Source organism: Tamandua tetradactyla, chromosome Y (assembly GCF_023851605.1).
Source record: "Tamandua tetradactyla isolate mTamTet1 chromosome Y, mTamTet1.pri, whole genome shotgun sequence".
Lineage (NCBI taxonomy): Eukaryota > Metazoa > Chordata > Mammalia > Pilosa > Myrmecophagidae > Tamandua > Tamandua tetradactyla.
This window is the reverse complement of record NC_135354.1, coordinates 8,932,422-9,004,510: the sequence shown is the minus strand read 5'-3', so window position 1 is coordinate 9,004,510 and position 72,089 is coordinate 8,932,422. Positions and strand designations below refer to the sequence as shown.

At 39.7% G+C, this 72,089-nt stretch overlaps 4 pseudogenes; all 4 read left to right on the top strand.

Annotated features, from left to right (window-relative positions):
- The first annotated feature begins 20,503 nt into the window (after window positions 1–20,503).
- Window positions 20,504–23,074, top strand: LOC143672545 (active breakpoint cluster region-related protein pseudogene; annotated as a pseudogene).
- Window positions 23,075–26,695: 3,621 nt separating this feature from the next.
- Window positions 26,696–49,426, top strand: LOC143672499 (sorting nexin-13 pseudogene; annotated as a pseudogene).
- Window positions 48,260–48,411, top strand: LOC143672662 (U1 spliceosomal RNA; annotated as a pseudogene).
- A 19,449-nt stretch (window positions 49,427–68,875) lies between the features above and the next one.
- Window positions 68,876–69,867, top strand: LOC143672546 (uncharacterized; annotated as a pseudogene).
- The last annotated feature ends 2,222 nt before the right edge of the window (window positions 69,868–72,089 follow it).

Sequence of the window (72,089 nt, the reverse complement as noted above, 5' to 3'; positions counted from 1 at the left end):
ATGTCCCCCATTCTAGAAATTAATAGTTCCCTCCATACCCCCTTGCTTGACAGGCTGCGAGCCTTGGAAAAAGCCCAGTGCTTCCTGTGGTGGCAGCTCTCCACTTCCTTCCAGCCAGGAGATAACATAACTCTGTATCAATATCAGGTGGGAGACTTCATCTACGTCTGCCACCACCAGGTACAGACTCTTGAACCTCGCTGGAAAGGACCATATCAGGTACTCTTGACCACCCCCACCGCAGTCAAGATCAATGGCATCGCATCCTGGATCCATGCGTCTTATCTCAAACCTGCGCCTTCACCCTCTGAGTCCCAATGGAAACTGGAAAGGACTGACAATCCTCTCAAGCTGCGGGTTTGTAGGGTTACTACTCCTTCTCCTCCTTCCCCTAGGGGAACCCAATTCCAACTCGCATAAGCCTTGGAAATGGACAATAACCAGATGGGATGATGGGAAGACTATAAAAACTTGGGAGGGAGCAGGGGAGCCTTCTTTTCTAGTGACCCTTTGTAATCTTACCACTCTGGGGAATGAGCCCTGTGGCGACCTGACCCCCATCTACCTATGTCCCACATCCAATCAGGGAAAAAGTTACTGTAACAGCCCAGGACACTATTATTGTGCCTACTGGGGCTGTGAGACTTTAGTTTCAAAATGGACAACCTTAGGCGACCCCTTCCTCAAAATAGGGTACCAAAAAACCTGTTCTAAAAACCCAGGGCCTCATGTGAAGCCTACATCCCCAGGAAGGCCTAGCAATAGCTCCCTAATTCCCACTTCTTCCCCCCTTCTGACTCCCAATAGTACTTCTCCCTACAATCCAGAGACTCCTGGTGACTGATTATACAACCTAATTCTAGGAGTCTTTTCTGCTCTCAATCACTCCCGAGCTAATCTCAACCAGTCATGCTGGCTTTGCCTGTTGGCTTCGCCACCCTATTATGAAGGAATAGCTATAAATAAGTCATATACCATCCTCCCTAATGGCACGTCTTGCAACTGGGACAGCGACCATAAACTCACCCTGTCTGAGGTTATGGGACAAGGAACTTGTATAGGTAACCCTCCTCCCCATGTTAAAATCTTATGTGCCACCATTAATCAAACCCAAGATAATGATAAATTCCTTCAACCTCCCCCTGGTTTAAAGTGGGCATGTAACACTGGAATTACCCCTTGTGTATCTACAAATGTTTTTAACAACTCTGTCAACTATTGTGTGTTAGTTTCTATATACCCCTGAATTCTCTATCATCCAGGGACAGAATTAGAAACTATACTATTAAGCCAAACCAGATACAGAAGGGAACCAATCTCAATAACCCTGGCAGTTCTTATGGGGGTAACCACCACTGCCGGTATAGGCACAGGGACTGCTGCCATTGTACATAGCAATCAACAAACCAGTCAATCACAGGCTGCAATAGATCAAGATTTAAACGAAATAAAGAGATCTGTCTCAGCCCTTCAGAACTCTCTAACCTCTCTTTCAGAAATAGTTCTGCAAAATAGGCAAGGACTTGACTTACTTTTCCTTGAAGAGGAGGGACTATGTGCAGTTTTAAAGGAACAGTGCTGTTTCTATGCGGATCACTCTGATGTTGTTAAAGAGTCCATGACAAAACTCAGAGAGCACCTTTGTGAAAGACAAAAAGAATGAGAGGTGCAACAGGGGTGGTTTGAATCTTGGTTTACTAAGTCCCCCTGGTTGACAATGCTATTATCTGCTCTTGCTGGGCCTTTAATTGTGTTACTTTTAATAATAACTATAGGACCATATATTCTAAATAGAATTATACAGTTTTTACAAAGGCAGATTGAAAATGTCAAATTAATTCTCATCAGACAACAGTACTCAGTATTAAATAACCCAGAAAATCTCTAAGATTAGAGATATGTACAAAAAGGAGTGGGGAATGTAAAGAAGGATTTTATAAAACTTAACAGTAGCTAACTTTTCTTATGAAAAGAAGGATTTTATAAAACTTAACAGTAGCTAACTTTTCTTATGTAAAGAAGGATTGTAAAGAAAAGAGTTATGGGCCCCATCAGGCTAAGAAAAACAACCCGGGACTTCCCAGGGGCCGTTATCTGCTGCCTTTGTTATGCAAGGTTTTCTGCTGCCTTGGTTATGCAAGGTTATAACTGCCAGAGGAAGTTTATCTAAGAATGCAACTGAGAAGGTTGAGTAAGGGAGTTTTGCATGAGACAGCTGCTTCTTGCATGAAGCAGCTCCAATGACTCATGCGTGAAAACTGTTTGTTATCTGCTTCTTGCAAAATGTTTGTTATCTACTTCTTGAAAAATGTTCATTATCTACTTCCTGCATAAAGCAGAACCTGTAACTCATGTTCAACCCTCAAACCCCACCCCCTTATCCTGGCCCTCAATAAGCTTCCCAAAACCCAGGCTCAGGGCTCTCTGTTCCTGCATGTTCAGTGAGCCCCACGCATGTGTGGTAAATAAACCCCTTGCATGTTGCATGAGAGAACGTCCCTTGGAGTCTTCCTTTGCATGGCAAAACTCGAATTCTCGAATTCTTACAATGAGATAAGAATGTTTCACACAAAGAGCTTATGAATGTAGATAAAAATAGTCAAAAAATAATAAACCAATTCCTGACAACAGATTAAGAGAATAAGACTTTCACATCTATGGACAATTTATTTTGACAAGGCTACCACATAATTGGAAAACAATTGTCTCTTCACCAAATGATGTTGGAAGAAATGGATATCCATACACAAAAGAATGAAAGAGGAACACTATCTCAACTCATACACAAAAATGTATCAAAGATCTAAATATAAGACCTAGAATGATGAAATTCTTGGAGGAAAATGTAGGGATGCATCCTCAGGATCTCATATTATGCAATATTGTCTTAGACTTGGCATAGAGAGCACAAGCAACAAAAGAAAAAATATGGGTAATCAAAATGATAAATTTTTGCATCAGAAAACCTTGTCATGAAAATGAAAGGACAACCCTACACAGTGGGAAAAAATATTTGGGAACCACATATCTAATATCCGATAAGAATTTATTATCCAGAATATAAAAAGAAATCCTACAATTCAACAACAAAAGACAAATAACCCAATCAAAATGGGCAAAAAAAAATTTAATAACCATGCCTCCAGTGAAGAAATACAAATAGCAAGAAAAATACATGAAAAGATGTTCAACAACATTAGCTATTAGGGAAATGCAAGTCAAAAACACAGTGAAACACCATTTCACAATCACTAAAATTGCAGCTACTAAAAAAGAAAATTACTTGTATTGGGGAGAATGTTGAGAAATAGCAACACCCATTCATTGCTGGTGGGAATGTAAAATGTTTATGACTTCTGTGTAAGACAGTTTGACAGTTTGTTGTAGTTAGATTCAGTTGTCAACTTGGCCAGGTGAAGGCACCTAGTTCTGTTGCTGCAGACATGAGCCAATGGTATACGAACCTCATCTGTTGCTAATTACAACTGGTTGGTTAGGAGATGTGCCTGCTGCAATGAATGACATTTGACTTAGTTGGCTGGTACTTAAATGAGAGAGCTCAACATAGCACAGCCCAAGCAGCTCAGCATTCCTCATCTCAGCACTCACAGCTCAGCCCTGGCCTTTGGAGGTGCAGAAAGGAATCACCCCAGGGAAATTTGTTGCAACCCAGAGACCCAGAGTGAAGGCCAGCAGAGATCATCCTGTGCCTTGCCATGTAAGAAAGAACCTCAGTGGAAAATTAGCTGCCTTTCCTCTGAATAACTATCAAAATAAATCACCTTTTATTAAAAGCCAATCCATTTCTGGTGTTTTACATTCTGGCAGCTAGCAAACTAGAGCATAGTCCCTCAGAAAGAATTTTCACTTGACCAAGAACTCACCTTACTAGGTATATACCCTCAAAACTGAAAGCAGTGATGAGAACAGATATTTGAACACTGATGTTCCTGGCAGCATTATTCACAGTTACCAAAAATTGAAGCAATTCAAGTTTCCATCAACCAATGAATGCTTAAATAAAATATGGTATATACATGCAATGGAATATTATTCAGCAGTAAAAAGGACAGGAGTGCTAGTAAATAGAACAATAGGGAAGAACTGCAAAAACATTTTGTTGAGGAAATAAGTCAGATACATAAGGACAAATATTGTATAATCTCACTGGTATAAAATAATTAGCATTTTAAACTAATAGGGATAGAATCTAGAATATAAGTCCTGGGGGGCTGGATTGGGGTAGGGAATAGGGAGTTATTAACTAGTATGCAAGGGATTTTTGGGGGGATAGGTTGTGAAGTTTTGAAAACTGATGGTTACAATGGTAGCACAATATTTTGAGTACAATTAATAACACTGAATTATATATGTGAATGTGGTTAAAAGGGGAAATTTTAGGTCATACATATATTACTAGAATAAAAGTTAAAAGATAAAACAATGGACTAATCAATAGTGATTACTACATTAAACAATGAACTATAGCTAATAGGAAAATTTAAAAATATTTTTCATGAACTATAATAAATGCACCACACTAATTCAAGATGTTAATAATATGCTATTATATTGGCAGTAATAGAAACTAATGTAAATTATGGACTATATTTAATAATACATTACATTATTCCAACAATTGTAAAAAAGTGCAACTAATGCAAAGTGTAAATAAGATGGTGAGAAATGGGAACACTATTTTTTACGTAATTTTTCTGTAAATCTCTAATTTCTCTAATTACACAATATAGGTAAAAATGGACATGATAAAACTGCTACCACAGAAAGTTGTAGTGAAGTTTACCTGAAATAAAACTGCACAAAGGGGGTTGGTGGAAAAAGGCTTGAATTCATTCTTCTCCAAAAATATGCTGAATATCATTAGTCATTAGGGAAATGCAATCAAAACCACAGTGAGATACCATTTCTCACTCACTAGAATGGATATAGTTTACAAAGAAGAAAATAACAATTATTGGAAGCCTGTGGAGAAATTGGAACAAGAATATATTGTAGTGTAATGTACAGTACAGTGGCTATGGGCATCACTTTGAGACTTTCTCAAAAAATTAAGTATAGAATTACCATATGACCCCCAATCACACTTCTAGACACATATCCAAAAGAATTCAAAGCAGCTTCTGGAGAAGATGGGCTTAGTAAGACGCACGGGTCTTAGTTCCTCCCCCAGAAAAGCAACTAAAGAAACAGAAACAATACAAAACAGCTCCCGGAGTCACGACAGAGACCAAAAAGACAGCGTACCCCATTCTGGAATTGCTGAACGGGCAGGGAGAATCCGCTGCGGTGAGATACCCGAGGGGCACGCGTTTTCCCGGCTGGGGCAGCTGGCAACTGGGGTCCCCTCCATGCACGTGGCTCCCCGGTCTGACAGGGAACATTGGATAGCGGGGCACTCCCACCACGCTTGGCGTCTTGGGCCAGCTGGGCAATTTGGACCGGCACTCCCCAAAGCCTGGCTGCCAGCGACCCCCACCTCCACGCACGGTTTCCCAGGCGGACTGCCCTGCAGACAGATGAGGGCCAGGAGCCCCACCTACTGGGCAGGAAAAGAAAAACAGAGCCCAGAGATTTCACAGAAAAACCTTTCAACCAGCCAGGTCCCACACCCAGGGAAATCTGATCAAATGTCCAGACACCAGCAGAAAATAATGGATGATGCTCAGAAAATTGAAGATATGGCCCAGTCAAAGGAACAACCAATAGTTCAAATGAGATACAGGAGCTGAGACAACTAATGCTGAATATACGAACAGAAATGGAAAAACTCTTCAAAAACCAAATCAATAAATTGAGGGAGGACATGAAGAAGACATGGGCTGAACAAAAAGAAGAAATAGAGAATCTGAAAAAACAAATCACAGAACTTATGGGAGTGAAGGACAAAGAAGGAAAAATGGAAAAAACAACGGATACCTACAATGGTAGATCTAAAGAGACAGAAGCTACAGTTAGTGAACTGAAGGATGGAACATCTGAATTCCAAAAAGAAACAGAAACTATAGGGAAAAGAATGGAAAAACTTGAGCAGGGGATCAGGGAACTGAATGACAATATGAAGCGCACAAATATACGTGTTGTGGGTGTCCCAGAAGGAGAAGAGAAGGGAAAATGAGGAGAAAAACTAATGGAAGAAATTATCACTGAAAATTTCCCAACTCTTATGAAAGACCTAAATTTACAGATCCAAGAAGTGCAGTGCACCCCAAAGAGAATAGACCCAAATAGGCGTTCTCTGAGACATTTACTAGTTAGAATGTCAGAGGTCAAAGAGAAAGAGAGGATCTTGAAAGCAGCAAGAGAAAAACAATCTGTCACATACAAGGGAAACCCAATACGACTATGTGTAGATTTCTCAGCAGAAACCATGGAAGCTAGAAGACAGTGGGATGATATATTTAAGTTACTAAAAGAGAAAAACTGCCAACCAAGACTCCTATATCCAGCAAAATTGTCCTTCAAAAATGAAGGAGAAATTAAAACATTTATAGACAAAAAGTCACTGAGAGAATTTGTGACCAAGAGACCATCTCTGCAAGAAATACTAAAGGGAGCACTAGAGTCAGATACGAAAAGACAGAAGAGAGAGGTATGGAGTACAGTGTAGAAAGAAGGAAAATCAGATATGATATATATAACACAAAAGCCAAACTGTTAGAGGAAAATATTATCCAAACAGTAATAACACTAAAAGTTAATGGACTGAATTTCACAATCAAAAGACATAGAATGGCAAAATGGATTACGACCCAGCAATACCACTGCTGGGTATATACTCAAAGGACTTAAGGGCAAAGACATGCACGGACATTTGCACACCAGTGTTTATAGCAGCATTATCTACAATTGCAAAGAGATGGAAACAGCCAAAATGTCCATCGGCAGACGGGTGGCTAAACAAACTGTGGTGTATGCCTACGATGGAATATTATGCAGCTTTAAGACGGACTAAGCTTGTGAAGCATTTAATAACATGGATGGACCTAGAGAACAATATGCTGAGTGAGTCTAGCCCAAAACTAAAGGACAAATACTATATGGTCCCACTGATGTGAACCGACATTCGAGAATCAGCTTGGAATATATCATTGGTAACAGAGACCAGCAGGAGTTAGGAACGGGGTACGATAGTGGGTAATTGGAGCTGAAGGGATACAGACTGTGCAACAGGACTAGATACAAAAACTCAAGAATGGACAGCACAATAATACCTAAGTGTAATGTAACTAGGTTGGAACACTGAATGAAGCTGCACCTGAAATATGTTTTTTTTTGTTTGTTTGTTTGTGTGTTTGTATCTTTTGTTTTTGTTTTTTTTTCTTTTTCCTTTATATATATATATTTTTCTCATTAGTATTATTTTAATTCTCTTCTCTATATTAACATTCTATATCTTTTCCTGCTGTTTTGCTAGTTCTTTTCCTAAATCGATGCAAATATACTAAGAAATGATGATCATACTTCTATGTGATGATACTAAGAATTACTGAGTGCATGTGCAGAATGGAATGATTTCTAAATGTTGTGTTAATTTCTTTTCTTTTTTTTGATTAATAAAAAATTTTAAAAAAAGAATTCAAAGCAGTGATTCAAACAGGTATTTTCACACTGATATTCATAGCGGTATTACTTACAACTGCACAAAATGGTAACAACCCTGCTTTCCATAAAGAGATGAATGGATAAACAAAATATTGTATATACATAAAACAGAATCTTATTCAGCTATGAAAGAAGTGAATTTCTGATATATGAGATGGCATGGTTGGCCCATAAGGCATAAAACTGATTTAAATAAACCAGGAACAAAAGGACAAATATTGTATGATATCAGTGATTTGAAATAAGTGGTATAAGCAAATTCATAAAATCAGAAACTGGAATTCAGGGGCCATGGCAGGGGGGTAGAGAATCAGATATTAATTCTTATTTGGTTAAGGGTTTTGTTTTGCATGATGGAAAAGTTTTGGTGATGGGTGGGAGTGACACAGGAAAATCAGTCAATGTAATATGACTGTTTAATAGAGTTAAGTATAAAAAGCACACAATCATCTCAATTGATGCCAAAATGGCATTTAACAAAAACCAGTACCCATTCTTGATAAAATACTCAGAAAGTAAGGAAGTTCCTGAACACTCTAAAGGAAATATATGAAAACCTGCAGTTACCATACTAATTAATTGTGAAAGAATGAAACTTTTGACCCAAAATCAGTAATATATGAGCATACCTGCCTTAGTTGCTATTATTCTACACTGTAGTGGAAGTTTTAGACAGAGCAAATAGGCAAGAAGGAAGAAAATTCATAAAATCTTGTAGGGAAGAAATAACACTGTCTCTATTTACAAATGACATGATCCAATGTAGAGAAACATTTCAGAGAACGAAATCTACTAAAACTAGTGTACCAATTCAAAATGCTACATGGTAAAGGGTAAGCACACACACACATCTCTTTATTTCTATACAGTAGCAATGAACAATTCCTAGCCTATCTAATAAATGCTGTCATGCAATAAGATATGAAACCTGGGCCACGTTTCAGTTCATTCTGGATTTTCATCTCTCAATACCCAGACTTATGCCCTGTTTCATACTAAAAGACTGCAATTACACAGATCCAAATCACTTGTGGTTTTTTCTAACGACCACCATCTCCCAAGCAGGAAAAGCCTAAGGAAGACTAATAGCTTCCATTTTGACCAACTGCTATGGTGGGCGTTATATTTTAGTTTGGTTGTATGACTTTATGTGAGTACCTAAGCAAATCAAGCATTCTCCTGAGCTGTGGGGACCAAAAGTTTCTCATGAATTCATTCCTGTGCTTCTGCTGCTAAGATCCCAAGCCATTGACTTTGAGTTACCTATATAATCACGCATTTGGAATAGAACACTTTAGGACCCCTGTTGGGTCAGAGTGTGTGGTTTTCACCCTTCCCATTCTGGTATGCTTTATAACTATGTGTTGACTGTTAGGTTGGGGGAACAGGGAAGGACACTGAAACTGGAGCTGTGGAGGCTATATCACCCCTCCCAACCTGATTCTGGAACTGAACTCCTCCTTCTGGATGTCACCTGACCTCCATCCTTAAAATCTGCCTGCACCAAAGCCCGTGTGCAGACTCATCTTTCTCCATCTTTGGCTCGGTAAGCTCTACCCAGGATCGCAGAAATAAACTCACCCACTTTAGATTTCCTGGTCTATTTTCCTTCTTTCTCACCCTTTCAACTCCTAAATCTTTCATCTTGGTGTCAAAACCTGGGGGAGTAGCGTGGGTGCTGCCTGCCTGGCCAGGGGCACCCTGGCTTCCTCTCTCCTCATTCCTCCATATAGCCAGTGACAAGGGATCCTTCAGCCTGCTGCTGCATCCACCATGAACTGGATAAGTCCCTTCCCTACTAGCCCTTTTCTGGGTCTCATCTTTCCAAGAGAGCTTGTCCATAAATTACCCTCCAAAATTGTGAATTCATGTCAGGTTTTCTTCTGAGGTCTGAGGTGAACAGGGAAGCCTGCAAGCCTCACTCCTTTTCCTTGGACTCGAAAAGCTGTGAGGATGCCTCACTTCTTGTTTCTCTCCCAAATTCAGGTCCAGGACCTGAAAGAGCCTCAAACCAGGGTGAGACATCCCCTGGGGAGATGAGCCATCACTCATAAAAGCTCTGAGGACTCTCTCAGTGCATTGGGATGCCAAAATCCCCTAGGCCAGCCCTTTGTCCTTTGAGACCCATCAGCATGGGCAATAAGTCCTCAAAGACCAAGTCTTACACCCCTCTGGGTTGTCTTCTGATGAACCTATCCACACTGGATTTATTTCCAGACATCCGACCAAAACACCTCACTTAGTTTTGAAAAAAGTTTTGCACACAATATCAATTGGATAATGATTCTTATTGGCATGAGGATGGGACTTTTGATTTTAGTATACTTGTGAACCTCCACAACTTTTGCTAGAGGAACAACAAATGGGCCGAAATTCCTTATGTCCAGGCTCTTTTCCTTCTGCACTCCCACCCTTCCCTTTGTACCTCATGCGCTATGGCTCAGGTTGTCCTAGCTAAGAAAACTCTCAAATCCCCATTTTTCTCTGATGAAACTTTCTCTTTTTCTGACCCCCTCAATTCATCTTCCTTTAAAAGACCAGGGCCACCACCACATTTTGGGAAACTATCCTCCTTCCCCTTGCTCTACCCTTTCCTCCCTCCAGCAGCACTCCAGTAGCCATCCTGCCTTTGCCTCCCCCCTTCTGCTTTGGTGACATCTCAGTCACCATCTTCTCCTTCTCTTCCTCCTTCTGTTCTGGTGATGTTTCAGTTGCCATTTGCCCTCCTCTCTCCCCTTCTGTGCCAGCAGCACTCTCACTGCCATCTTGCCCTTCTGTTCCTCCTTCTCTGCCAGTGGTGCTCCAGCTGCCATCTTACCCCCCTCTTCCTCCCCCAACTCTGGTAGCAGTCCAGCCGCCATCTTATCCTTCCTTTCCTCCTTCTACTCCAAAGGTTCTCCCATTACTGGCATGCACCCCACCCCCCACTTCAGCTCTTCTGCCACTGGCTAGTTCCTTGCTACCCTCACCTGTAAGCTCCCATACTCACTCATAACATACTTTACTCTGTCCTGTATGGGAGGTTGCAGGACCTGAAGGGTTAATTTGGGCACACACTCCCATCTCTCTGACTGATCTTTCACACGTTGAAAAACGGTTGGGCTTCTTCTCCAGTGATCCAACTATCTATATTAAAGAATCCCCATATCTAGCTAATGCTTACAACCTCACCTTGAAGGACATTCATGTAATCTGCTCTTCTTCCCTAACTACAGATGAAATGGACCACATTTTCAATGCAGCCAGGGCTCATGCTAACCAGGTGCATATAACCAAACATACCATGTTGGTACGGGCAGAGGCACTGCCAGATCAAGAGCCAGGGTGGGAATATTAGGTTGATTCTCCAGCAGGAAGAAATTGGCGGACTAGATGGGACAAAATGCTTACATGTCTCATAGTAGGCATGCAGAAATCTTCACATAAAGTAGTAAACTTCCATAAAATAAGGGAAATTACCCAGGGTCCTGAATACCTGGCCACTTTTCTACACCAGCTCACATAAACCCTCTCCCAATATACCCACCTAGACCCCAACTGGGAGGCTGGTAAAACTGTTTTAACCACACACTTTATATCCTAATTGGCTCCAAATATAAGGTGCAAACTTAGAAAAATTGAGTATTGTCCTCAGGCCCATATTTGTGACCTGATAAACATGGCCTTTAAAATTTTTAATTCTCATGATGAACTAGAGAGGGCAGAAAAGGAATCTTGGGACTGCCAAAAGGCGAATTTATGAACCCAATCTCTGATTGCAACTCTGCAGCCCACTTCAACAGAGAAGAAGCTGGCTATAACTAATCCACCACCAGGAAAGTGCTTCAAATGTGGCCTCGATGGACACTGGTCCTGCCAGTACCCCAATCCTCAACTACCCAAGGGACCATGTCCTCTCTGTGATACAAAGGGGCATTGGAAAAATGAATGCCCCTTGGTGCCTGGCTGTGGAGAGGCCATCCTTCCAACCCCTAACCCACCACTAGCAGTCCTGGGAATGACCACCAATAAAAGACAATGCCCAGCCTCAGGGACTCCAATCACCCTCATTGAGCCCAGGGTAACAATCAAGGTAAAGGGAAACTCCACCTCCTTTTTAGTGGACACAGGGACTACCTTTTCTGTCCTCCCCTCTTACTCATGTCAACTCCTTCCTTCCAAGATCACGGTTATAGGCATAGACAGCTATCCTTCATGCCCCTTAACTACTGGACCACTTACATGCTTAATAGAAGGGCACCCCATTACACATTGTTTATCAGTAAAGCTTTCTTGCCCCAGCCCTCTAATGGGGCAAGATCTTCTTGCCAAATTAGGAACCTCACTACACTGGATTAAAAACTCTCAAATATATTTACTATTACCCTTATGTGTGGCCTCTACCTCCTCTCAGAGTTCCACCCTTCCCTCTCCTCCCCTACCACCTCATCTATTAAATCCATATTTCTGGTTTAATGGAACTCTTACCAAGTGCCTTCACTCCACTGCCCCCGAAATATGCTTCCTGGTACCTATGGTTCCTCAATTGACCCTCTATTGGGAGTCTGAACTAACTTGGCTACTGCCCTCTCCTCACTCAAAATGGGCTGCCTTTCTTCTTATCCTAGTAGGCATCAGCCTAACTGCTTTAGTTGCTGCCAAAGCCACAGCAGGAGGGGAGCTGGGACACAATATTTTACCCTCTCAAAACTTCAAAACTCAACTACAGGTAGCCCTAGACTCAACATCAGAAACCCTCTCCTCTCTACAATGCCAGCTCACCTCACTAGCCCAGGTAACTCTTCAAAATCAATGGGCCTTAGACCTGTAGACCTGTTGACAGCCAAAAAAGGAGGTATGTGTATATTCCTTCAAGAGGAATGCTGCTATTACATCAATAAGCCAGGTCTGGTGGAACAAAATATTCAAACCCTAAACAAGGTAAGAGATGATCTCTACTACAGGAAGCAAGGAACCAACTCTGCCTGAAGCTGGTTTTCTTCTCCTCTGGTGACATGGCTCCTCCCACTACTAGGACCAGTTGTCCTAATCTGTCTCTTTTTTCTCCTAGCTCCCTGCCTCCTCAACTTCCTTCAGGGACTCATGAAGGAACTATGCTGAGTAGCAGTCAACCAAATCCTCCTGCATCATTATCATCACCTGCCTTCCTCACCAGATTCCTACAGCCAGCCTCCCCACTCCCCTGGCCAAGACAGTTCTGACCTATAACCCCATGCCACCCCATTACAGTAGGAAGTAGCCAGAAGAATCTTGACACCCTATTATCACTAAAGGCTGGGATGTTAGGTCAGGAGAATGGAGAAGGGTACTGCAACTGGAGCTGTGGAGGCTGTGTCACCCCTCCCAACCTTACTTCTGAAACAAATGAACTGACCCTTCTGGATGTCACCTGACATTCATCCTTAAAAGCTGCCTGCACCATAGCCTGTGTGCAGACTCACCTCTCTCCATATTGGGTGTGGTGAACTCTACCTGGGAGCACAGAATTAAACTCACCCACTTTAAATTTCCTTGTATACATTCCTTCTTTCTCACCCTTTTACCTCCTAAACTTTTCATTGACTTTGTCAATTGTTCTACCACAGTCATTCCTTTCCAGTTTGCTTGCCATCCATTCACATCATCCTCAGAAAAATATCCCTCCTTTGTGGCCAATAAAGGATAATAAGTCAATTTCCTCATCATGGCTATATTCAGCAATGGTAATTTCTGCTTGGACTCCTAGAACTCTGCCAACATCACCAGGAATCTTCTAGAGCATTTTAACTCATCTTCATTTATTCACCAAATGGGTTGTTGTCATACATGTATTTTTTAGTAAAATTCAAGTGCATATTTTTGATCCAAAAATATTGATCTCCCAAAGACAATGTCATAAAAATTCCCCCCAAATACACTATACTTTTACTATATACCAAAGTGATTTTCACAGGTACCCCCCATAGATACTGGAGCTATCAGGTCAGCCAAAATAGTCAACCTAAAATGATATTAGTTTCTGTTTTCCTGTATTCTTTACTTTGATTATTTTCCTCAATCTGCAAAAATAACATTAACAAGTAGTGTAGCAAAAATACTCTCAAACAAGGCAGGTATGCAGTAGGTAATTTTAATCCATCACATCAGGGCCTATTTCTCCACAGGCCGTCACTTAGCTTAATAATTGCACAAGATATGGAGATATGTTTTTCATTACAACCACATCAAGGAGGCAACACTTTTCCCATATTGTCTCTCAATAGAGATTTTTTTAAAATAATGCATGCAACTTATGAAATTGTAATTTTTCCAAGTCTTTGCTCAATGTTCGAGTCATTGAGATGCATCACCTAGATGGCTACAGATCTGTTATGTCTTAAATCCCTTCGTAGCCCATATTGGACCTTTATTTTCCAAATAAAGGGTAGGTTTCACTATTAAGGCTAATTAAAAATACAACTAAATTATATCAAAAATGTTATTTTTCCTTCTTTGCATCATTCATTGGCTTCCCTTTTATATGCAGTTACTTCTCTTTAAGATTTCAGCTAACTTTCAACCAGATGCTTTAATTTATACAACCCAATGATTTATTTTCTTCCAGTCATCTCAGGCCTTCCTGGAACCTATTGTCCCATCCATAGGATTTTGTCATTTCACTTGTTCACTGCCAAAGAAATTGTAAATACTATACTCCCTAACTATTGGTGTTATCCTAGTCTTCTGATGCCACAAGGAACATTATTTATAATTCTGCCCATTTATTCTTTCCCTCTTCAATCAGCTGTCTCTCTCCTGCTACTTTCCATACTGAGTACCTATAAAGTGTTGAGCTACCACCTCTAAACCATGCTACTTGTCAGAAAGCCTCACAGCATATAATAATTTTGGAGAGTTTTTTTTATCTATCCAGTTAAGTAACTCCTCATGGAGATATAAGGAGAGTTATAAGCCACAAAAGCAACTTGATGCAATGACTTCCCCTTTCACATGTCCTTGAATTTGCACTTCTATGTTATAAGGGAGCTTTTCTGTTTATTTGGTAATATCCAGGACATAAGGATTCATTATCCTGGGCATAAGGGTACTTCAGATCTCAAAACAATATTATGTTATTTAATAATTAAAGAAAATTCCACTCATGCCCAATAACAAGCTAGCTATCATCTTTAAAATGCTGTGTGCTTTTAGGCTGAGTCAGGTTACTTTCCAGTCCAAAGGCCCAAGTAGTCATTGTTTAATGGCAATTCCAGCATCCCTTGTAGAGGGTATTGCTCAGAATATGTAAATTTTTAGGAAAAAAAGAAGACCTCCAGCAGTTTTCTTTCTTGTCTTACTGGTTAGAACTGTCACATGCATACCCATTAAATAATCACTGGATAGGGGATAGGCTTACCATAATTGGTTTAGACTAATCTAAATGTGCATCTAGTGATTGGGGGTGGATACCACTTTTCCGTCATTATGCCATTGAACTATTTTTAGTATTCTTTAAATATTCTTTAAATTAAAGTCCTTTCTGGTTTAATCATACCTAATTCCTATTGATCTTATCTGTGTTCTTCAGTTTTAACAGCACTTTTAAAATGATAAGCTTTTGAATTTATCAAATCTAATATTTTTCTATGTTCTTTTGCAAGGGATCTTTGGCATTCTAACTTTTTCCTAATATAATTAATTAGTTTATTTTCTAGTCTTTTGAGTGGAAAATATATTTCATTTTAATCTCATATAATGCACTTATTTTCTCTCATAATTTTATAACATGAATGCATTTCAAGACAAAAATACTAGTTTGTTTTGTTTTTTCATTTATCATTTTTTGTCTTTTGTCAATGATGGGATAGTGTGTGACAAATGATAATTTTTATCTTTAGTATACCAACTTCAGTCTAGGAAAGAATGATATTCTTTAATTCTTCTTTGACCTTTATTATTTTTTCCACATTGCATATGAAAAATTATTTGTTCAGTAGAACTAAGGTACTGAACAACAAAAGAATAATCAAAACAGCAAAAGAAGAGTCGTCAATGAAGAAGAGTACAGAATATCTATTTTAAAAATTATACTATGTCAAATACGGTGATTTTTTTCTCATGTGAAAATTATCTGGGAAACAAGGGTATTTCCTTGTTAGGTATAGAGTGGTTTTAAATAAACATTAATTTTAAAATGAAGATATATGCTTTCAGAATAGATCAAGGGTATATTTCCCAATATTCCTACAATTAAGTTTTGATTTGTAAAAGGTCACTGTAATGTAAATATGACAGTAATTCTCCAGACAGTGAATTTTAAAGTTTCAAACAAATCTGGGGAATATTGTATTGAATTAAGCTGTGCACTTTATCCTTTTCAAGATATTCTTCTTCCAGAGGTGTTCAATACAGAATTTATGAAAATTTTATACAATTGTATTTGAATGTAGCATAAACTATCACATCTAACTTCCAGGGTGTATCTTATTATAATCCCAAAATCTCCTCAGTTCAGTGGATACTGAAATTAGAATGGCTATATCATCCTAAATCTAACAGAAATCCTGTGGTGTTTTATATTCACCCTGAACAATGTAAAAATAATTAGGATAATAGAATTTCTAACTTAGTCTCATTAGCCTGACTGATTAAAGAGAAACCACAGGGGAATAGACACCAATAAATTCACACCTCTGCTCCTCCTTATAAATTCTTGTGCCAGTTTGAATCTGTTGTGGATCCTGTAAAGCCATGTTATTTAATTCTCATTTAGTGTTGCTGGGTGGGAGATTTTTTTACTGCTTCCATGGAGATCTGAACACTCAGTTGTGGGTGGTAATTTCTGAATAGATTTTTCCCATGGAGATGTGTCTCTACCCATTCAAGGTGAGGTTGGTAACTGGAACCCTTTAAGAGGGAACCATTTTTGAGGAAGCTTTAGAGCCAACAGAGCCAACAGAGCTCACACAGCCAAAGACCTTTGGAAATGTGTTAAGAAAACACAACCAGGGAACCCTGGAGAGAAAGGTAGCAGATATCACTATGTGCCTTTCCACCTGAGAGAGAAAACTCAAACAGTCTTCTTGAACCAAGTTATCTTTCCCTAGATGCCTTAGTTTGAACAATTTTATAGTCTTGCCTTAATTTGGACATATTCATAGGCTAAAAACTATAAAATCACTATTTACTAAATTTTAATTTCTATAAACCATCCCATTTCTGGTATACTTTATTCCAGCATCTTACAAACTAATAGATTTTGGCACTGGAGCAGTGGGGTGTTACTGTGGATTGCAAATACCAAACATGTTGGAATCACTTTTTAAATTACTTAGGAGAAAATTAAGGAGAAAATTTTTGAAAATCCTGAGAAGCTCAATATTAAAACCCTACAGTGCTTTGAAGATACTGTTGGTAGAAATGTGGACTCTAAAGATATCTCTGACAAAGCTTTACAGAGAAATGAGGAATGTGTCATTGCCAGCTGTTTAAAAATGACAAATAATTTGGCCAAATTGAGTACTGCTGCTAGATGTAAGGTAGAATTTAAAGGCAACAAACCAAGATACTTTGCTGAGGAAATCCTAAACTAAATGTGGAAAAGGCCACCTGGATTTTCATTGCAGCTAATAGTAAAATGCAACAGAAAGAGATAAACTGAATACTGAAGGTTGAGTACAAATACACCAGAAATTGATGAAGTGGAAATTGTGGGGTTCCAGAAAGCGAGATTTAACCAGTCAGCTACTTCAGAAAAAAACAGGATCAGAGATGGATTTATCAAGGATGAATTTGTGGAAAGTCCTTTTGTCTAATGGACATGATCTCAGCACACTGCATAGAAATCAAGAAGAGTGCTGTGGGATCTGAATAAATGGAACCACTGCCAGTATATACTAAAAGGTACAGAAAAGGGACACATTGAATGAAAAATTACTTAAGATGCAAAACCATAAAGTTAAGGTCTGAAGTCAAGAAACTGGGAGGAGAGCAAACTCACTCATGCATTTGGAGAGGGTGAATTTGACCCAAAGGCAGAGGGTGGGTCTTCCTCTTAGGTGTTCAGGAAGATTTGTGTACCAGTCCTTGGATAGGGTGGAGCACATTCCTTAGTGATTGGAAAGAGCCTGGCTGCTACCCCATTGCTCTGGAGGGGTTGAGTGTGAGCCCTGGGGATGATAGAGAGTTCAGGTGCTGACCCGATGTTTTGAGAGGGTGCAGCCAAGTAAAATGTGGTCTCCACAGTGTTCTCCAATGTTGCATTGGAAGAGAGCTGGGCCACTGAATATGCCTTTGGAAAGGTGGGACTGCTGCTTTCTGAAGCTCCAAGGATAAATAACTCTCAGACTTTGAAATCTAATGTATTTTTCTCTGCAGTTTATTTTGGGGATTCCTGTGCCCCCTGTGTTCCTTCCAGTTTCACCCTATGGAAAAAGAATACGTATTCTAAGACTGCTCCTTCTTTGTATATTGACAGCATATAATTTTTTCTGAGATTTCAAGTCCAGAGCCAGAAGAGAGTTTTGCTGTAGGAGAGACCTTGCCTGTAACTGACTTTGATGAGATTTTGTGTTCTTTTGATTGTGTATTGTTTTTGTAGTTTTAGTAAAATAGTTTAAAATTCTGTGATATTGTGATGGAATGAATGTTCTTTGCATTTAGATAGAACATATATTTTTGGAGTCCATAGGGTGGAATGTATTGGTTTGAACGTTTTGTGTGCCCCAGACAAGCCAAGTTCTCTAATCCTCATTCAATTGTTGGGTGGGATCTTCTTATTGTTTACATGAAGATGTAACCAACCTCAATGGGGGTGGTAACTTTTGATTAGATGGTTTCCCATAGAGATGTGTCTCTACTCATTCAAGGTGGGGTTGCTTACTACAACCCTTTAAGAGGAAACCCTTTTGGAGAAAGCTTTAGAGCCAACAGAGCCCATGCAGTCAGAGACTTTTGGAAGTTCATAAAAAATGCCCCCAGAAAGCCATTGAACAAGCCCAGAGAGAGAGCTAGCAGATATTGTCATGTGCCTTTCCAGCTAAGAGAGAAATTTCACACATCATGAGTCCTCTTGAACCAGAGTTTCTTTCTCTGGATGTCTTAATTTGTACATCTTCATAGCTTTAGAACTGCAAAGTTGCATCTTAATAAATTCTCATTTTAAAATGTCATTCCATTTCTTTTATGTTGCATTCCAGCACCTTACAAACTAATATAATCTTTTATTTATTCCTATTTTTATGGCAGAAAATAACGTGGTAGTGATGGGACAGAATACAGCCATTTATGATGGCTGGAAAGGTGTCTTGCATGTTAATATTCATAAAACTGTTCCTGAGTGTTAGTGCATTACTGTACATGTACAGCATGACAAACCATTCTTGGGCAGGATCTTAAACAAGTCTCATATCCCATGAACCTCCCACCAATAGAAAGAAACCATGTTCAGTAAACAAAGCACTTTATTCTTTGGCCAAATAATGGGGAACATTGAACTCATGTCAGAAAAGCACCTTCTTCTCCAAGTGGAGGTGAGAGGCTTTCTTTCATAAGGGGTAAGGGTATGCATGTGCAGGTAGCTGGTCCCAGATGGGTAAGAGGATTTCCCAAGAACTCAAGGGGATTTCAGAAGAATTGGTTTTCAGTGTAGAGTCCCTAGTCAAGCTAGACATATTTATACATCCATCTTGCATTCAGAAAATGTGTCTAGATCCTTCCCAGAGATGAAGATTTTACTATTACAATGAGCAAAGATGATGTCAGGTCAGGTTTGTGGGCTTAATGCACAAGCTCTTGGAAGGGAACTTCCCCAACTATACCAAGGCAGGAACTTGAAGTTAACCTTAAGATGGGTTCACATGTTTTCATTGACTGGGGATCTTGGGGTTCACAGCAATGTGAGGAGGTGATGGCTACAGAAGCTGGAATTTTTAACAGCTTACCATCTTAGTGGGTGTTTGTAGTTATATTTTTCTGAAAATAAGCACAATTAAGTGAAGAAAAATATTAGATGGAAGTTTTTATGAGCAGATTTCTGGCACTGACTTCTGACTCAATTTATGTCAGGAGTTTATCTGCTCAGAGTTTCCATTGATCTTACAGGAAACAGATAATGATGAAAAATATTGTTTCTTGATTAAAGTTTATCTACTCCATTGCAATGTCTGTGTTTTTGACAGATAAATCAATTATCAAATGCCAAATTGGATTCATGTATTAAACGAACAATGTGACAAACTTGTTCTGTTCAGCCTGACACAGGACACAGATGGTCAGAAACTCTTATTCTCTGTGTTTATGTTGATCTATTTTCTCATGCTGGCAGGATCCTACACACTGTAGTGGCAATTGCAGTCAACTCAGCTCTCGGCTGCTGTATGTAATTTTTGTCATTCTTGCCCTTAATATATGGCTCCTTCTCTTCTACCAGGGTGAAAAAATAATGTTTGACATACTTGTGGAACACAAAACTGCCTAATTCATATTTTTACAGAGCTTTCCTTTGGGAAGCTAAGACCATCCCTCACAGTTATCACCTCTGACCATCTACTTGATCAAAATGGACCAGTGGAGGAGTGCAGTGCAGCCCCTGGGAAGTTGCTAGTCAGCCAGTGGGCTGAGGGGCCATGGCTCCCGGATCTGCCATGGGGCTGGCTGCGCCTGCAGTGGCCGGAAGTGTGCCTGGGGGTGCTCGTCTCCCCTCACTGGCTCTCCCCTGCTCTCCTGGCCGCTTGCTCCTCCCTGCTACCTGTTTCCTTGTCTCCCCTTCCTCTGCCCTGTGCTCGGGAACTTCACCTCTGGGGCCGGCCTCCCCTCCAGGCTCTCCGCCCACCTGCCCGTGCACCACCCGCACCCTTCCTCCTTTGTTGTGCGAAGAGGGTCGGGTTTCCCATCTGACCACGCCGCCACCTGGGCCATGGGCATGGAGCCACTCAGCCACCAGGGCCTGCTGCGCCTCTCCTGGATCAACACCCTCTACCACAACTTCAGCTACGGAGCTGACGACTTCGATGGGGAGGGGAATGAGGAGCAGAAGGGGCCCCCAGAGGGCTTGGAGACCATGCTGTACATCGACGAGTCATCCACCATGTCACCCCAGCTTAGCGCCTGCAGCCAGGGCGGTGGGCATAGCATCTCCCCCACCCCCCTGAGGGGCTGGCACCTGGGGTGGAAGCAGGGAAAGGCCTGGAAATGTGGAAGCTTGTCCTATCGGGGTTCTTGGCCAGCAAAGAGATCTACATCAACCAGATGGAAGCCCTGTTGCTGCCCATGAAATCTCTGAAGGCCACAGCCACTACCTCCCAGCCTGTGCTCACCATCCAGCAGATCGAAACCATCTTCTACAAGATCCAGGGCATTTACAAGATCCACAAGGAGTTTTATGACAACCTCTGCCCCAAGGTGCAGCAGTGGGACAGCCAGGTCACTATGGGTCACCTTTTCCAGAAGCTGGCCAGCCAGCTTGGCATATACAAAGCATTTGTGGATAACTATAAAGTCACTCTGGAGACAGCTGAGAAGTGCAGCCAGTCTAACAACCATTTCCAGAAGATCTCAGAGGAGCTCAAGGTGAAAGGTCCCAAAGACTCCAAGGACAGCCACACATCAGTCACCATGGAAGCTCTGCTCTACAAGCCCATAGACTGAGTCACTTGGAGCACCCTGGTCCTACATGACCTGCTAAAGCACAAGCCTGTGGACCACCCAGACTACCCACTGCTCCAGGATGCCCTCTGCATCTCCCAGAACTTCCTGTACAGCATCAACAAGGACACTGACCCCTGTTGGGTCGCAGTCACCGCCCCCAAGGGCGAGACCCGGCAGCTGGTGAAGGATGGCTTCCTGGTGGAGGTGTCGGAGAGCTCGTGGAAGCTGCGGCATGTCTTCCTCTTTACAGATGTCCTACTGTGCACCAAGCTGAAGAAGACATCAGTGGGGAAGCACCAGCAATATGATGGCAAATGGTACATCCCCCTGGCTGACATTGTGTTTCCCTCTCCTGAGGAGTCTGAGGCCAGCCCTCAGGTGAACCCCTTCCCAGACCACGAGCTGGAGGACATGAAAATAAAGATCTCTGACCTCAAGAGTGAAATCCAGAAGGAGAAAGCCAACAAAGGGCAGAGCAGGGCCATCGAGTGCCTGAAAAAGAAGATGTTTGAGAATGAGTTCTTGCTGCTGTTCAATTCCCCCATGATACCATTTTGAATCCACAATTGGAATGGAAAGAGCTACATTTTCCTACTGTCTTCCGACTATGGGAGGTCAGAGTGGAGAGAAGCAATCCAGAAACTGCAGAAGAAAGATCTCCAGGCCTTTGTCTTGAGCTCTGTGGAGCTCCAGGTGGTCATGGGATCCTGCTTCAAATTTAGGACTGTACACAATGTTCCTGTCACCAGCAATAAAGACGACGATGAGTCTCCAGGCCTCTATGGCTTCCTACATGTCATTGTCCACTCTGCCAAGGGGTTTAAGCAGTCAGCCAACCTCTATTGTACCCTGGAGGTGGATTCTATTTTGTCAGCAAAGCCAAAACCAGGGTGTTCCGGGACACTACAGAGCCAAAATGGGATGAGGAGTTTGAGATCGAGCTGGACTGCTCTCAGTCCCTGAGGATCCTGTGCTACAAGAAGTGCTACGACAAGACCAAGGTCAACAAGGACAACAACGAGATCGTGGACAAGATCATGGGCAAAGGGCAGATCCAGTTGGACCCGCAAACTGTAGAAACCAAGAACTGGCACACAGACGTGATCGAGATGAATTGGATGAAAGTGGAATTCTCCATGAAATTCACCAGCCGAGATATGAACCTCAAGAGGACCCCATCCAAAAAGCAGACCAGTGTCTTTGGTGTGAAGATCAGTGTGGTGACCAAGCGGGAGCGCTCCAAGGTGCCCTACATTGTCCAGCAGTGTGTGGAAGAGGTGGAGAAGAGGGGCATCAAGGAGGTTGGCATCTATTGGATATCAGGGGTGGCCACAGACATCCAGGCACTGAAGGCCATCTTTGATGCCAACAACAAGGACATTCTGCTGATGCTGAGTGACATGGACATCAATGTCATCACTGGCACCCTCAAGTTCTACTTCGGGAGCTGCCCAAGCCCCTCCTCACAGACCAGCTTTACCCCACCTTTATCGAGGGTGTTGCCCTGTCAGACCCTGCTGCCAAGGAAAACTGCATGATGAACCTTCTCCGCTCCCTGCCTGACCCCAACCTCATCACCTTCCTCTTCCTGCTGGATCACTTGAAAAGGGTTGCTGAAAAGGAACCCATCAACAAAATGTCCCTTCATAATCTGGCTACTGTGTTTGGCCCCACATTACTGAGAACCTCAGAAGTGGAGAGCAAAGCATACCTCACGTCAGCTGCAGATATCTGGTCCCAGGATGTCATGGCACAGGTCCAGGTCCTCCTCTACTATCTGCAGCACCCTCCCATTTCCTTTTCAGAGCTGAAGTGGAACACACTGTACTTCTCCACCAATGTGTAGCCTGAGGCAGGGGCAGCTGTGGAGGGTGGCTAGAGCCAGCCTCTCCAGTCAGGGGGCACAACACAGACTTGAAAGCCTGCAAGAGAACTCCCAAACCCAGGAGGCCATATGACAAAGGAAGCAGATTTCCAAGAACTGGAATATGTGCATCTTTTGTGCTACCCTGTACTAAGCCAGCCCATCCAGCTCCCAGCCCTCGCTGCCACCCCCCAGGTTCCTGCCGTCTGTGTCTCTAGTTGTGTCTAATGCTCCATGCCATTCGGGAACTGTTTTATGTATATTTGCCATGCAGAAAAGGTAGTGACCAACCCGGTCTGGGTGCACAGACATCCTGCTTTGTTCTTTCATTTCCTCCACCACTTTCTTTCCTTCTGAGTCCAGTGCAAGGGCTTTCATTTTGCTGTGTGTAACTGTCGCCAGCTTAGCCTCTCTTGGCCCTGTGCCCAGTCTGCAGTCTCCTGGCAGTCTTCCCTGGGTTTTCCTCCACCCAATCCTCCCTCCCAGCCTCCCTACATGTGTGCACAGCCTCAGTTTTTGCTCCATCGCCTTGAAACTCCTGAAGAGGCCCTGGATGTGGTGGCAGTGGTGGCAGGCATGACACTGCTGCTGCTGCTCCCACCTTTTCCTTGTTCTGCACCCGTGGAAGCACACTGCTTTGCCTGGTGGCCTGTGCAAATGTTGGATAAGGAGACAGAATCACATCTACCCTCAGCTTAGCACAGAGCTGGAGAGATGATTTCTGGAATTTTCCATCTTAGACTCTCCATTTCTGGGGTTTATCCAGTCTGTCTCCTGCCTACTACCCGTAAGACATCTTTGACTGTTTTTTTCTTCTACTGCTTTCAGTTCCCTTTTTCCCTGGTGTTCTATCTCCTTTGAGTGTAAAGACTTACAAGTGACCTGCTATCAAGATAGCAAGAGAGTCAGGAAAGAATCTGGGAAACAGAAGTTGGAAGAGTCAGTCTGCTGTGGAAACACAACAGGCTGAAAAGTCAGAAGACTGCCATGTAGCACTGGGCATCTTCAGTTGTAGGAGAAGCAGCTCTTCTTAGTAAGAAGTTATGGTGGCTTTGCTAGTAGAGCCAGATTCCCTGAAGGGTCAGTAATATGCTTGAAGCAGGTATCTGGAAACAGGCTCCATCTAGGAGGCAAGGCCTTCACCTGGCCCCTTGCATACCTCTCAGTACTTTTGCCTTAGATATTACACACTTTCTCTACAGCCAAGCACTGCTGCAGGGCAGCGCTCCCTGCCATGTGAGCTTCAGAAACTGGAAAGGAAGGCACAATCTAGCAGTGGTCAGCTGTACTAGTGCTGCTTCCATCCACCCCAGCTCCTAGATGCAGCCTTCTGGATGAACTCTGGGAAACTCCAGAGCTAGGGAAAGATGAGGAAGCAGAGGCACCTGCCTCCTTTGGGAATGGGTTTTGCTGGGGGTCCCTGCTGACATTCTCCTCTAGAGTAGGGGATCAGCAGGTTTAATCCCAAATTCGAAACTCAATGCCTGGCAGTGGAAAGGAGTGAGCAATGTCCCCTGCAAGGCCAGTTTTCTATCTGAGCAGTGACTGCCCATCTGTGGCTGTTAGCCTGGGATGGCAGAGTCCCTGGATCTCCTACTAGAAGAAGGTAGGTTCTAGACCCTGAGGATTAGGGAATATAGCTGCCACATCTTGTACTCAGGGCCATGTCTTGAAGAGGTTGCCAGCCCTAAAACTGTAGTGCTTGCTTGGGAAGAGTCAGGGCCCTTTCTGATTCGTGTCACATTTGATGCCCATATTTTGGGCAGAATGGTACACATTTTGTGTACATCGAAGGAAAAAGTTGCCTAAGAAGAGGGAAATACTGACCACCCAGCTACCTGTTAGCTTAGCAAGGAGTCCTGCTCCCTGGAATAAGAGAGGAAGGTGAGAGTGCTACTTGGGTCGAAAGATCCTGGCATCTCACTAGTCCTGGAATCTGCTCAGCACTAAGGAGTTGGTTTGTGGCATGAAAGCTCGTTTGCTTCCAAAGTGATTCACAGTAATGAAATAGAGACTAGTAACAGTCCAAAATGGTTGCCTCCCACCTCCCAAAAACCAGTGTAAAAAAAAGAGAAGGAAATGTTTGCTTCTCAACATCAGGTAGTTTCTGCAGCCCCCAAACTTTCTTAGGCAATGTGAGAACAAGAGGAAGGCTGGGAGGGCTGAGAAATGCAAAAGGCTCATAATATTTATAAATTCTACCCCAAGTGAGGAGCAGTGGGTACCAGACCTGGATTAAGCTGCACCAAGGAAATGCCCCTAGGGTTCTCCTGAGACAGGGACTGAGCAGCCCAGAAACTCCAGCCACTGTGTCCAGCAGGGTGGGCTGTGCCCAAAGGAGCCCAGCAGATTGGACACAGGAATCCCAGGCATGCCTGCCCTTGCTGGATCATGGCTGAGGGCTGCCAGGAGTTTTTGTTGATACAGGTAGGATGGGACCCTCTGTTAATATTTGACTTTAATAAGTTGGTAAGGATTTTTTTGGTCTATGTTTTATTTCAACTTATGTAGATTATTATAAATTGATGTAAACCATGAGAGGAAAATATTAATTAAAAAATGCAAATTCCCAACATTTGCACACACAAAAAAATGGACCAGTGGATTTGTAGTCTCCTGGTCATTGTGTACTGAACTGCGGCTTTCTTCATGCTCTGTTTCAAATCCTTTCTGTGCTCTGGTTGCCATTCTGAAACCCCAATGATATTAGCTATTGCATGTGTAATCTCCACCTTCTGCTGAAAATCCACTGCACTAAAATTCACATCTTTGGACTTTGTTGCTGCCAACAGTAAGTTGCTGTTTATGGTCACTTTTTATTCTTATCACCTCCTATGTCTTCATCTGTTATCCACTCAATACTCAATAGCTCTGAAGGATGGTGAAAGACTCTCTCCACCCATGCTTCCCTTATTACCATGGTCATCTTTTTCTGTTCCTTATATTTATGTGTACCTTTGGTTCATGACAACCCAATCATTGGATAAAGCAGTGGACATGTTTTATATTATAGGAACACTCTTTTTAAAACATTTAATCTATGACATCGAAAAAAGATGTGAGTAGCTGGACCAGGGGAAATCCAGTGAAGCCATATAAAACTGCTACACAGGGGAAGACTGAAGGAGCAGCTGTCACCGTGGTCTTCAGTGTAGGTAGTTTTCTCAGCTGCAGCTGTGGCCATGTGTGAGAATAAGAAGGAAGTCACTTCCCTTAGGTGTGATAATGTTAAGAGAGGATGATATTTCAAAGAAGGATAGGGATAGGGAAGTATGGGCATTGTTTTGTATCTAGTAATATTTGCACCATTTGTGGTTTATTTGACCTTTTGTATGCTCTGCGTTTTTGTGTGGGAATTGTATATTTTGTCTCTTGTGTGTAAAAACAAACTCAGAGAAGTACCTAAAGTATTGTGAACACATTTCTTCTTGCAGCATAAACTGGGGCTCCTAAGTTCCTTGAAGAAATGAAATGTGAAACTGGGATTATTAGGATTGAGGGAAGATTTATGGGTGCCAATAAATTGATAAAATTCCTCAGCAAGGTATCTAGTTTTGTTAAGCTATTATGTCTGGTATTGGTATTATTCACTACGTGGTAATAAATCTTCTCTTCTGAAAATGAGGCATAATCTTCAGAATACACTCACATAGTTTCCTATTGAGAAAATATTCCAATCTGAATGTGAAGATTACTTTTATTTCCAAACAGTTTTCATTTTCTCTAATAAGTTCAAAAGAAATAGACTGGAAACTTTTTTACTGCATACATTGCAGTTTTTGGAGGGTCCAAAAGAGCTCAACAGAAAATAACAGATGAAAATATCAAGTAAATGGCACAGTAGAAGATCTTGTAGATACCTTCTTTGAAGTTGAAGCTGATATGGAGAAGAAAGTTTGCCCCATCTAATCTGTAATTTTCCCAAAGATAAAGAAGAATTTGTGCAACATCTTATATTTATTGTAAAGATCATGTGATAGTTCATCAGGAAAATCCTTGTACAGATAATTCTTATCCATGAAAAAATCAACTCACTCATCCTGATTATATTGATAAATATTCTATATAGATGATCTGTGACTCTATTTGCAACTATGAGGCCTTTATGAATATTATTCAAATGAGTGAAAATATTGAAGATCTAGAAGAAATCATAAATAAGGCAGCAGAAGAGTTAGTGTCTTAGATCTCTAGATATAGGTAGTCCTGATAACACCACTATTAAAAATCAAATAAATAGCTTATTACTGGTAAAGAAAGTATATGGCCCAGGAATAGAGCACTTGGAGTCAGGTAAGGAAATAAATATTGTGGAACTTGCAGACAACTTTGGGAAACTTTGCAGAGAACATTTTGACAGCAGCGTTTCCCTACATTTTTTTAAAATTACATTAATGAAACTGGAGGTCAAACAGATATCTTCTGGGTAACAGGGGGAGATTGTGGGTCATGCCCAACAACTGTTAGAGGTTTTATTAAGTTGTCAGAATTAGGAAAAACATGTAACCAAACAAATCAATGTATTTCAGAAGCAGCTTCTCTTGGAATTTTGGGCAGTATTAATGAGAAAAAACATCCCCAAGAATTACTTTTGATGACTTTTTGGCAGCAAAAATAAGCAGATACTTTGAATCACGAAGATCCAACCCCTGAAATCTATAATGATATTCAAAGGAAGGTGTATGAGCTGATGCTGTGTGAGGACACATTGCTCCCTTCTTTCAGAGTGTATTTTATGTACACATGTTAGCTGAACTGGATATGCTAAAAGATCTAAGTTTCAGAGGATCAGATGATAGTGATTGAGAATGTTTTAATGGGTCCCTTATAGGAAGCATATATTTATCTATAGATGACTTTTAAGTATATCTTCTTATGACTTAGTACAAACTCATGTTTACATTTCAGGTAAAAGTGTTTGCAATGATCATGGCAAGACATATATATTATATGCCATTAAAGTGTGCAGCAGGGCAATCTAACCCACGAGGAGATGTGGAAAACCTATCATCATTATAGTGACTTCTGTGACTTCCACAAGAGAATCATTGAATGGTTTGAAAATCTGTCAAGCATATTGAAGCTTCCTGGTAGTAAGACTTTTAATAATATGGACAGAGATTATTTTGTAAAAGAAAACAGAATCTAAATGCATATTTTCAGTTATTATTAACCCCTGAAATAATGACATTATAACCAGCTTTGGCTCACTATGTATTATGATTTCCTTGATAACAAATTCTACAGTAAAGGAAAAGGATATTTTTAAAAATTCAACTCACAATTCTATGGAGAATATTTCAAATGCAGTTAAATAAATGCCTGTTTTCTTGGCAGAGGGAATGACTAAAATGTCAGACAACAAGGGCAAAATGTCAGAAAGATTAGGCCAAAATATAAAGCAATCTTTTCAGTGTGTTTCCTTTAATTCCAAAGACTGATCCCTGTCTAGAATATTGTATATCTCAACTCAGTTTGACAGTAATGTGGATGACAGTATTTCATGTAGGGTAATTCTGCTTCTCACTGATTATATATTTGACTTAAAAATGAGAAACCAGTAGTTACTAAGGAATATAAAAAACCTACTTCTATTCCTGGACTTTTCTCATGCCCCCCCAAAACAAAAAAAACAAAACCTGCTTCTACAAAAAATAGTTAAAGCCCCTTCTCTGCTGGTGCTCCCACCATCATCTAGCCCTCCTCTTCCTCTTTCTCCACCTGTGCTCCAGCCACCATCGAGCCCTCCTCTTCCCCCTTCTCCGCCTGTGCTCCAGCCACCATCTAGCCCTCCTCTTCCCCCTTCTCCGCCGGTGCTCCTGCCACCATCTAGCACTCCTCCTCTTTCTCTGCCAGTGCTCCTGCCATCATCTAGCCTTCCTCTTCCTCTTTCTCCACCAGTGCTCCCACCGCCACCTAGCCCTTCTCTTTCCCCTTCTGCTCTGGTGGCATCCCATCCTCCCTCTTATCATTCCCTTTCTCCTCCTACTCCAGTGGCTCTCCAACCACCACTGTGCCCTCTTTCACATTCACCGGCTCCTCTGCCACCGTCCTCAACAGCCTTGCCATCCTCACCTTTCCTCCTTCAGAACAGCTACTAGGGCAGTAGAAATGATACAGAACAGCTCCTGGAGCCATGACAGAGATAAAAAAGACTGTGTAGCCCATCCCGGAATGTCTGACTGGCTGGGAGAACTCACTCCGGTGAGATTGCCAAGGGGTGTGGGCTTCCCCGGGTGGGGCAGCAAGTGATTGTAGTCTCCTCCTCTCTTTCTGGGGCCAGCTGGCAGAATTGGGCAGGCAGTCCCCTCAAGCTGTGGTGGCTGGCGTCCCCACCACACGCAGCCCCCCAGATCAACTGAGAGAGTTGGATCGGAAATCCCCAGGCTGTGGAGAACAGTGACATGGGGGATCCTTTCCAAACATGTGACTCCCCGGTCCAGCTGGGAATGGTGCACTCTCCTCGGCCACAGCGGCTGGCACCCTCCCACCATGCTTGGTGCCCCGGGGTGACTAGGAAATTAAGACGGGCACTCTCCCAGGATGCAGAAGCCAGTGATCCTTCCTGCGTTTGGACCCCAGGCTGGCTGGCACTCTTCCAAGCTGCTTCGGCTGGTGAAATTCCCCCACAGCGAGAGTTTTCCAAAGTTAAAGGACCCACAGCACCTTTTACTGGTGGGACCCACAGGCAAACGTGTGCCACGAGCGCCACCTACTGGGCAGGAGAGGAAAAACAGAAACAAGGGATTTCACAGAAAAATCTTTCAACCTCTTGGGTCCAACACCCAGGGAAATCTGACTAAATGCCCAGATGCCAGCAGAAGATAACGGATCATGCTCAGAAAATTGAAAATATGGCCCAGTCAAAGGAAGAAATCAATAGTTCAAATGAGATACAGGAGCTGAGAAAACTAATGCTAAATATATGAAGAGAAATGGAAAATCTCTTCAAAAAGGAAATCGATAAATTGAGGGAGGACATGAAGAAGACATGGGCTGATCAAAAAGAAGAAATAGAAAAACTGAAAAACAATCACAGAACTTATGGAAGTGAAGGATAAAGTAGAAAAGATGGAAAAACAATGGATACCTACAATGATAGATTTAAAGAGAAAGAAGATAGAATTAGTGATTTGAAGGAAGGAACATCTGAATTCCAAAAAGAAACAGAAACTATTGGGAAAAGAATGGAAGAAATTGAACAGGGTATCAGGGAACTCAAGGACAATATGAATCACACAAATATACGTGTTGTGGGTGTCCAAGAAGGAAAAGAGAAGGGAAAAGGAGGAGAAAAACTAATGGAAGAAATTATCACTGAGAATTTCCTAACTCTTATGAAAGACCTAAAATTACAGATCCAAGAAGTGCAGCGCATCCCAAAGAGATTAGACCCAAATAGGCGTTCTCCAAGATACTTACTAGTTAGAATGTCAAAGGTCAAAGAGAAAGAGAGGATCTTGAAAGCAGCAAGAGAAAAACAATCCATCACATACAAGGGAAACCCAATAAGACTATATGTAGATTTCTCAGCAGAAACAGTGGAAGCTAGAAGACAGTGGGATGATATATTTAAATTACTAAAACAGAAAAACTGCCAACCAAGACTCCTATATCCAGCAAAATTTTCCTTCAAAAATTAGGGAGAAATTTAAATATTCTGACAAAAATTCACAGAGAGAATTTGTGACCAAGAGATCAGCTCTGCATGAAATACTAAAGAGAGCACTAGAGTCAGATATGAAAAGACAGAAGAGAGGTACGGAGAAGAGTGTAGAAAGAAGGAAAGTCAGATATGATATATATATAATACAAAAGGTAAAATGGTAGAGGAAAATATTATCCAAACAGTAATAACACTAAATGTTAATGGACTGAATTCCGCAATCAAAAGACATAGACTGGCAGAATGGAGTAAAAAAACAGGATCCTTCTGTATGCTGTCTACAGGAAACACATCTTAGAAGCAAAGACAAAAATAGGTTGTAAGTGAAAAGTTGGGAAAAGATATTTCATGCAAATAACAACCAGAAAAGAGCTGGAGTAGCTATAATAATATCCAACAAATTAGACTTCAAATGTAAAAGAATTAAAAGAGACAAAGAAGGACACTATATAATAATAAAAGGAACAATTAAACAAGAAGACATAACAATCATAAATATTTATGCACCAAACCAGAATGCCCCAAAATACGTGAGGAATACACTGCAAACACTGAAAAGCGAAATAGACACATATACCATAATAGTTGGAGAGTTCAATTCATCACTCTCATCGATGGACAGAATATCTAGACAGGATCTATAAAGAAATAGAAAATCTGAATATTACTATAAATGAACTAGACTTAACAGACATTTATAGGACATTACATCCCACAACAGTAGAATACAGGTTTTTCTCAAGTGCTCATGGATCATTCTCAAAGATAGACCATATGCTGGGTCACAAAGCAAGTCTTAACAAATTTAAAAAGATTGAAATCATACACAACACTTTCTCGGATCATAAAGGAATGAAGCTGGAAATCAATAATAGGCAGAATGCCAGAAAATTCACAAATACGTGGAGGCTCAACAACACACTCTTAAACAACAATAGGGTCAAAGAAGAAATTGCAAGAGAAATTAGTAAATACCTGGAGGCGAACGAAAATGGAAACACAACATATCAAAACTTATGGGATGCAGCAAAGACAGTGCTAAGAGGGAAATTTATTGCCCTAAATGCCTAAATCAGAAAAGAAGAAAAGGCAAAAATGCAAGAATTAACTGTCCACTTGGAAGAACTGAAGAAAGAACAGCAAACTAACCCCAAAGCATGCAAAAGGAAAGCAATAACAAAGATTAGAGCACAAATAAATGAAATTGAAAACACGAAAGCAATAGAGAAAATAAAAAAGACCAGAAGTTGGGTCTATGAGAAAATCAATAAGATTGATGGGCCCTTAGCAAGACTGACAAAAAAAAGAAGAGAGAAGATGCAAATAAATAAGATCAGAAATGCAAGAGGTGACATAACTACTGACCTCACAGAAATAAAGGAGGTAATAACAGGATACTATGAACAACTTTACACTAGTAAATACAACAATTTAGATGAAATGGATGGGTTCCTGGAAAGACATGAACAACCAACTTTGACTCAAGAATAAATAGATGACCTCAACAAACCACTCAAAAGTAAAGGAATTGAGTTAGTCATTCAAAACTTCTTAAAAAGTAAAGTCCAGGACCAAACAAGTTCACATGTGAATTCTATCAAACATTCTAGAAAGAATTAATACCAACTCTCCTCAAACTCTTCAAAAAAATCGAAGTGGAGGGAAAACTGCCTAATTCATTCTATGAAGCCAACATCACCCTCATACCAAAGCCAGGCAAAGATATTACAAAAAAAGAAAACTGAAGACCAATCTCTCTAATGAATACAGATGCAAAAGTCCACAATAAAATTCTAGCAAATCGTATCCAACAACACATTAAAAGAATTATACATCATGACTAAGTAGGATTCATCCCAGGTATGCAAGGATGGTTCAACATAAGAAAATCAATTAATGTAATACACTATACCAACAAATCAAAGCAGAAAAATCACATGATCATCTCAATTGATGTGAGAAGGCATTTGACAAGATTCAACATCCTTTCCTGTTGAAAACACTTCAAAAGATAGGAATACAAGGGAACTTCCTTAAAATGATAGAGGGAATATATGAAAAACCCACAGCTAATATCATCCTCAGTGGAGAAAAATTGAAAACTTTCCCCCTAAGATCAGAAACAAGACAAGGATGTCCACTATCACCAACCATTATTCAACATTGTGTTGGAGGTTCTAGCCAGAGCAATTAGACAAGAAAAAGAAATACAAAGCATCAAAATTGGAAAGGAAAAAGTAAAACTATCACTGTTTGCAGGTGATATGATAATATACATTGAAAACCCGGAAAAATCCACAACAAAACTCCTAGAGCTAATAAATGAGTACAGCAAAGTAGCAGGTTACAAGATCAAATTCAAAAATCTGTATCATTTCTATACACTAGTAATGAACAAGCTGAGGGTGAAATCAAGAAACAAATCCCATTTAAAATTGCAACTAAAAGAATAAAATACCTAGGAATAAATTTAAATAAAGAGACAAAAAAACTGTATAAAGAAAACTACAAAAAACTGTTAAAAGAAATCACAGAAGACCTAAATAGATGGAAGGGCACACCGTGTTCATGGATTGGAAGACTAAATATAGTTAAGATATCAATCCTACCTAAATTGATTTACAGATTCAATGCAATACCAATCAAAATCCCAACAATTTATTTTTCAGTAATAGAGAAACCAATAAGCAAATTTATCTGTAAGAGCAGGGTGCCCCGAATTGCTAAAAACATCTTCAGGAAAAAAAACAAAGCTAGAGATCTCGCACTACCTGATGTTAAGGCATATTATGAAGCCATAGTGGTCAAAACAGCATGATATTGGCATAAAGATAGATATATCGACCAATGGAATCCAATAGAGTGCTCAGATATAGACCCTCTCATCTAGGGACATTTGATCTTTGATAAGGCAGTCAAGCCAACTCACCTGGGACAGAACAGTCTCTTCAATAAATGGTGCCTAGAGAACTGGATATCCATATGCAAAAGAATGAAAGAAGACCCATATCTCACACCCTATACAAAAGTTAACTCAAAATGGGTCAAAGATCTAAACATTAGGTCTAAGACCATAAAACAGTTAGAGGAAAATGTAGGGAGACATCTTATGAAACTTATGATTAGAGGTGGTTTTATGTACCTTAAACCAAAAGCAAGAGCACTGAAGAAGGAAATAAATAAATGGGAGCTGCTCAAAATTAAACACTTTTGTGCATCAAAGAACTTCATCAAGAAAGTAGAAAGACAGCCTACACAATGGGAGACAATATTTGAAAATGACATATCAGATAAAGGTCTAGTATCCAGAATTTATAAACAGATTGTTCAACTCAACAACAAAAAGAGAGCCAACCCAATTACAAAATGGGAAAAAGATTTGAACAGACACCTCTCAGAAGAGGAAATACAAATGTTCAAAAGGCACATGAAGAGATGCTCAATGTCCCGGGCCATTAGAGAAATGAAAATCAAAACCACAATGAGATATCATCTCATGCCCACCAGATTGGCCATTATCAACAAAACAGAAAATGACAAGTGCTGGAGAGGATGCGGAGAAAGAGGCATACTTATTCACTGTTGGTGGGAATGTCAAATGGTGCAACCAGTGTGGAAGGCAGTTTGGCAGTTCCTCAAAAAACTGAATATAGAATTGCCATGCGACCCAGCAATACCATTACTAGGTATCTACTCAAAGGACTTAAGGGCAAAGACACAAACGGACATTTGCACACCAATGTTTATAGCAGCATTATTTACAATTGCAAAGAGATGGAAACAACCAAAATGTCCATCAACAGAAGAGTGGCTAAACAAACTGTGGTATATACATACGATGGAATATTATGCAGCTTTAAGACAGAATAAGCTTATGAAGCCTGTAATAACATGGATGGACCTAGAGAACATTACGCTGAGTGAGTCTAGCCAAAAACTAAAGGACAAATACTGTATAGTCCCTCTAATGTGAACCGACATTCGAGAATAAACTTGGAATATGTCACTGGTAACAGAGTCCAGCAGGAGTTAGAAACAGGGTAAGATAATGGGTAATTGGAGCTGAAGGGATACAGACTGTGCAACAGGACTAAATACAAAATCTCAGAAACGGACAGCACAATAATACCTAATTGTAATGCAATTATGTTAAAACACTGAATGAAGCTGCATCTGAGCTATAGTTTTTTTGTTTGTTTGTTTTTTGTGTCTTTTTTCTTTTTCCTTTTTTATATATGCATATTTTTATTTATTATTATTTTTTTCTCTATATTAACATTCTATATCTTTTTCTGTTGTTTTGCTAGTTCTTTTCCTAAATCAATGCAAATGTACTAAGAAATGATGATTATACATCTATGTGATGATATTAAGAATTACTGATTTCATATGTAGAATGGAATGATTTCTAAATGTCGTGTTAATTTCAATTTTTAATTAATAAAAAATATTGAAGAGAAATTTCTAATACACATACAAACCTTTGGAATGTACATGGATTTATATATTCTGTAGAACAGTACTTTGGAAAGCATCTGATATGTATCTAGGTATTGGTCTGTCTAACTATCAATCAATCAATCTGTCTGTTAACTATTAGGCCAAATACTTAAAATATTTAAACAAAAATATATGATAGCTATGTATTTTGTTGAAAATGTACCGATTCAATCCCAACTGTTAATGTCAGGGTTGACTTCTTATTGTGAGAGTGAAGGATCCATGAGAAATCAGCAGGTGTGGAGCAATAAGCAAAAGTCAAAAGGCAAACCTCACTCTTAAATTAATGATGTTGGGTCACACAACTCCAGGGGCACTCAAGCAAGATAAATAATTTTTCAAAATAGAGCCTTTTTTTTGATTCAGTGTAACACTAACTGAAGTATTTATATCATAAACTTATGCAGTCTTATTATTCTCTTTAACTAATGCTTCAATGCTGAAGAAAATTATACAATCATACACTAGAGGGCACAAGCAACATTAATGAACTCCAATATGAACTAGATCTTCAAATTCCACACCTTTTCCTTTCATCTCTGAAGAAAGCTATGCCTCCCACTTATCAGGAAAATATGAGTCACTGCATTATCGTCCTTTCAACCTGAAGCCTTCTCATCAATAATTGTATCTAAAACATTTTTCACCCATATGTTTTCTTGTCCAAACTACTAAAACATGTGCAGGTGCCCATAATTTACTATAATTATGTCCACTTGAGCTCTTCCTTTTCTCCTCACAAGTATTACCTCTAGCGCCCATGACCACAGCAACCCCAGGATGATGATGAGTTCTAGCAGACTTACTGGGCCTTAGAAAAAAAACAAGGAAACATAAAGGAGGGGGTTACAACATCCAATTCAATTCTCATTTGTGAAATATATTTTCAATCAGAATTAGGTTTACTCTGTCCACAGTCAGGAAATTCTCACATGGGGTTCTCTGCTAAAATCCACTTATAGGGAAATAAATACAACCAAGCAGCCAGGCTGATTGAAGCTGCACTCTACATAAGTGACAATGTTTCACTGAATCCCCAAATACTCTCAATTTTTGCTAAAAAGAAGTTCTATGAATGGTGTACTTTTCTGTCAGTGGAGAGAATGACCATCCTATCCTATCTCCTTAGGTACTGGGACAGCCTGAGGAGAAAGGGCTAAGTAAATTACAGCAACCCCAGTCATTCCTGGCAAGGTTGCAGCCAAAACCCATTTCCTAAATACACTCAGTCAATCATTAGTGAAAATGCCACAGATACAAATATATACATGTTGTTTATATTTTTAAACAATATCTAAAATAGTTTCAAATCATGTTAGAATTATGTATTTTTCATGTAGCTACTACTGCTGATAATATTCATTTCTTTGTGTAGATCTATATATTATCCCTAGAGTCTGTTTTCTTCTTCCTAAAGAACTAAATAAGATGCTATACCATAATAAAAACACTTTTAACTTAAAAATGTTCAGCTTAGAAAACTAAAAACAGCAAAAATAAAAGATTCATTAAATTATAACTTGTACAATTTTTGAAAAAATATGAAAGCCTTATAAAATGGATAATTGTTTAGAGAAATACTTATTTATAAAACTAATCATGTCTGAGAAATAGAGCTTAATGGTTTATTTTCTTAAGAGAAAAGAAACAAAAGGTAGGTATAAGGGGTTTGGTATGTATAATTTTTTTTCTGTTTTCATTTTATTTCTTTTTCTGTTGTCTTTTTATTAGTTTTTCTGAATTGATGCAAATGTTCTAAGAAATGATCATGATGATGAATGGGAAACTATGTGATGATATTGTGAATTAGTGATTATATATGTAGAACAGAATAAACATAATTATTACCCAATTCCAGGAGTCAGACTAAAGTTTGCTGCACCCATTCCAAATTATGTTTTAATATTTTATGTTATAATCTGAACTTGTGAAAAGTTCACTCTATTTATTTTGATTTTTTTAATTTGAAGTATATATTGAGAATGAGAATGTTTGAGAGAGACAAATTATCTTAAGGAGATGTAAATTTTAACTATTGATTCTTTCACATGGACGTTTATTTCTGTAGCTTCCTTCAATGGAAGTTTAAATGAATTTTTATTATTTAGCCAGCATGAGAAATTTGGTTATCAATGTAAGGCCATGTAATCTATCTGATATTAAATCCCAGTTGGATTGTTGGCAAAATTCATTTTGTTGAGATTGCTGGACTGAGACTCTGTTTGCTTGCTGGATGTCAGCTGAGATCCATCCCCAGGTTCCAAAGATCAACCATACCTTCTAATTTGTTGTATCTTCCTCCATCTTCAAAGCCAGAAACTGTGTCAAGCCCATCTGTTGGTTTGAATATCTCCTCCTCTCATGTCTCATATAGAGAAGGTTCTGAGCTTTAAGAACTCACGTGATTCAATATGGCCCACAGAGTAAATCCAGATTACACAGGCAAATCTCCCTATTTCACTGCCTGTACCTTTATTCATATCTACAAATTTTTTGTCATATAGGATAATATATTCCCAAGTGCTTCAGGTTAGAATATAGACATTTGGGGGCTATTATTCTGCCTACTAACAGCCCAATTAAATTCTTCATTTAAAGATACTATTATTTTTAAAACTGAATATTCTTTGAATTCCAGTCATATTGAAGTGAAAATATTTAGACTCATTGATCTGAATGATTCTGAAAAATATAATTAATGCCTTCTAATGAGCTGAAAATGTATTTATAGCACTTATAATTTTTATGTCTAGTTTCTAAATTTTTGGCTAAAATATTTATTTTTATAACTTCTTAGATCTACTTAATTGTAAAAGTTGGAAATTTATCACTTCATATGTAATCTTAAAGACAAGTAGCTTACTAAAATATGTGTATGTTGTGAAACATATTTTTATATTTTATTGAGAAACCCTCAATCTCAATGAAAGCTTTAATAATACCTTTGTGTAGATTATCTAAAAAGCGTATCAAATCTTATCTAATGTGGTTATTTATATACAATATTCCATGAGTACCCCTCTCTAAATTCAAAGATAAATAAAATGCTTTTTAATCACCATTTTGTAATTCCAGTTGTCATATATTTAGGCAATAATAGCCAGTATATTCCAAAAATATTGGGTTAAGATTAATGTATAACCTGACAATGGAGATATGAAGTTGATGCAGTCTGAACATATAGACCAAATTATGCAGAAATATGTATCTTTTGCTATGAAGTAATTGGAAGTAGTCAGCATCATCTTTGATAAAATTTCATAGAATTTGTCATCCAAATCTAAATCTAAATAAAGTCAAACCTTTAGGTCTAAATATTAACTCATAGGAAATAGTGAAACAGGAGGAATAATTTAGAGAATTTTATTCTTTGGAACAAAATAATTACAAAAGTTGGAATATCTTTCAGACAAGTGACTTGGTCTCTAAGACAAAACAATGGTATTAAATGGTCATTAAATAAGTCATCATTTTTTATTTAAAAATTACTATATAGAAATGCTTAATATCAATTATATGATGAAAATAGATTCTACAAAATAAAAACAACTTAAAATAATAAGAGTGTGGGTCATCTTTATATCTTGATACAAATATTTGTATCTTGATAAAAATATAAACTGAAATATAAGCTGGAAATTTTTCATGTTAAATAATCATATCAATAATCATATAAATATGCATCTGCTAAACATAGCAATTAAAGTAAAAAGAATTTTAAGCTTTACTTTAAAAAACAAGAATCACTGATATGTTTACAGTCTACAAGAAAATCCATTTGAAATATAAAATATATATAAGCCAAAAGTAAAAATATGGAAATCAATATGCTACTTTTTTAAAAAAGGCTGAAGTAAAACTTTAAATAGAGTACTATTCAGAAAAAAATATTCTTATTTGGTGTAGTAATATCTTGTTCTGATTTTAATTAGCATTTTCTTAGTGACTAATGATGCTGATCATCAATTTATGTGCTTGTTATTTTTCAGTTACATATTTTTTCAAATATTTTTTTCATATTATTGTATTTTATTGAAAGTTGAATTCTTTACTTATGCTGGAAACAAATCCCTTATTGGATATGTGATTTGCAATTATGTACTCCTTGTCTCTTTTTTGTCCTTTCAATTTCTCCTATTGTCATTTCTAGGATATCTTTGCATAATCAAAGATCACATTTTTTTATATTCCCTCAAGAAATGTTGCAGTTTTAGCTTGACATTTAAGTCCAATATCCGTTCTCCATTACTTTGAATTTACTCGTGGTACAAGATATTGATCAAAGATCAATTTTTGCAAGTACTGTTCCAAATCTGGTAGTACCATCTGTTGAAAAAACCTACTATTTTCCTTTGAATTACCTCTGCACCTTTGTCAAAATCAATTGATTTTATATTCTAGTACATTTCTGTACTATCAATTGCTTTGTTCATCTATATATGTAACCTTTCGTTACTATTATACTTGATAGTAAAACTAGATGTTTTGTATGGTAAGTCCTCCAACTTTGTTCTTTTTGAAAATTATTTAGTCTAATAGCTGCTTTACTTTCCATATGAATTCTATAATCAGCTTCTTAATTTCTATAAAGACAACATATTGGATTTAGCTTAAAATTTCATGGTTCTGTAGAAAAATGGGGAAATTTAAGATCTTATCAAAAATGTCTTTCAATACATGAATATGGTCTATGTTCTCCATATCTGTATAATTCTTTTGATTAATTTCATCGGTGTTTTACATTTTGTCCAGCATACCACAGCACATACTTGCAAGATATATACCTAAGGATTCCATGATTTGTGGTGCTATTTTAAAATGCTACTTTTGAAAAACTTAAATTTAAATGTAATCTTGCTACTATAATGTATATGATTAAATTTTTACCATGTCACAAGCCCTTACTAACATCACTTACTTATTCATATAGCTGTTTTATGTATTATTTAAAATATTCCCTGTACAGGATTATTTGATCTGTGTTTACAGATAAAGTTTAATTTCATCCCCTCCAATGTGATAAATTTTATTCTTTTATTATTTTCCTTGTTTTATATTATTAGTTGGGATTTATACCTGCTATAGGAAAGATTAGTCGAAGCAGGCATATTTGACTTGATCATGGTCTTAGAAAGAATGTATTCAGTTTTCATGGTTTCATAGGGTTTTGTGATTAAATAAATTTTGGGGGTGACATATCAGGTTATATCAATTTTCTTATCTTCAGGAATTAACTCTATTCTCAGTTTCAAAATTATATATGCAATTACCTAATGAATATCACTGATTGGATATCAAAGTAGCATTCATAAAACTAAATGTTTATTATCCCATTCCAAGTCTATATCTCACCTCATTAAATGGTGCCACCTTCCATATTATTGTTCAGACCAAATAACTCACAGCATCTTTCATCTCTATTGCTTATTGATACTTTTACTGGGTAAACCCAAACAAGGAAACCCTGGGCATACCCTGATGGCTCAGTAGACAGAGTTCTCACCTACCATATTGGACACCCAACTTCAATCCCTGATGCCTGCCTATGTGGAAAAAAAAAACAACGAAACTTTATATCAGGTAGAATTTTTTAAAAAAAAGCAAAAACTACTTATAGGATAAAATAAAATCAATATATAATTCCAAAAATTCCAAAATCCAACTGCATTGAATATTACTGATATGTAGCTATAAGAAATACTTTGATGGCACACTGCCAATTGTTTCCCAAAGGTTGAGCTCATTTTTCCAAAACAAAATCTCAACAACTACATTTTCCAGTGCCACTGCTGCTAGCATGCAGACATGTGACTTGGGTTCTGCCAATGAGGTTCAACTATGCAAACCTTCAGGTAAAAAGTTAGTTACATGAGGCTGGGTACTAGTGAGGACTCAACAGGATAAGAGTGGTTCTGAGATCAGGTTCTGAGATCTTTACCACTTGGATAGAGACAGCAAAGCTTTGTTCCTGCATCAACATCTCACTTAACATGATGTCTCATAAAAATGTGCTACTGCAAGTAGTTTCTGTGGCTGAATCCAAATTCTGTGAATCCATGCCTTCCAAAGATTCATTAAAATATTCAATTGCCTATAATAAATTCCTTCACCTTAAACTAGCAAATGATTCCATGTCCTTAGCTGAGCACTATGACTGATATACCAAACTAACATAAACCTCTCCATTTCAATTTTTCACCCAATACTGAACTTCCATCAATTTCAGAAGCATTGCAGTTAAAAAGGGTCCTTTTACGAATGAAATTACTACTCAGAAGGGTGAGTATGTATGTAGTGGTTGGGTTCAGGTATCAACTTGGACAGGTGATAGTGCCCAGTTGCCTAGTCAAGTAAGCACTGGCCTAACCATTACTGCAAGGATATTTTGTGGCTGGTTGATAAACTAGTAGACTGGTTTATTAAATCATCAGTCAGTTGATTACACCTGTGACTGATTACATCTATAATCAACTAAGGGTGTTTCTCCCACAAATGAGAGAATGAAATCAGTTGTATTTGATACAATCAGCTGAAGATGTTTTAGGAAAAAGAGAGCATATTCACCGCTTCTTCAGCCAGTGGGCCTCTCCTGTGGAATTCCTCTAGACTCTTCACTGAGTTGCCAGCCTCTTAGCCTGCCCTATGGATTTTAGACCCTTGCATTCTCATGGTTTCATGAGGTACAGTTATAAATCTCATATTACAGATATCTCATGCTAGTTCTGTTTCTCTAGATAACCCTAATAAGGGAGATGATGACAAACTATTCAGGAAATGTTCATTAAACCCATTCTGTACTTTGTTCTTTGTGTTGCAAAAACAGTAATTACTAAAACAGTGAACATCTACACTTTCATAGGGTTTATACTCAGGCTAGGAAAGAAAGAGACAGCAAACAAATGCATCTGACAAATCAGATTATAAAATTGGCTCTGAGAACATGTAAGAGGATGATATGATATAAAATAACTCATGGGAATAGAAGATGGTTGTAATAGGATTTTCCAGGGACACAAAACCAACAGGAAATATCTCTAAATATATCTAAATATATGTCTCTATGATAGTGTCTCACATAACCGTGATGATGCATGAGTCAAAATTTCACAGGGAAGGCCATGAATCTGGAACTCCATTGAAGGTCTTTTGTGAAGGTCTTTCTCAGGAGAAACTGGCCAGTCAAAATAGAGAGATAATCCTACAGGTGATTAGATTTAAACATCACTCTTTGTGGATGGCATGCCCCTTAGCCAACAATAGATGCAGTCTTCTGTAGATGAAATCTGCATGCTGATGATTTAGGCCCACAGTAACAAAACTGGGCACATCACTTGTCATATGTTCATGTGACACATGGACATGCCACATATTCACCCCCTGTCATTTTGACAGCTTTACACATTACCTTAAACCACACTCAATCCCTAAATAGAAAAAATAGCAGATATTTTTCACCCAACAATGCTCATTGTTTGTGTACAAAGCACTAAATATTTCCAGAAGAGGGTACAAGTCCTTGAGTAGTACTCACTCTAAACTTGGTATCTTATAACTTAACTATTGTAACATGAACAATACAAGTTATATCATATGATAAGGAGATAAGATAGAGGATAACGAAGATATTTCTTTATGTACAAATACAAGCATAATCCTAACAAATCAAGGATGAGATATGCATATCACTACAGTGCTCATTTATGTAACTGGTTTCTTGGTCATAGTTCATATTTATCACTACCTTTTTTCCACTACCCACTCCATATTCCCTTTACCCTCAGCAGGCACCTCAACTGACCATGGTTCTTGTTCTTTGTCTACAGGTCTGGCCTAAACCTTCATTCCTGAAATTTCTAGACCATTGGATTGGGTTATTGCAATTTTCCACTAATTTTAATCGCAGGGCATAATATCACTAAGAGATGCCCTAGGGGATCTCCTGCATTCTAGGAAAACTCTTCTTTACTTCCATTGTAGTTACTTTCCCATTTCCCCTTGGTAATCAGGATCAATCATTCCACTCAGTACAGTAATTCCTTCTTTGCCCATTGATTCAGACTCTAGAGAAGCCCAAAGTGGTCAGCTAGCAATCCAACTTCCAGTTTAATGGAATCTTTATTGTGTCTCCTGGTGGAAGCACTCCTCCTTCGAGAAATAAGACCTGCAGACTTGAAAAGCTCAAGGTTGCAGTCACAGGAAGCAAAAATTTTCTTAGTGGAGCACTAACAGTAATAGTGAGTGGTGCCACTTCTATTTCCACGTTCGGATTCTTAGACCTGTGAATACTGGCAGTGGGAGAAAGAGCACCATAGAGTGGATGTTGATTCAGAGCATTCACAGATTCTTGAAGAACACTATCCCATGTCTGCAAGGTATTGTAACCTAATTGGTGCTGTAATTGAGTCCTCAAAAGGCCATTCCATCCTTCTCTCAACCCAGTTGCTTCAAGATGATGGCAATTATGGTAAGACCAGGTAATTCCATAGGCCTGTGTTCAATTCTGCATTTTATTTACTGTTAAGTAGGTTTCTTGATCAGAAACGATTATGTTTGGAATACCATGATGTTGGATAAAACATTGTTAGTCCACCAATGGTAGTTTTGGCAGAAGAAGTACATGCAGGGAAGGAAAATCCATATGCAGATTGTGCATCTATTCCAGTTATAACAAATCATAGCTCTTCCATGATGAAAGTGGTTCAATATAATCAAGCTGTCACCAGGTAGAATTTTGATCACCTCAGGGAATGGTTATAGGGATGGAGGTTATGCATTAACCCAGCAGCATAGACTTCCACCCAGCAAGGTTAACCTGGCTACAGCCTCTGCTGAGTGTTCAATCCTTTAGCAGCAGGAACCCACACTCAGCCACAGATGTGGCACCACAGCAACAGAAGAACTGGGCAACATCATCTGACTAAGTTGACAATTGAACTTAGCTACCTTAATGGCTTTGCAATGGGTGGTTAAGGAAGTCCTCTCTAAAACAGACAGTGAACTGTAGATTAAGAGATAAAGACAAACCAGCATGCTAAAATCTAGGCAAGAATTTAAGGAAGCTACAAGAGCTAGTACAAGGACTTGAATGCAAAAATGAGGCTATAATGTTGGGAAATCAGTGAACATGGGAAAGTGAGACTATATGAGCTTAGAGAAAACAGAGTTTGAATGGAACAAAATTGAACAGGACCTTGAAAGACCTTGTAAGCCATGGAAAGATCAATTAGAATTGAGTGTAAATTTGGTTAATTGAAGCATTTTACCACCAATCCTCTTAGGTCAGTTTTTCTAAGTGAATACAGTGAATTTACATACAAAAAAGTTTAAAAACAAGACATAAAGAGATAAAGTAGAGATCAAAGCTGTGAACTATACAAAAAAAACAATAAATAGGAAGATTGTCAGAAAGGTAATGCAGAGTTACTTTGAAAAGATGGGTGCTGGAGGAAACCTGTTTTATTTATCTTTATCCTGAATTGAATTTGGAGCTGAATTAATAATATGATATGGTTGTTGGTCTTCAAGTAAAAATGGAAGACAGTAGGAAACAATAATGATGCAAGTCAAATAGAATTCCCTAACTCATCCAAGAAACACCCCTCTAATGGTTTTATTCATGTTCTCTTAGCTTGTTGCCTCTCATATCTGGACATAGTTAAATAAGTGCAGTAAATTCTTGTTCTTGAGTTTCTTGACACCCAATCAAAAGTGTCCCTTTCCTGCACTAATTCACTCTACATCACTCCATTTGCTTCATTCTCTCTAGCACTTTTCACATTGAATTTATCTTGTATTATGTTTACTCACTTAATGACTGTCCTCCACCAGAAAGTATTTAAATGTGTAGGCTTTAAATATTAAATCCCACCTTAAGTATTCACTAACCTGTTAATTTAGGAAAAATTTAAATCATGTAGGCTGCAGCTACATGATTTAAATCATGTAGGCTGTAATTTGAATTACAATAACAGTTATCTGTTTCATAAGGCTCTAATGAGAATCAAACAATACTGCCTTCTTAACATCTGCCATATTGTGATAAATAAATAATGGCTTTCCCTCCATCTGTTGGCAGCATAATTTTAGTAGCTTGGAAAAGATGTTCAGCAAAACCTTGAAACATAGCAAGTGTATAAGTGGGGAATTTAAAAATTCAGGGATAAAGACTGAAGCCATCTGTAAAGCATAAACATGAGATAGGAAAAAATATTAATGGCTAATAAGAACATTATAAAGGAAAATTAGATTATATCAAAGACAAACCTGTGTATGAATATAAATTCTCAATTTTCTAAAGATATTAACCCTTCTTAAATAAAATCTCATTGAGAATACAAGCTGAGTTTTGTTTTCTAACTGGATTATAATTTATTTATATTTCATTTGTAATATAAATATGCAAAAATATGCATAATTCTGAGAAAACAATAATGAGGGAGAATTAGGTTTATCAGATATCAAAATATATTATAACGCAAAGGTAATTAAATCATGTGTAAAACAGGAATAAAAATAAAATAAATGGAACAGAATCAAGGCCTGGAGTTTCAACTTAGTAGGCAAAGGGTAATTAATGCAAATATAAAAAGAAGCCTTCCTGAAAAACAAGTATAATTCAATCCTTATCTAACTTCTTACAACAGCAACAACAAAACTCCAGATGATAAAAAATTTAAATATAAAATAAATAGTAGAAAATATTTTTTAAAGAAATATTCAAAAATATTATGGAATAATATTTTGGTAAAAGAGAAAAATGGAAAGTCTCCAAGGGAGATATAAAAATATGTTTTAGTCATCTGTAAGAAAATTAAAAAGTAAAATAAATAAATAAAGGATAAGGTAGATGATGGATAGGATGTTTTGAGTGCTCTTTTTACTTTTTTTATTATTTTTTTTTACATGGGCATGCACTGGGAATTGAACCCAGGTCTCCAGCATGGCAGGTGAGAACTCTTGCCACTGAGCCACTTTCACCTGAACTCTTTTTACTTTTATTTTAATTCTTATTTTTAAATAATAAAAATGTTCAGAAATCAATTGTGATGATGAATGCACATCTATATGAGGACACTGTGAACCACTGATTGTACACTTTGGACGATTATATGGTATGTGAATATATATATATGTATAAAAATAAAATTTTATAATTCTGATAAATCAGATATGTAAATCTAAAAATTTGCTACATGGCTAAAATTCCTCTGCATAGCACAAAAATTAAAAATAAACCACAAACTTAGACTATAATAATTACATGTATAAAAGGGATAAGTTATTCAGTACATAATTAACTTGTAAAAATTAATATGGAAAATATCAACAATTGGAAGGTGGTGCAATGATGGCTTAGTGGTGGAATTATTGCCTGCCATGCTGAAGACCCAGGTTTGATTCCCAATTTCTGCCCATGCAAAAAACGTATATATATATAAACAATTGGAGAAAATTGGTAAAAGGCTTTAATAGACATTTCACAGATAACAGAAATACAAAGAGTCTTAAACATGTGAAAAATGCTCTAATATTTATTTTTAATAATAAAGTATAAAACTTAAATACAATTTCTTTGAGATTTCACATACTATAAATTTTTATCTAGCAGTAGTTCTTAAGAAAGTGGACAAACTTATTCTCACAGACTGCGTGAAGAGTGTATTTGGTACAATCTTATGGATGACACTTTAGCAGTAACTTACAACATCAACATTTAAAATAAGTGCAAAATTTGTCCTGCAGAAAATACATTTCTAGGAACATATTTCTGAACATTTGCAAAAAGACATATCTAGGACAGAATCATTTGTCATAGAAAACAATTGGAAGCAATGTATAACAAATTGTATACAATAATTTTAGGAAAATTCTTTGAGGTGTTCATGCAGTGTAAAGATTTCTGGGATGAATTAGGATTTAAATCATAATGTAATTTAGTATGGAAAGATCTTCAAGTTGTTGAGTAGTGAAAAGTAAACTTTTATGTGCATAAAATAAAAAACAAATATAGGTCAATGCTTGCTTTTTCTAGGAATATTAATTAAAAGGTTTTTGAAATAGACTTCAGTAAGTCCCTCTGGGTGAGCCCTGGAACACTGGTGAAAGTGGATAGATTTACTTTTAAAATTATGCCAATTTACATAGTTTCCATTTAAACTACATATTACTATTTCATACACTTTTTTATTACAAAAGAAGTATTGCAAACTTGTAATGCAATTGAAATTGAATAAAGGTGGCAGGCCACATAACATTAAACCATTTAATGGATATGATAGAAATATAAAAAGAGTTTGAATAATGTAAAACTAAGGGTGAGAAAGAAATTAATAATGAAAATGCAAAATATGTATACTTATAATCAAGGAAACTAAAAAAAACTGTTACAAACATTATTACATGAATTTTACAGACTCCTTACCATACACTTACTGTACTTTTCTAGGTGCAGTGACAAATAAGACATTATAGAACTTTTCCTCTATTAGGGAAATGTATTAATAGCCCAGTCTTAGAGTATTCTTTAATTATAATAGTGATTATTGCTATGTAGGTTAGACAACAGTGTATCTCATTAGTCTCAAAGTTTAATTAAAAACTCATTATGCTCAGTGTTTATTCCAGGTCTATTTTTCAGTGATGCTGAACTTCCTTGAAGAACTTCCAATCTGATACTTGATGATTATGTTTGCTTATAATTATCCTCCCCATTACTAATCTCAGTGTACATGCCATACAAAATAAAAAAGTCTTATTCTACTGTTTTTTCATAAATGTCATCATTAATATCAATGAAAAACCAGTTTTACCTTACTCAAAGTTTCTATAGCACTCATGATTTAGGAGAATATATATATATATATATATATATATATATATATATATATAATTCTTTCTCTTGCAAAATACAAGTTACATCATATTTATTGCATACATCACAAAAACTTTAAGTTATTTCAGTAACAATCCTCAGTACAAAGTCATATCAAAATTGTGATGTGATGCTGACCTGGCAGGGGAGATACAATTATCATACAAGTGCTTTTCCCAGGGCAAGGCTCATTCATCACAGACCAAATGTACTGATCCCTGAGATTTATCCTAATTTGGACAAACTGACTGCATAATTTGTGGTAGTCGAAGACAGCTTCTCTTTTTCCCCTGAACAGGAAATCAGTTATGTGTGTGGTCTGTCCTGGGGCACGATTCCCCTCTTTTTGTAGACTTGTGAAATCTAGAAAACAAGTTATCTGCTTCCAATTTACAATGGAGGGACAGGCATAGAAAAGACAATACCATTACAATTGGTAGAAGTTGGAAAGGAAGTTCAGGTCACAAATCCCAAACAATTCTGAATCCCAGCACAACAAACTCTAACAGATTTCAAGGTCTAAGAGTCATCTGTAAGTTGTTTTGTCCTCTACACTGAAGAAGAGAGACCCAGACCTTACAAAATCTTCTACTGCGGCAATGTCTCCCTGAACACTGTAAAAAAGACTCCATCTTCTCCAAGAACCTCAGTGGGCCAGGGTATCTATGAATACTGTTTCACAGACATTCACCATCTCTAGGCATTGAAATGAAGCACTTTTTCCTAAAAATAATTGGCATAAGACCCTCCAGCTATAGGAATGAGACTATGCCTTCCCTGGGTGGCCCAACTCTTTCACCTAAGAACATCCTTTTAGTCCAGCACTTGTCTTCCATGGATTAGCTTTTGAAGTCATTCTTCCTTCAGTTTGTCCCATCTCTGGCCTTTTAGTCTATGCTGACAATTATTCCACCCATAGAAATTCTGCACAAAATACTTGGCTTTGCAAGTAGTTCACAGGGAATGTTTCCACAGATCTTTCCTGCATAACAGCATTTCCAATCCTGACATCCACCAAAATGACTGGCTATTCCATGTTCCATTAAAATGTCACATGGAGCCTCATACTCTGGAGATTCACTTTCTGGAAGCTTAGGAAGGACTCTCTTAGAGACACTTCTGGGATTAAATCAGAGCACATTATAGGGTGATGATCATAATTTTGTAAACCACTATTTTCTGATTTCTTTGTACTTAATTCAGTTTTCAGCTGAATTCAGTTTTTCAGCTTATCTCTTTCCCCTTGTAGCTTTACTATAAGCTACAAGGAGAAACCAAGCTGCAGTTCTCAAATTGAGATTGGAAATCACTTTAGCTAAGTAAACTAAGATTTACTTTCAATTTCTGTCTTCCATCCATTAGTAGAACTTAATATAGCCAAGTTCTCTTCCACTTTATAGAAGGATTGCCTTTCCTCCAGTTTCTAATAGCATATACATCATTTCTTTCCAAGGACTTATTGGAAATACCGATAGCATCCGTATTTCTATCAGCAGTCTTTTCAAAGAACTCTAGGCTTTTCTATCAATCATAATGCAATTCTTCCAGCCTCTACCCATTACCCAATTCCAACGTTGTTCCATTTGTTTTTTTAACTTTTTAAATTGCATAGTACGACATACTTACAAAGCAAAGAAAGGAAAAAGCAAGAATTTTCAAATAACTCTTCAAAGAGTGGTTACAGGATATATTCAGAGTTTGTCATGGGCTACCATATGATCCTCTCCTAATTTTCCTTCCTTGTTGCTCCAGAATATAGGAGGCTAGAGGGCTTAAATACTTTTTATCATCATAATTGACTTTTTTCCCTTCTTTTTTTTGAACAATAAGATATATATTAAAAAAGTATAAATTTCAAAGCACAGCACCACAATTAGTTGTAGACCATATTTCAGACTTTGTTGTGGGTTACAATTTCACAACTTTAGGTTTTTACTTCTTATGCTGTAAAATACTGGAGGCTAAAAGAAGTATCATTTTAAGGATTCAGCATTCATGTTCATTTGTTAAGTCCTGTCTTCTATGTATAATTGCACCATCATCTTTGATCTTTCCATACCTCTATTTGGGGTTCTTTGAACTATGGCAATTCTAAATTTTTGATATTGGAAGGGTCTGTCACTAAAATGGGCTAGGGAGATGGAACTATCTAATGTTCTGAGAGTTTGAGCTAGGTTTCAGGACTTATAAGGACCAGAGATCCATCTGGAGGTTGCACATTTCTGGAAAGTTACTCTAGTGTCTGCAACTCTTGTGGAATCTTATATATTTCTCTAGATGTTTTTTAGGATTTTCTGGAATGGTCCGGTTGGGGGTTGACAGGTTATGATAGTTAGCAAGGTCTGCCTGTAGCTTGCCTAAGAGTAACCTCCAGAGGAGATTCTCAACTTTATTTGAACTCTCTCTGCCACTGATACTTCAATCATTACACTTCTTTCCCCCCTTTTGGTCAGGATGGAATTGTTGATCCCATAGTGCCAGGTCTGGATTCATCCTTGAGAGTCCTCTCCCGCATCATTAGGGAGACTTTCACCCTGGATGCCATTTCCCATGTAGGGGGGAGGGCAATGATTTAACTTGCAGAGTTGGGCTTAGAAAGACTGAGGCCACATCTGAGCACTAGCTCTGGGGTGGGGCAGAGCTGCTCCCTCCTCCCACTCCTGGGTGGGCCCCCCTCAGGGTGCATGCACAGCTCCCATCATGATGGTTCTTCATTTCCCATTTAGGGTGTCAGTTACTCCACAGCCCTTAGGCCCATCTCTGCCTCTTGCCTTAGACACTCCTCTGCCACAGACTCTCGTGGGATTGGGACTGGGTCCTGGGCTCAGGAGGTGGGCAGGGAGTGAGAATGGGGAAGGATCAGCTGCACACAGTCCTTCTCCTGAGTCTGTAGCAGGTCCAGCCTTTCCTTCCCATCCCCAGCCATGCTCCACCATCCCCCAGACTTGCCCACCATGTCAGAGCCTCTTCCTCAGGGTTCCGCACCACCCCTTGTCCCAGAAGTGCATCACCACAATATCCTCATATAGTTGTGTATTCATTGACATGATCATTTGCATCACTCCATAAAAAAATAAAAAGAAAAAAATCATACATACTAGATCCCTTACCGCTCTCTCTCATTGACCACCAATATTTCCATCTATCCACTGTACATATTTTTTAATTTGAACATTTGTTCCACCTACTATTTACTTTTTACCCATGTGTTTTACTCATCTGTCCATACCATAGATACAAGGAGCATCAGACACAAGTTTTCACAATCACACAGTCACATAGCAAAGGCTATATCATTATTCAACCATCTTCAAGAAACATGGCTACTGGGCCATGTGATGGTGGCTCCATGGCAAGACTGTCACCTGCCACACCACAGACCTAGGTTTGATTCCCAGTACCCGCCCATGTAAAAAGAAAAAAAACTCAGGACTACTGGAACACAGGTCTAGTTTCAGGCTCTTCCCTCTAGCCTCTCTAATGCACATTAAAGTAAAAAGGGGAAATCTATTATAATTTATTTGAATAACTTCCATGGTAACCTCTAAACTCTGTTTGAAATCTCTCAGTCACTGATGCTTTATTTTGTTTCATTTCTCTCTTCCATTTTTGGTCAAGAAAATTTTCTCAATCCCTTAATATTGAGTCGCAGCTCAAGGTAGGATTTCTGTCCCACTGCCTAGTTTTCTAGTTTACAGTTCTAAGGCCAAAACCATGTCCCAGTTAAAGCAAGTCTATAGAAATGTCCAATCAAACGCATCCAGGGAAAGATATCTTGGTTCAAGAAGGCCAATGAAGTTCAGGGTTTCTCTATCATGTGAGAAGGCACATGGTGAACACGGCATCATCTGCTAGCTTTTTCTCCTGGGTTCCAGTTTCATGAAGCTCCCTGGGAGTAGCTTTCTTTCTTCATTTCCAAAGGTTCCTCGCTAGTGGACTCTCTGCTTCATGGTGCTGCACCATTCTCTGTTCTCTCCAAATCACGAAAGGCCTTGGCTGAGCTGTGAGTGGTGAGATGAGGTGTGCTGAGCTGCTTGGTCTGTGTTACATTGTGCTCTCTCATTTAAGCACCAGCCAATTAATTCAAACATCATTCATTTCAGCAGGCATGCCTCCTAGCTGAATGCAAACAGATGAAGTATGCATACCATTGGCTCACACCTACAGCAACAGAACTAGGCACCTTCACCTAGCCAAGTTGACAACTGAATCTAACTACCACACTCACATTGCCCGAGAGGTTTACACCCTGGGAGGAGCTGATCACCTCTTAACCATCTTCAAGCAATTCACAGTGGCTTCTCAATTAAATGATGTCAGCATTTTAATTAAAACACTGCAAAAAATTGAGGAAAGTGCCATTATTTTACACTTTTGCAAATGTTTCTAGTACCTGACAATAGAAAACAGCTAAGTTCTCATGTTTGCTTTGGCATTTCATCAATTGCATTTTTTACTTTGTTTGAAGGACATGGAGGAAACCTGTTGTATTAGTTAGGGTTCTCTAGAGAAACAGAACCAACAGGGAACACTTGCAAATATAAAATTTATAAAAGTGTCTCACGTGACCATAGGAACGCAGAGTCCAAAATCCACAGGGCAGGCTGCGAAGCCGATGACTCCAATGGATGGCCTGGACGAACTCCACAGGAGAGGCTCACCAGCCAAAGCAGGAATGCAACCTGTCTCCTCTGAGTCCTCCTTAAAAGGCTTCCCATGATTGGATTTAGCATCACTAATTGCAGAAGACACTCCCCTTTGGCTGATTACAAATGGAATCGGCTGTGGATGTAGCTGACGTGATCATGACCTAATCCTATGAAATGTCCTCATTGCAACAGACAGGCCAGCGCTTGCCCAATCAGATGAACAGGTACCACAACTTGGCCAAGTTGACACCTGTCCCTAACCTTGTCAACTTGGCATATATATATATATATATATATATATATATATATATATATATATATATCACCTTAGACCATACTTAATTTCCAAATGAAAACAAATAAACGCACATTTTTTTTTACAATACTCAACTGTCCTGCATATAACAGGAAACACATTAAATCTCTCCAGAATAGCATGCAAATCCTTGGACAACATTCATTCTTAAACTTGATATCTTACAACTTAAATAGTATAACACAAACAAAACAGCATTACAGTCCTCATTTCTGTAACTGATCACGTGGTCGAAGTTCATATTTATCACCACCTTCTTCCACTACCCATTCCATGTTCCCTTTCCCCTCAGCAAGCACTTCAGCTGGCCGTGGTTCTTTGCCTGGTGGGGTGACCCAAACCTTCATTCCTGAAGTCTCAGAGCCATTAGTGGTCCTGCCTGGATTGTGGTGTTGCAGTTTTCCATTGATTTTAATCACAGGAAATGGTAGTACTAATAGACGCCCCAGGGGATCTCCTATATTCCAAGAAAACTCTTCTTTACCTCCATTATGTAGTTGCAGTCCTACTTCCTTCTGATAGTCAGGGTCAATTACCCCAGACAATAATGTAATCCCCTTCTTGGTGTATTGATCCAGAGGCATAAGTAGCCCAAAGTGGCCAGGTGGCAATCTTAACTTCCAGTTCAGTGGTATCACTGTTGTTTCTCCTGGAGAAAGCACACCCCGTTTTGGAACTAAAACCTGTAGACCAGCAGAACTCAGGGTAGCAGGGACAGGAAGCAAAAATTTTCCTAGGGGATCACTAGGAGTAATAGTGAGTGGCACCACACCCATTTCCAGCCCTTGGTTCCTGGACCCATGGATCCTGGCTATTGGAGAAACAGCACCATACAGTGGACGCTGATTCAGAGCATACACAGCTTCCTGGAGAACATTACCCCAGCCTTTCAAGATTTTGCCACCTAGTTGGCACCGTAATTGAGTTTTCAAAAGGGCATTCCACCGTTCTATCAATCCAGCAGCTTCTGGATGATGGGGAACATGGTAAGACCAGAGAATTCCATGAGCATGTGCCCATTCACGCACTTCATTTGCTGTGAAGTGTGTTTCTTGATCTGAAGCAATGCTATGTGGAATACCATGACGATGGATAAGGCATTCTGTAAGCCCACGGATATTAGTTTTGGCAGAAGCATTGCGTGCAGGGAAAGCAAACCCATATCCAGAGTATGTGTCTATTCCACTTAGAACAAATCGCTGCCCCTTCCATGAAGGGAGTGGTCCAATGTAATCAACCTGCCACCATGTAGCTGGCTGGTCACCTCGGGGAATGGTGCCATATCGGGGGCTGAGTGTGGGTCTCTGCTACTGGCAGATTGGGCAATCAGCAGTGGCTGTAGCCAGGTCAGCCTTGGTGAGTGGAAGTCCATGTTGCTGAGCCCATGCATAACCTCCATCCCTACTACCATGACCACTTTGTTCATGAGCCCATTGGGCAATAACAGGAGTTGCTGGGGAAAGAGGCTGACTGGTATGCATAGAACGGGTCATCTTATCCACTTGATTATTAAAATCTTCCTCTGCTGAAGTCATCCTCTGGTGTGCATTCACATGGGACACAAATATCTTCAGGTTTTCTGCCCACTCAGAAAGGTCTATCCACATACTTCTTCCCCAGACCACTTTGTCACCAATTTTCCAATTATGGTCTTTCCAAGTCCCTGACCATCCAGCCAAACCATTAGCAACAGCCCATGAGTCAGTATACAAACGCACCTCTGGCCAGTTTTCCTTCCAAGCAAAATGAACAACCAGGTGCACTGCTCGAAGTTCTTCCCGCTGGGAGGATTTCCCCTCACCACTGTCCTTCAAGGACACCCCAGAAAGGGGCTGTAATGCTGCAGCTGTCCACTTTTGGGTGGTACCTGCATATCGTGCTGAACCATCTGTAAACCAGGCCCGAGTTTTCTCTTCCTCAGTCAACTCACTGTAAGGAACTCCCCAAGAGGCCATAGCTCTGGTCTGGGAAAGAGAAGGTAATGTGGCAGCAGGAGTGGAAACCATGGGCATTTGTGCCACTTCTTCATGTAACTTACTTGTGCCTTCAGGACCTGCTCTGGCTCTATCTCGTATATACCATTTCCACTTTATAATAGAGTGCTGTTGTGCATGCCCAACTTTATGGCTTGGTGGGTCAGACAACACCCAACTCATGATAGGCAACTCAGGTCTCATGGTAACTTGGTGGTCCATGGTTAAGCATTCAGTCTATACTAAGGCCCAGTAGCAGGCCAAAAGCTGTTTCTCAAAAGGAGAATAGTTATCTGCAGCAGATGGTAAGGCTTTGCTCCAAAATCCTAAGGGTCTGCATTGTGATTCCCCTATAGGGGCCTGCCAAAATCTCCAGACAGCATCTCTATTTGCCACTGACACTTCCAGCACCATTGGATCTGCTGGATCATATGGCCCAAGTGGCAGAGCAGCTTGCACAGCAGCCTTGACCTGTCGCAGTGGGGGGGGCACCTCTTGTTCAGGTCCCCACTCAAAATTAGCAGCTTTTCTGGTCACTCGATAAATGGGCTGGAGTAGCACACCCAAATGAGGAATATGTTGTCGCCAAAATCCAAAAAGACCCACTAGGCGTTGTGCCTCTCTTTTGGTTGTGGAGGGGCCAGATGCAGCAATTTATCCTTCACCTTAGAAGGGATATCTCGACATGCCCCACACCACTGGACACCTAGAAATTTTACTGAGGTGGAACACCCATGTATTTTTGTTGGATTTATCTCCCATCCCCTGACACACAAATTCCTTACCAGTAAATCTAGAGTAGTTGCTACTTCTTGCTCACTAGGTCCAATCAACATGATATCATCAATATAATGGACCAGTGTGATGTCTTGTGGGAGGGAGAAATGATCAAGGTCTCTGCGAACAAGATTATGACATAGGGCTGGAGAGTTGATATACCCTGAGGTAGGACAGGGAAAGTATATTGCTGACCTTGCCAGCTGAAAGCAAACTGTTTCTGGTGGTCCTTACTAATAGCTATTGAGAAAAAAGTATTTGCCAGATCAATAGCTGCATACCAGGTACCAGGGGATGAATTGATTTGCTCAAGCAATGATAGTACATCTGGAACAGCAGCTGCAATTGGAGTTACCACCTGGTTGAGTTTACAATAATCCACTGTCATTCTCCAAGACCCATCTGTTTTCTGCACAGGCCAAATAGGAGAGTTGAAAGGGGATGTGGTGGGAATCACCACCCCTGCATCTTTCAAGTCCTTAAGAGTGGCAGTAATCTCTGCAATCCCTCCAGGAATACGGTATTGTTTTTGATTTACTATTTTGCTTGGTAGGGGCAGTTCTAGTGGCTTCCACTTGGCCTTTCCCACCATAATAGCCCTCACTGCACGAGTTAGAGAACCAACGTGGGGATTCTGCCAGTTGCTCAGTACGTCTATGCCAATTATACATTCCGGAACTGGGGAAATAACTACAGGATGGGTCCGGGGACCCACTGGACCCACTGTGAGACGGACCTGAGCTAAAACTCCATTGATCACCTTGCCTCCATAAGCCCCCACTCTGACTGGTGGTCCAGAGTGACGTTTAGTGTCCCCTGGAATTAATGTCACTTCTGAACCAGTGTCTAATAATCCCCAAAATATCTGATCATTTCCTTTTCCCCAATGCACAGTTACCCTGGTAAAAGGCCGTTGGTCTCCTTGGGGAAGACTTAGAGGAAGGTTAACAATATGAATTTGTGGCAGTGTAACAGGTTTCTTCCCCATAGTGACCTGGCCTCCCCTTCATTGAAGGGGCTCAGGGTCTGTAAACTGTTTCAAGTCTGGAAATCGGTTAAGGGGCCGTGACTGTGTGTTTTTGTAATTCAGGTTAGACTTCTGTTCCCTTGACCTAGAACTCTGTTGTTTATACAGCTCCAACAAGAATTTAGTAGGCTGCCCTTCTATTGTATTTCTAGGCACCCCATGATTTACTAGCCAATGCTACAAATCTCTGTGTGTCATATAATTTTGATGCCTCCTTTGAGTTTGTTGTCTATTATAATACCCACATCTACCCTGTCTTTGGTGATTAAGTGCTGCCACCTGGCTTCTGCCAACTCGAGATCCTGTCATCCCCATTGTGTTTAAGGATTCCAGCTCAGTGACAGCAGTTCCTACAGTAATATCTGACCTACAGAGAAGTGCAACCACAGAGCTCTTGAGGGATGATGGTGCTAGTCTCACAAATTTATTTCTCACTGTTCTTGTAAAAGGTGCATCCTCTGGACATTCCTGGGGTGTAAGAGCAGGCTTTGCATGATAAATCCACTCTAACATCCCAATCTCTCTAAGCCTCTGGATCCCCTCATCTACATTACACCAGGGCAGTTCTGGCATTTCAACCTCAGGTAATGTTGGCCACCTTTTGATCCATGTTTCAAGCAACCACACAAAAAAGCTGTTAACACCTTTTCTAACTGCTCTAGTTATAACATTGAATGCAGAATCTCTGCTTAGTGGGCCCATAATAAATTCAGCCTGATCCAGCCTTATATTCCTCCCACCATTATCCCACACTCTTAAGATCAATTGCCACACATATTCCCCTGATTTCTGTCTATAAAAATTGGAAAACTCACACAGTTCTTTTGGAGTATAACGTACCTCCTCATGTGTGATACTTTGTACCTCACCTTTAGGGGCCTGTGGGACTTTAGTCTAGTTATAGGTCTAGAAGTAATGAGGGGTGGGGGGGTGGGTCATGAAAAGAATTAGAAATATCTTCCAAGCCATTTGCTTCAGGGCTTTCATTTGCAGTTTCATCTGGTGAAACAGGATTAATAACTCTAGGGCTAATCCCTTCAGGAGGAGGTTGGGTGGCCAATTCCTCAAGGCAGGCTGGAGGTGGGGCGGCTATGTCCTCAGGGCAGACTATTACAGGGTTATCTAAAGAAGGCTCAGCATGGTCTAGGGTTTCAACCTCACCCCCAACATCATTATCAATCCATATGTCACCATCCCATTTTTCAGGGTCCCACTCCTTTCCAATCAATGCCCTCACTTTAACGGCAGACACCATGCAAGACTGAGATTTCAGTTTACGTGTAAAGTTGCTACTCTAACAATAAGATTCTGAGTCTGATTTTCAGAGATCTCAAGTCTACGGCTACAGGAAATAAAATTTTCCTTCAGGATACTCATAGAAACCTCTACATCTTTCAGACAGCACTTAAGCTTCTTGTTTGAAGCCTTAAGCCCATCCCTTTCACCCTTTAATGTAGACAGTGTATCTAACAACAACCACCCAACATCTCTATAACTCTTATTCCTACAAAACTCTGTAAAGGTCTCAAAAACGTTATCCCCCAGAGTCTGGCTTCGTACAAGTGAAGCATTAGGAGAATCGAATGATGATATTTTGACTATCTCCTTTGCCAACTCAGTCCATGGATTGGGAGTGTCATTCTGAATCCGGAATCAGAGTCCTTAGTGTCTCTGAGCCCAGTCAGAGTAGAAAACCATTCATAAAAACCCATTTTTAAGATTCTGTTTCTTAAGAACCACTCCCGGTACCAAGATGTATTAGTTAGGGTTCTCTAGAGAAACAGAACCAACAGGGAACACTTGCAAATATAAAATTTATGAAAGCGTCTCACGTGACCGTAGGAATGCAGAGTCCAAAATCCACAGGGCAGGCTGCGAAGCCGATGACTCCAATGGATGGCCTGGATGAACTCCACAGGAGAGGCTCACCAGCCAAAGCAGGAATGCAACCTGTCTCCTCTGAGTCCTCCTTAAAAGGCTTCCCATGATTGGATTTAGCATCACTAATTGCAGAAGACACTCCCCTTTGGCTGATTACAAATGGAATCGGCTGTGGATTTAGCTGACGTGATCATGACCTAATCCTATGAAATGTCCTCACTGCAACAGACAGGCCAGGGCTTGCCCAATCAGATGAACAGGTACCACAACTTGGCCAAGTTGACACATGTCCCTAACCATGACACCTGTCCTCACCAAATATAGTTGGAAAGGCTGGATGCAATGTGGAATTGGTGAACTTTTCATAATCCAGTCCACTAAAATCTATTTGTTGACCTTGTGGTTGAATGGATACTTTACTACACATCTTTTTTGTAACAGTAGTCATTTGAAAAATATTAATTAAAGAATTATATCATGCTTCTTCATGAAATTTTGCTTTCAAAAATCAGGAGAGTTTCCTGTCTCACATGGGAATGTTGTAGGATTGTGTATCCTCCAAATATCTGACATATTTCTATCAGCCACAAGTTTTCTGAAAACTAACTCAGCAATAAGTGATTAACGAATGTTACCCAGACATACAAACTGCACCAGTTTGCACTCCTGTGCTGCCATCTTCTCAAGCATAACAAGAGGTACTGCATGAGCGTGACTTTTCCTGGGAAGGATTTGGAGAACATGAAAGAAAATCTTTTAGTCATCTTAGTTTTTCAGAGACCTAGTTTGGGGAATATGAAACTAAAATTATTTTAGGAAAATATAGAATGCTTTTTTAAAAATTAAAAGCATCAGCAATGCAAAAAATATATGTTTTAAATGCATCTTCTTGTACTTATGAACTATATTAGTAGAAATAATCTAAGACCAGTGTGTTTCTACTTTCTATTCATAACACTCCAATTTATATGGTCTGAAATACTTACTAAGTATTTCATGAGCAATTAACTGTTAAAGTCCTTTTTAAAAACAAAAACAGGCTGTAGGGAGTAGGGAAAAAGTAGACATTCATTTTACACCAGAACCTTAAATGTAGTATAGAGAGTCCTATTTGGGGAAAACAAACAATGTTTATTCATCCCACACCCTTCATATCCATTCCTACACCCATTCGCCTGATTTCTGTCCACATAAATTAGAAAAAAAATGTGCAGTCCTATTGGAATGTAGTACATCTCCTCATGGGTCATTCTTTTTACCCCACCTCTTGGGGCTTCTAGTCTTAATTTAGTCTAGTTACAGCTATGGAATAAAAGAGGGGTATTTAGGGTGGGTCGTGAGAGGAGCTAGCAGTGTCCTGTGAGTCCCCTGTCTCTGGACATTCGGCTGTAGCTTCATCTGGTGTACAGGGTTAATCTCAGCAAGAAATTGAGGATTGTTTCCTCAGGGAACATAGTTACATGTTCTTCAGATACAGCAAGGCTAATATCTTCAGGTGGAGGGGAATCCCTGAGTCCTCAGGGCAGAACATCACAGGTTTATCTGGCAAGGAAGACCCAGCAGATTCTAAGGTTTTGGTATCCCCACTATTATCATTGTCAGCCTCTATGTCCTCCTTACAACCAGGATTCTATTCTTTTCCAATCAAAGCCTTTACTTTAATTGAAGATATCCTGCAAGGTTGGTGATTCAGTTTACATTGTAATTCAGCCACCCACACTGAAACTCTGGGTATATTTTTCAGAGCTCTTAAGTCTGCAGCCCAGTGAAATAAGAGTTTATTTGAGAACATGCATGGACACTTTCATGTCCTTCATCTGGTGCTTGAGCTGAATTGGAAGCCTGTGCCTTTTGCTCTTCACTTTCTTTAAGAACTGGATCCAGCATATTTAGGAACAGCCAGCTCTACTCCAGACATTTCTGTTATGATACCAAATATGCTGCCACCCAGAGCTTTGCCTCTAATAAGTATTTGAGTAGTGGTATCCAGTGGTGATATTTTGCTTATTTCTATCGCCAATTAACTGAATGAATTATGAGCACCTTTTTGATCATTGGAATAGAGTCATTAGTGGATTTGAATCTAATCAGATTAGAGCATCAGTTCCCAGAACCAACTCATAAATGTCATCCTTTATATTCTCTGCCAAGAACTCCTCCTGGCACCAAAATCTGTAGTAGGGTTCTCCAGGGAAATGGAGTTGACAAGGTAAATATATCTTGTGTGTTTTAAAATTTTTTAAATGAGATTTATTATAGAAATTGGCTCAAGAGACCATGGGGATGGGTAAATCCAAATTCTGTAGGGCAAACCACAATTGGGAGCTCTGGTGAAAATGTTGATGAATTCCCTAGGAGCAACTAGCTGGCTGGAATAGAGATGGAAATTCTTCTTTCTGACTGCTGAAATCCACAGTACTCCCTTCAAGGTTCTCAGTTAAATGGATGAACTTCTCTCATTGCTGAAGACAGTCTCCTGTGTTGATTGCAGATGCAGTCAGCCATAGATGCAGTCATGTCATCCGAATCCATGAAATGCCCTCCTAGTCCCATCAGGACAGAGCTTGCTGGACATGACAGCTGAACACCATAAGCCACAGGGTTGAGAAATGAATTTAACCATCACACCCACCATGAACTTATTACATATTTTGTGCATTTGTCTTACTTTTTTTTCTGTTGACATAGCTTTTGTTCTACTATGTTCAGTTGTGCTGGCATTTTTCACCAACTTCTGGTGCAGGAGGCATATTGTTTTACTTGGGGTTCTGCTAGAATTGGGATGGGGACAGGTGTGGCTATAGCTGAAAGGTCGTCTGAGGACCCACCTCAGCCTGGTGGGTTCCTGGACCTGGACTGTTTATGGGACATGCAGGGCCCCAGATGTCTCTGTCAGGTACAGGGTAAGGCCTGATAGCTGCCCAGCTCAGCCAGACATATCATCCTGTCCAAGGCATGACGGTGCTGACTGCACTTGTACCTGGCAGATACAGGCTGAGATGTGTGGCATTGGGGATCAGAGGCACCAAGGACACTTCGAGTGGCTGGTGGAGAGGCAGGTTGGCTTTCTGGCCTTGGCTTGTTTTCTTTTCACTTCTAACTACTTTATTGAGGTGCGATTTACATATCACACAGCTTACCTGATATAAGTGCACAGTTTGATGATTTTTAGAAAATGTTATCAGCTGGGAAGGTATTCCCACTCATATCCCCATGGAATTTTCCCTTCTTCCCATGACCATTACCCCAGCCCAGCCCACCCTGGTCTGCTTCCAGCTCTGTGGTTTGGTTGTTGTCAAGGACTTTATGTCATGGAGTCATAAACCATGTGGTCTCCTGTATTCTGCATCCTTCACTGAGCACAGTGCTTGGGCTCCTCCATGTTTTCACATGTGCCAGCTGCTCTCCTTTTTATGGCTGTGTGGTGCTCCCCACATGGACACCCCACAGCTGGTTGACCATGGCCCAGCTGATGGACATACAGGTTGTGTCTGTGGCTTGGCAGTTGGGGGCACTGCTGCTGTGTGCATGTGTTCCCTTGGAGAACACCTGTGGAGGGGAGTGCCCAGGCCATTCACCAAGGACACATGGAGTTCTCCAGAAGCTTCCCCAGGCTTTCAGGACAGCTGGGCCTTTCATGCATCCTAACAGTTCCAGGGACTGTCTAGGCTGTAGCATGCATCAGAGTGTCATTCCTTCTTCGGGCTGAGTAATATTCCATTGCACAGAGACATGCAGTTTGTTCATGTTTTTCTGTCAGAGGACTTTTGACTGATTAATGTTGCTACAAAGATTTGTGCTGCAAATGCTTTTTGTGGATGTAGGTTTTCAGCAGGACTGGGAGTGCCAGGACATGTGGTAATTCTGTTAACTTTTTGAAGAATGACCACACTGTCCTCCAGTTGCTGCATGGGTTTACACTCTGCCCAGCAATGTCTGGGGCCCCAGCTTCCTCACATCCTCTCCACCACGTGCTCCTGCCATTCTCTTCCATCCTCACCATCCTAGTGGGTGTGGGTTGGTGTATCCTTGTGGGTTTGTCTCATGTTCCCTCGATGACCATGATATGCCCATCTTTTCATGGGTATCTTGCATGTTTGTCTATCTTCTTCAGAAATATGTCTATTTAAGCCCCTTGCCCATTTTGTTATATATTTTTATCATGTGGGCAGGCATGAGGAATCGAACCCGGGTCTCCAGCATGACAGGTGATAACTCTGCCTGTGAGCCACCACCACCTGTCCCCCTTGCCCATCTTTTAGTTGGTATTTGTGTTTTATTATTGAGTTCCATATATATTCTTGATACTAGAACTTTATCTGATATAGGATTTACAAATAGAGTCTTCCATTCTCACTTTCATTTTCTTTATTGTATCCTTTGGAGCACAAAAGTTTTTAATTTTGATAAAATCTCATTATTTACTTTTGCTTTGCTTGCTGATCCTTTAGGTGTCATATCCAAGAAACCACTGGCTAATGCAGGATCATAAAGGTTTCCCTTGCATTTCTTCAAAGAACTTTGCAGTTTTAGTGTTTATGTTTAGGTGTTTGATTAACTCTGAGCTAATTTTTATATCTATGCCAGGAGGTTGGGGTTTCCCTTCAAGCTTCAGCATGTAGATTTCCAGTTCCTCGGCCACCCTGTCCCAGCTTTTCCTCCCGCATTGAATGGGGTGTGAACCCTTGTTGAAATCCTGTGGATGGGAGATGTGTGGGTGTGTTCCTGGACTCCACATTCTATACCACTCATCTGTATGTCTATCCCTGTGTGTGGAACCACACTTTCTTGACTCCTGTAGCTTTGTAGTGAGCTTTGAAATTGGACATGTGAGTCCTCCATCTTTGTTCCTCTTTTCAAAAGTGTCCTGGGTGTTCCAGATCAGCTGCCATTGTCTCCTATATCCCAGCCTCTTGGCTTCATTGCCGCCATCTTTGCTCTCATTGTTTTCTTTTGTGACTTTTCCTTCCATGTGTTGGCTGCTGTTTTGGGGACTTCACAGAGGCTCATAAATTTCTAAGTGCACCTCAGTCCTTCAGTCAGTTATGGAGGAAACATCCATCCTGGGCAGAGAAGTTGGTCTAGGCGGGCCTTTTTCTTCCTCCATAGCCCAGTCTGCATCCTATGTGTTGTGTGGAGAGCTTTGAAACATCTCTGAGAGGCCTGGCTCTGACTCTGGGCACAGTGAGAGATTGTCCATGGAAGCAGCATCTCCAAGTGTCCTGGATTCTGCAGGCCCCTAGCATTTCCTCCTTAAACATACCCTGGACTTCACAGAATGGAGGTCTATGAAATTGTATTGTTGAAGTTGAGAAGATGTTCCAGCATCCCTAGTATTATTTGGAATATAGAACTACATTTATCAAGGGTGATTTTTCAGTGACTAGAAACCTCATGATCAAAACTCTGTCTCTTAGAGGGGCCCAGGAAGTCTCAGCATGAGAGTTGATGGGAAGAATGATGCCATGGGGGTCCTCCAGGACTGTTGGGCTGGCAGAGGTCCTCAGGCTGTGTGACCAGATGCTGCCAGGTGCAGCAACTCTTTCACCCCCTGCTTTCTGTCATTTTGGGTGATGGTAGGTGCCACATCAAGGGGAAGCTTTAGCTGAGTGCACTGGCTCTGAAGCCCCAGTGGCACCTAAGTAGTGGCCTGGCCTTGGAAGGAGTCCTGGGGAGGGCACAGTCAGCGACATCCCCTGGGGGAGTGTCAGGGAAGACTCTAGAAACCTTGTCTTGCTGAACCCCAGTTGTGGTCCAGCATGGGGCTCCATTCAATGGGATGGCCACTGCAGGCAGCTGTGGGAGCGGGCAGCAACACCACACCCAACAGACCCTGGCAAAAGTGACCATGTCCCTGAAACCCTTTCTTTCACTGCCTGCCTCTCCACATCTTACTGCTTTTCCCTGCTGGCTCAGCACTGCTGGTGGGGCTTGTGGTCGCAGGGTTTGGCATCCTGGAAAATGCTGGCAGAGCCAGGCATTTTACTTCCTGCCAACTTCACTCTGGGAGCCACACATTATGGTGCCCTGTCCTGAGGACGTACTGCTGGTGCAGCTGGCTGGATGTGGGTGAGCCTGGGCAGAGGCCATGGACATTTCTGGGATTCAGATGCCCTTTCTGGAGGATGAGCCTGTCCAGAGATGAAGGAGTGATTGTAGTGAGAAGTGTCAGAAGCTCACCAGGAAGTGTGGTGTCAGCACTCAGTCCCCTCTCTCCTGCTCCTTCATCTGACTCAAAGTTAAGGAGTCCAGAAGGTGGCCTAAGAAGGGATGGGCCCTGGGGCTTTTCATCAGAGAGGGAGCCAACCCCAAGGAGACCCCCACACTGCTCCATGACCCTGGCAGGAAGGCACCTGTGCTAGCCAGCTTCAGGGCACATGGACTCTGTGGCATTCTCCAGTCCAGAGTCTCCATCCTATAGTGGTTTCATTGTTGTATTGTTCAGCACAGCCTTCAGCAAGCTGCTTCTCTAAGCAGACCTGAGCATGAACCCCTCTAACACTTTAGGACCCTCTACTTTTCTGTAAAACCTGGTCACTGGGAAGAAAGCTGGACAAGGGAGAAAAGAGTGTTTGTGTTTTCTGTCATTGTTTCAAATGAGACCCCAGGATCTGGGATGGCTCCACGTTTAGGTCCCTGACCTTAGTGCCATCCTGGGGTGAGTGGGCCACAAGAGGCCAAGACAGTATCCCCACCACTGCACATCCTCCCATTGTGTTCCCATGTAGGTGGGCACCTCCATGTACCATCAGCTCTGCCTGAGCTCTGAGGCTGCCCTGAGACCACTGTGTGTCCATTGCTGTGTCTTTTGCTTATTGCTGAAACTCAGATGCCATAGTCCTCTAGCCTCTAGCATCTCACCCTTGGAGTCCAGCCTTGTGAACTCCAATCTTCCTCCCTTGTCCATCAGGACTGACAGTTCCTCCCATCCCCACTGGGCCAGCAGCCACCACCTAGCCCCTGCTATCTGCCCGCCTGGTCCTCGAGTGCCAGTCCCTCAGCTCTGTCCCACAACCTTGCTTCTGTCCAGTCCCCTAGCCTTCCTGTGGCCCTGCCTTCCCGTGTCGATCCTTGCCCAGTTCCCCTTCATGGAGAAGATCTGGGAAGGTTTACCATGTGAGTGAGTGATAATCACCAACACAGGGGAAGATGGGGAGTTGGCATGTTCAGGAGGAGACCCAGGACAAGGCCAGTATCCCAAAGTGAGTCCATCATCCCCAGGAAAGACAATCATACCCCAGGCTGAGGTCAGATCCCCTGGATATGCAGGGCAAAAGGAAGGAGCACATTTGCTGGAGAGGATGAGAGGGATGAGCCCTGTGGAGACAGAGGGGGACTGGGGGAATAGACACAGAGGGGGCCTTGAGGGGATGGAGACAGTTCAGATGGATTTGGGGAGATTGTGACAGAGGGGTTATCTGGGGGATGGTGATGGGGGAACTTGGGGACAGTGAGGGCTTCTGTTAGTGTTGTGGAACAGTCCTCCCAAGGAAGTGGGTTGTCTGGTTGCAACTGCTTGGGCAGATATCTAGGCCTTCTCACATTGGTCAGGTGCCAGGGTGCCCCTTCCTGGCCTGAGAAATGGGAGCTCTTGTGACAGATGGGGCTTTAAACCCCCACATTGCACTGCTAGCTTGTTCCCTGGCTGCTGTGGTTTGGAGCATGGTCCCCTGCCCTTGAGCTCTGGGTATCAGATCCTTTAGGCAGGCAGGGTGTGTCCCCCAGGTGTCCTTTCAACTTTTAGAAGTACTTTTAGAAGAAAATGTAGGGAAATATCATATCAAGCTTGTAATAAGATGTGGATTCCTAGGTCTTATACCCAAAGCATGAGCATTGATGAACGAAATAGATAGATGGAAACTCCTCAAAATTAAACACTTTTGTGCATCAAAGAACATTGTCAAGAAAGCAAAAAGGCAGTCTCAACAATGGGGGACAATATTTGGAAATGACATATCAGATAAGGGTTTAGTATCCAGAATATATAAAGAGATTGTTCAACTCAACAACAAAAAGACAATCTGATTACAAAATGGGCAAGAGACATGAACAGACAATTTTCAGAAGAGGAAAAGCAAAAGGATAAAAGGCACATGAAAAGATGCTCAATTTCCCTGACTATTAGGGAAATGTAAATCAAAACCACAATGAAATATACATCTCACACCCACCAGAATGGATATTATCAAAAGAACAATAAATGACAAATAGTGGAGAGGATGTGGAAAAAGAGGCACATTATTGGAATGTAAAATGGTTCAACTGGTGTGGAAGGCAGTTTGGTGGTTCCTTAAGAAGCTAAGTATAGAATTGCCATATGATCTGGCAATCCCATTGCTAGGTATCTGCTCAGGGGACATGATGGCAAGGACACAAACAGACATTTTTACACTAATGTTTATGGTAACATTATTTAGGATTGTCAAGAGATGGAAACAGCCCAAATGTCCATCAACAGGTGAATGTTTAAACAAGCTGTGGTATACACATACAACTGAATTATATGAGCCTGTAAGACAGAATGAAGTCATAAAGCATGATACAATATGGCTGGACCTTGAGGACATTACACTGATTAAGATTAGCCAGAAAAAAAAGGATAAATAGTGTATGGTCTTCCTGATAGGAACTGACGTTAATGAGTGAACTTGGAGAATTTCAGTTAAGGACAGAGATTATCAGGAGATAGAAACAGGGTAGAGATTGGGTAATTGGAGCTGAAAGGTTTCAGATTGTGCAACAGGGTTGATTGCAAAAATTCAGAAATGGATAGCACAGTAATACCCTTTTGTGGCACAATAGTGTTAGGACACTGAATGAAGCTGAATGTGAGAATGACAGAGGGAGGAGGACTGGGGTACAAATGAAACCAGAAGGAAAGATAGATGTTAAAAACTGAGACTGTATAATGCAGGAATGCCTAGAGTGGACAATGAAAGTGACTAAGTACACAAATTAAGAAATATTTTTGCACAAAGGGAAAAAGGTATTCTTTCTACTGGGCCTGGTGATTAGAAAAGGTAAGCATGGAGGAAATGTTGTGCAATAGCCATGTTTGTTCTGATAGACTGCCCCAATTGTAATATTTTTTCGAGTAAAACTTTTGCAGTGGTAGCCATGATAAACAAAAACAATTGATTATTAAAATGCAAATAGTGAGTGTGCAGGCACAGTGCACCGAGTGGATATTTTGGTCTTTGTCCGCGGGTGCGTTCTTGCCCTGGGTCCATGTGGCACGAAGGTAGGAGCAGGTTATAAAGTGACCAAACTCTGTGTGATCCTCCATTGAAGCAGAAAGACAACCTGGATGGTGGAGAAAGAAGTGAAAAGAAAATCTGTCCAGAAGAAGCCTAAGAAGATAGAGAGGCTACAAGACTTGAAGAACAAGTTTCATCCATCTCCAGTAAAGAACAGACTGGGGAGAAAGGCAATGAAAATAAGAAAATTGGGAAAATATTTCCTCTGACCTCAGAACTTTTTTTAAGACAGTCCTTTTTTGAACTCACCCAGTAAGCATTTGAAATGCGATTTAGACTTATATCATCATGAAGGAAGCTGCTTGGGGAGGAATCAACAGTTTGTTAATTCCTTCTGCCACAGCTTACCCCTTGTGATAGTAATCCCCATAAAGTGCAGATCAGTGTGAAAATGTCCTGTGTTTAAAAATTTGAACCCCACTGATAACAGAGCATTCATACTGGAGAGACACCATATGAATTTACTGAATTTGGGGAAACTTCTTTCATTTACATGTCATATTTCATTAAATGTAGAAGTTATGCTGGAGAGAAATCCTGTGCTTCTAAGGAATGTTGAAATGCCTTTAGCTAGATGACAAATCTCATTGAGCAGAAGAAAATTCATACTGGAGAGAAATCCGTGTACGTAACAAAACTTGATTGAACGTTAGAAAATTTATACAGGAAAGAAACTTTTGAATATACTGAATATGATAAAGTTTTCTCTGGAATCTCATTTCTTACTCTACGTTTGAAAGGCAACATGATGAAAGCCATATAAATGTAAGAAATGTGGAAAAATGTTAAGTCAAAAGTAAAGCCTCATTCATCAAAAAATTCATACTGGAGAGAAACCTTGTGAATGTGGGCAAGCTTCCATTCAGATGTCAAACCACAGTCAGCAGGGAATTTATAGTGGGGAAACCCCTTTGCCTGTAAGGTATGTGGGAAAGTCTTCAGCCACAAATCAAACCTCACTGAGCATGAACATTTTCACACTAGAGAGGAACCTTTTGAATGTAATGAATGTGGAAAAGCCTTCAGCCAAAAGCAGTATGCTATTAAACATCAAAACACTCATACTGGAGAGAAGCTTTTTGAATGCAACGAGTGTGGAAAATCATTCAGCCAGAAGGAATACCTTCTTACCCATCAGAAGATTCACACGGGTGAGAAACCATTTGAGTGTAAGGATTGTGGAAAAGCTTTCATACAGAAGTCAAACCTCATTAGACACCAGAGAACTCACACGGGAGAGAAGCCCTTTGTATGTAAGGAATGTGGGAAAACCTTCAGTGGCAAATCAAACCTTACTGAGCATGAGAAAATTCATATTGGAGAGAAACCCTTTAAATGTAGTGAATGTGGCACAGCTTTTGGCCAGAAGAAGTACCTCATAAAACATCAAAACATCCACACTGGAGAGAAACCTTATGAATGTAATGAATGTGGAAAAGCCTTCTCTCAACGAACATCACTTATTGTACATGTGAGAATTCATTCAGGTGATAAACCTTATGAATGCAATGTATGTGGAAAAGCCTTCTCTCAACGAACATCACTTATCATACATGTGAGAATTCATTCAGTTGATAAACCTTATTAATGCAATGTATGTGGAAAAGCCTTCTCTCAAAACTCATCCCTTACTGTGCATGTGAGAAGTCATACAGGTGAGAAGCCCTATGGTTGTAATGAATGTGGGAAAGCCTTCTCTCAGTTTTCAACTCTTGCTCTACATTTGAGAATACACACAGGTAAGAAGCCTTATCAATGCAGTGAATGTGGGAAAGCTTTCAGCCAGAAGTCACACCACATTAGACACCAGAAAATTCATACTCATTAAAAACCATAATAATACCTTGAAGATGTGAAGTTTTTTATCAGGAATTTAAATTTCATAGGACATTAGAAATAACTGTTCTAAAGCAGCAGCATGGATGAGGGAAACAAAAACTAAAAACTTAAGGGATGCCAGAAATTAAATGTTGACAGGACAGACATTCATATGGTATAAAGCCTGTGGCCAACAAAAAACCTACCGCAAAGGTAATGCTGAAACTTAAGAAGCATTCCCACTAAAATTGGGGAGAAGAACCAGGTGCCTGCTGTCATCATTGCTATCATAGGTCTGGAGATGCTGACCAAGTTATAGGTGTTGGAAAGCAAGCGACAGTACTAGATATCATACATACAAATAGTATAAAACTCCTGTGGTATTGATGTAGCAGAAGTGAACCCAGGAACAGACTTACACACTTATTAGAATTTGGAATATGATAGAAATGGGAAAGAAGTGATGAAATAATGGGACTATTTAAAAATAATTTGGAGGTATTTGTTGTGTAAGGAGGGGATAAACCATATACAAAATGAAATGTAAAGGGATAAAACAGTAATATGAAAAAGCTATATTCTTAAGTCATCTTGAGAACAGGAGAGCATTTCTTAAATTTTAAAAATACCTAGCAATTCTCTTAAGTGCATATACCAGGAAATATGTACCAAGAGGATACTTGCTGTGGCATGATTTTTCATAGTCAAAAATTGATGACAATGTAAATGCCCATCAGGAACAAAATGGAAAATTCTTAATGGTGGAATACTATGTAAAATGCAACATGCATTAACAGAAATATCTCAAAAATCATGTTAAGAGGGAAGAATTAAGTTGTACAATGATGCATATACAGTACAATGAAATCTTTGTAAATTTGAATAAATATTTCTCTCATATAATTCAGTAGTATATATTGGTAATGGATGCCTATTATATGTAAATATTTCTGAAAAGAATTGCAAGGAAACACACCAAACTGTTGATAGTGATTGACTGTGAAGAGTGGAGGAAAAGAATGAATGTAGGAGGTAGAGTGGGGATTGGTAAAAGGGGATTGCAGCTTTATATATAAATAACCATTTCTGTTAAAAAATACTGCAAGTAAATATAACAAGATATTGATTAGTTCTGGATTGTGGTATATGGAAATCTTGTCTTATTTTTTGTACTTTTCTTTATTTTTTAAATTTCTCAATAATAGGGATAGGGATGGGAAAACTCTACCTTTAGAAACTATCATAATGGGTTCATTCCAATCAAATACTAAACTTTTTATAGAAAATATTTCTAAAATTTTATCAGTGGTGAGTGCATGGATTTGTTCTCTGTGTAATTTGAAATTATCTATTTTATTAAAATTAAAATGACACACTCCAAAAAAATGCAAATAATCTTGATTGGGGGAATAAAAAAAGATCTAATTGTCAAATTTCCATTCAGTAAGAGCAAAATTGTCCTTGAGAACTATGGAAATTTTTCCTGGATTTATGTTTAGTAGAAATAAAGCAATTGTATATTTTCCAGCATTGGATGTTTCTGAAGTTGTTCAAAATTTTAAGATATTATGCAACAAAAGAGATTATTTTTTCACTTCCAGTAGAAAACATAAGCATTATATCTATTAGTTGTTGAAGATGGTAAAAGTAATTTTCTGTATAATGAAATTACTTTAATATACTATTTTTAAAATAATTACATTTTATAGGATGTCTTAAGACGGTATTGAGCATCTTTTGGTAATTTAAGATACATGAGTCTGTAAAGTATTCAGGAGGTGCTTTGTTAAATAGTTGTAGCTTTGTATTTGTAAATGAAGAGGGAAGGTTGTGGAAGTTTGTGGTGGTCAATGCTGATGAAAAATCGTTAAGCTTGCTTAAGAGAGTGTGGTTTCATAAATTTCTAGTTTCAATGTGTTAAACAAAACCCGAATCAATAAGGAAAGTTGTAATTGGTTGTGAAAGGGAATTTTGTTTGTTGAGGTCAATAGTAACCAAAGAACTGATAGCATTGTTTACCATATTTTGTAAGAATTTTTTGTATCAAAGTGAATAAAAACCTTGAGTTTAGCTTTCCCTGTTAAAATAATGCAGATTATTGGGCTCATCTTTTTTTTTTTTTTGAGAGGAGTAAGAATTTATCTTTATTTTATGCCTTCCTATTTTTCTGTTGAACTTTCTTTTTTTTTTTTTAATTAACGGAAAGAAAAAAAAGAAATTAACACAACATTTAGAAATCATGCCATTCTACATATGCACTCA